The 67306-nt window shown below is 37.1% G+C and overlaps 1 protein-coding gene and 1 long non-coding RNA gene across 2 annotated transcripts; one reads left to right on the plus strand and one right to left on the minus strand.

Moving 5' to 3' along the window:
- Positions 1-231: 231 nt before the first annotated feature.
- On the plus strand, positions 232-2011 carry LOC122042858. The gene is made up of 2 exons (XR_006129374.1): positions 232-1538; positions 1610-2011. It is a non-coding gene; the product is annotated as an uncharacterized LOC122042858 (long non-coding RNA).
- Positions 2012-23207: 21196 nt separating this feature from the next.
- LOC122040196 (zinc finger protein CONSTANS-LIKE 4-like) lies at positions 23208-24701 on the minus strand. The gene is made up of 2 exons (XM_042599545.1): positions 24045-24701; positions 23208-23756 (listed from the first exon to the last, which is right to left on the minus strand). The coding sequence occupies exons 1-2, from the start codon at positions 24621-24623 to the stop codon at positions 23538-23540; spliced, it is 798 nt and encodes a 265-aa protein (XP_042455479.1). The 5' UTR covers positions 24624-24701; the 3' UTR covers positions 23208-23537.
- Positions 24702-67306: the final 42605 nt, after the last annotated feature.

Genomic DNA, 67306 nt, shown 5'->3' on the forward strand with positions numbered 1-67306 from the left:
ATTATTAATAGTGAAATATAAATTCATCACTAATAAAACAAACATTAGCGATGAGTTTGCCGAATTTGTCACTAAGAAAACAAACATTAGCAACGAGTTTGTCAATTCGTCGCTAAGAAAACAAACATTAGCAACGAGTTCGTCTAATTCGTCTCTAATATCAAGATTTAGCAACAAATTTATCAAATCGCCACTAACATTTATGTAGAACCCTAACCTGATATTGGCATTAGTGGTAAAGTTGTTGAATTCGTTGCTAATATTTTGCATTAGCGACGACTTTATAAATTTTTCCGCTAACATGCTTAAAAATTTAAAACCCTTGCGCTTTTCCTCGACGTCGCCGTGTACACAACCTCCTCCGCTTCTTCTCCTTTCCCTCACCTCTCCTCTTCAGGTTAGAAGAGGAGAGCCTCCTCTCCACTTCATCACCACCATTCGGCCACCTCCTCTCCTCTTTGGATTAAAAGAGGGAAAACCAGCAGCCACCTTCGGAGAGCATCATTTCCATCACCGACTCCACATCCACAACCCCTTCTTCTCTTCGGGTTAGAAGAGAAGAGGAGCTCCTTCATCATCCATCCATCTATCTCTTCGGGTTAGAAGAAGGAAGACTCGATCGCTCGCTCCATCTATCTCCGACAGTCCACCTCTTTGGGTTAGAAGAGGAGGATTCGTCATTCATTCTGATCCGCATATGACAGCCCTTCTTCCCACTCCTCTTCGGGTTAAAAGAGTAGTGGGCATCCACTTTATCTTCCAACAACCCCTCTTCTCTTCAGGTTAAAAGAGAAGAGGTCCTCCTTCATCCATGCTTCAATTAGCCCCTTTCGATACTCCATCTGCAATTGTGTCCGTTCACTCCCGTAAGCTTGGGTGATGTCTTTATGTGTTGAGTGCTGATTATTGATGTGTTGATGGTTTATTAATGTTGAGTTGATTGTTGAATTGTAATGCCATTAACCTTCTATGTTTCAACTTGCATGCTTTAGGCTTGAATTGGTAGATGCATATTAGATGTTCGATGAAATTTCCCAACCACTTTTGCTCCTACATTTGTTGCAATTATGCTAGTTTAATTTTATGCAATTCTTGTTTGTTGATGCATATTTGTTCTTGTGATTAAGTTAGATGAAGTATGTTAGATTAGATTAGGTTTTTGTTGAATGCTTTAGGATTGTTATTCATTAGGTTTAGTTTAATACTTGCTTTGCTATTCATTACTTGCATTGTCTTTTATTCATTAGGTTTAATTTAATACTTGCTTTGCTATTTATTAATTCACATCATCAATAGATTTTTCTATAATGATTAACCATATTATATTAAGAAGAAAGCATCGTCACTTAGATTGGAGAGACTTAGATTCAGTTGAAGCAAATCATAGCTTTTGATAACCATTAGGTTTTTGAAACAATTTGTAACTTGTTTTTTTGTTTATTTTCTTGACTTTTAACTTTAAGTTCTCACTGACAAAAAATTCATGGAAGAACCTAATCGATAATCCATAGAACTGGTGGGACTACATATCAACGAAGGTATAACCATCAATTAATATAATATTTATTTTAGTGCATCCTTTTTTACTCTTTTTTTCCTTAATATGTAGCCAAACGAGAAATATCCTGATTTTGAGCACAAGCAGATTGATGAAACTTTGTGGCGTAGTACTTGGAGCACTCCTGAATGGGTTTCGTCGAAGTTGCCCCCAGCTGAGACAACGTCGTAGGCAGAAATGTTTTGTTTTAAACTTTTGGTGGACATATTGATTCAAATGTTATAATTCTCCGTCGTATAGTAAGTTCTTTGGATGTGAATTTGAAGGTGTGATTGTTATTTGTTGCATTACTTGTTGTTCGAATTGTGAATTTGTTACTTGCGGATAGAGTTGTGTTATTTATTTGTTGTGTTGTTATTAGAGTGGTAGGAGTTGTTTGTGAATGTTGTTAGAGTTGTGAATGCTTTGTGAACTTGATGATGTTGAAATATGAGTTATTTGTGAGTTTGTTTATAAATTTGTATATAGAATATGAATGAAAATAAATATTTTTTTAAAAAATAAATATTTTTTTAAAAAAATTGGTTAGTGACGATTTTGGAGTAAATCGTCGCAAACAATTGTTGTTAGCGACAATTTTCTCTAAAATCGTTGCTAACCATCGATACCCAGCAAATTTTTTTAAAAAAGGTTTGCTACGAATTTATTGCTAAATCGTCGCTAACTAGTTATATTAGCGATGAATTTAACAAAATTCGTCGCTAACCGATGTGTATTTTAGCCGGGATTATATTAATCTTAATGACATTTTCTGGTATGTCGTTAATGTTAGCGACGAAATATTAACAATCGTCACGAAATATGGTTTACGACAAGCTTATTGCGATGATCATAGCGACGAATTGTTTTCGTTGCAAATGATGGTTAGCAACGAAATAATGGGTTTAGCGACAAAAAAGTTCGTAGTTAAATGTTGATTTTCTTGTAGTGGTTAGGGTAGCATTATCTAGGACTTGGTCAATAGGGGGATTATGTTGCAGCATCCCATCTTCCGAGATGGTCCAACTTCAGAACCGATCTGAGTTGCCGACCAGCACACCTCTCGAGCTCCCGACATGAAGTGGTTACTAAAATGAAAGGGTAGGGTGGTTACAACAAGACCCCTTAACGATCCTTTAATTGCCCATGAATGGCCCTTTAATGATCCATGAATGGTTCATTAATAAGTCTTTAATGAGAAAAGTCTCTAAGATTTTCTCTCTACTCTCTATAATAGTAAAGGAAAGAGAAGGTAAAAGGGGGAATTGTCTAACAATGCTGCTAATTTTTCTATGCTCTTCTAATTATTTTCAAATCTCTTAACTTAGGCATAAAAGTGGTCTTACAAGGCCCCTCTTGTAAACCTTATGAGGTTTGCTACTCTCTATAGGAATTTGTGGTGTTACGAGAAGAAATTTAGGAGAAGACCTCGACGTCATCATTCTTTATGTTGGAATGGATTTCTGTCGCTACGTCATCGTGATGAGAATTTTCAAACCGAAACAATCTCGTAGGCTTAAAATCATGTTTATATCATGTTTTATGAGTAAGAGTTTATTTTGTGTCTCATTTCAATACCTTGCTAAGATGATAGCAATATTTCTAAATTGCAAGTGTATTTTGTCTTTTAGGACAATCAGAGGAGAAGTCAAATAGTGTTCGAATAGCCAACATAGCCTGCTTGTGCCCGCTGACATGATCATGTTCTCTACTTCCATGACTAAAGGAAAGTAATCATTCGAGAGCCACTTCAGAGGGGAACATGCCTTGATTGTGCCCCTTGGCACGATCTGTTGAAGTGGAACATGACCTAGTCATGCCCCCTAACATGATCTGTATAATCGAACTCGACATTAGAGGGGGTTAATAGCGTTATAAATTTTACGAACTGATAATTAAAGAAATAATAAATAAATAGAGTAATAGCATAACCAAAATAAATATTAATCTAACATTTTATTAGTTAAATTAGAATTATAAATTAAACACGTTAAATCAAGGCAGAAATAGGTAAATGTAGCAATAATAAAAATGTGATTCTTATTTCTAAATTTCTCTCAGGTGGAGAAATCTTACAGAAAAAGAATCTAAAAAACACAATAACAAAAATAAGACAACACAACATAAATAAAAATTTACTTTAGGTGTTGCCGATCAAAGCTTAATACTTGAAGTGTGTTGCAACACAGAAAGAACGAGAGCACTAGATTTGATTTGGCAAATCAAAGCACAAGAGTCCTAGAGCACAAGAACATAGAAGAATGATCGTGAATTAGTTATTTGAAAACTTTGCTTCGAACATCTTTTATAGTATTCATGCTGATGTGGCCTCAACTTTTATCCGATAGATAACATTAACTGAGCTACCCGGTTGACTAGAATCCCTTTGGTTGCATGTATAGGGGAAATCTGATTTTGACCTGACTCGTTTGTGTTGTTGGTAATCTCATCTTTGGTCGCTTGAAAGCTTCTACTGTCGCCCATATGCTCTGGTCACCTCGACTTTGCTACAGTCGCCTGGACCATTTGAAATCCCTTCATTAAGAGTTATCACCAGCTAGTTATCCTAGACTCCCTCTAGTCATCTGAAAACGTCGAACTTTGTTTTCTTGTAATCATTACACGTAATAAGTAGGATATAGAATTTAAAGTAACTCGCACTTTCTTGACTAGATTTTAACGCATCTAGTTTGGGTTGCCAAGTAATCAACTTTCAACTAATTTCACACACTTGAACTTGTTTGCCAAGAAATCAGCTTCTAGCTAATTCCACACACCTGGACTTGTGCCAAGTAATCTACACACTTGGGCTTGATTCATCTAACCTCCAGCTAGAAATTGTCAGCCATGCCTTCACCACTTGAACTTGATTCACCTAGCCTCTAGCTAGAAATTTCTTACTTGGTCTCCACCCAAGACTTAGCTCATGTCTGAGTCCCTATCAAAAATTCAGATGCCTAGATCCACTAGGACTTAGTCACTGCCTGACATAAAACCAGAACTTTAACACTTGTCAAGTAATATGCACCTGTACACTTGACATAACTAATTAGATCACAACTAAACTAACTTTAATCTTAGTTATGCATCAAAACTTTTGATCAAATATTGTTCACCCAACACTAACAATCTCTCATTTTTGATAGTATGAAAACTAAGCTAAAATTAGTAAAATAACAATAAAAAATAGCTTGAATTTATATTCAATATATGAAACAAATAACAATTAATAAAGTCATACATAAATATAATAATTGAAGAAATAACTCTCCCTTAATTATTGCTCCTCCTTATCAGATAAGAATTTTTATTTTTGGGAAGTTAATTAAAGATTTTTTTTATTTTAACCCTTTACCTTTCTCTCCCTTTTTTATATATCAAAATAGGTTAATCATAAAAATGGCACTCGTGACTTTCATGTTCGTTTAAAAATAATCGAATAAAATGCAGCGGAATATAAGTTAAGTAAAAACAATCGCTAACACATTTTGTTTTACTTGGTTCGAAATTTTTGACGACTCTTACTCCAAGGCTCACACTCGTTGAGTGTTTACTCTGGCAATTCACTATCAACCCAGAGAATTACAATTGTAATAACTGTTGGTTGCTACTCGGAAAACCTATAGGTTCCACTGTACAAAAATTTTGTACAAAGGTCTGAACCTTTTCCTAGCTACCATGTGTTCTTTTAAATTAAATTTTGGATCGCCTGCGGAACTTAACACGTTTGATCCAAAACTTAATCTATTTGTTCTTTTAGGTTTTGACTTGGATCTCCTGCGGAACTTAACACGTTCGACCCAAGTCTCCTTAAGTTATTAATTCCATTAAATATTAATTTCCATAAAAGGTTCCCAGTACTGACGTGGCGAGGCACATGGCCTTCTTGGATATGGGAGCAACCACCACCGACTAGACAAAACCTTTAATAGAAAGCTAATATTTAATTTCCTAAAATAACTTTAGGTTAACCAAAGAGAACAATCAAATCACAAGGAAAAGAAAGAAACAAAAGAACATAACTTCGAAAAAACATATTCGAAATACTAGAATGTAAGCCTCTTGTATTTGGTATTATTTCCATAAATAACTAGCATGATGCGGAAATAGAAATTACTAGTTATACCTTGTAGAAAAAAACCTCTTGATCTTCTACCGTATTCCTCTTCTAACCTCGGACGTTGTGTGGGCAACGATCTTCCAAGATGAGAAACCACCAACCACCTTCTTCTCCTCCAAGCAAGGTTCGGCCACAAAAGAAAAGCTTTACCAAGGAGAAAAACCAAAATACTAACCAAGCTCCAAGAGATGCTAGCTTTCTCTCCTTCTTCTTCTTCTTCACCGAGTAGTATCCGGCCACCACAAGAACTCCAAAGGAGAGGGAGAGGTTCGGCCACCACAAGAGGAAGAGAAGGAGATGATGGCCGGCCACACCAAGGAACAAAAGAGGGAGAGGAATAATAGATGTTGTGTCTTGTGAAGGCACCCTCACCCCTTCTTTTATATTCCTTGGCCTAGGTAAATTAGGAAATTTAATTACAATAAATTTTCCTTAATTTCCTTGACATGATTTAATTGAGAAAAAATAAAATAATATTTCCCCAATTAAACAATGATGGCCGGCCAAATCAATAGGAAGCAAATTGGACAAATTTCAATCAACAATTAAAACTTTCCTTATTTGTTTCCGGAAATTTTAAAAAATAAAATTTCTCTTTAAAATCTCTTCATGGTTAATAAAAGGAAATATCTATAATTTTAATTTTATTAACATGTGAATAATTTTAAAGAGAAAATAAAACATCTCTCCAATCTACAAATAAGGAAAGAGATCTAATCTCTTTCTTTAATCTTTTGTAAATCTTTTACAAGAGAGATATTTTAATTTTAATTCTCTTTTAAATTAAATCTTCCACATAATAATAAACATTAAAATTAAATTTTCTTTTTAATTAATTATGGCCGGCCCTACTAGCTTGGGTTCAAGCTAGGGCCGACCACCTTAAACCCAAGCTTAGGCCGGCCCTAGCTTGGTTCCCAAGCTAGCTTGGCCGGCCCCCTTTAGGTGGGTATAGAAGGTGGGTATATGTGGGTATAGTACTCTATAAATAAGAGGCTACGATAGGGACCGAGAGGAGGAATTGGTTTTGGTCTCCCGATAAAATTAAGCATCCCATGTTCGCCCCGAACACACAACTTAATTTTATCAATGATAATTCATTCCACTAGAGAACTATCATTGAACTACCGCACCAATCCCAAATTACATTTTTGGGCTCCTTCTTATTATGAGTGTGTTAGTCTCCGTGTTTAAGATATCGAATGTCCACTAATTAAGTGAGTTACTGACAACTCATTTAATTAATATCTAAGTCCAAGAGTAGTACCACTCAACCTTATTATCATGTCGGACTAAGTCCACCTGCAGGGTTTAACATGACAATCTTTATGAGCTCCTCTTGAGAACATTATCAACCTAGTATCACTAGGACACAGTTTCCTTCTATAATCAACAACACACACTATGAGTGATATCATTTCCCAATTTATCGGGTTTATTGATTCATCGAACTAAATCTCACCCATTGATAAATTAAAGAAATAAATATCAAACATATGTGCTTGTTATTATATTAGGATTAAGAGCACACACTTCCATAATAACTGAGGTCTTTGTTCCTTTATAAAGTCAGTATAAAAGGAACGACCTCAAATGGTCCTACTCAATACACTCTGAGTGTACTAGTGTAATTATATAGTCAAGATAAACTAATACCTAATTACACTACGACCTTCTAATGGTTTGTTCCTTTCCATTCTGGTCGTGAGCTACTGTTTATAATTTATAAGGTACTGATAACATCATCTTCTGTATGTGACACCACATACTATGTTATCTACAATATAAATTAAATGAACAACTACAAACAAATGTAGATAATTAGACCAAATGTGATTCTTTATTCATAATGAATATTTACAAAGCTTAGGCTTTCGATACACCCAACAATCTCCCACTTATACTAATGACTAAGTCGCCATATCTTCTACCATACATCCGATTCCCATTCCTCCACATGCCGATCGAAGCTTTCAGAAAGGGCCTTAGTGAAAGGATCCGGGTTATCCACTGATGCAATCTTGGCGATGACAACTTCTCCTCGCTCACGATATCTCGTATTAGGTGGTACTTGCGCTATATGTTTACTCGCCTTATGAGCTCGTGGTTCCTTCGAGTTTGCAATGGACCGCTATTATCACAATAAATTGTGATGATCTTGGGCAAACCAGAATCACATCTAAGTCCATTAGAAAGTTCCCGAGCCATACCGCTTCTTTAGCTGCCTCAGAGATACTCAACTTCCATGGTTGAGTCCGAAGCGTTTTCGCTTAACACTCCTCCATGAAATGGCTCCACCTCCTAAAGTAAACACATAGCCTGATGTAGACTTACTATTGTCCCTATCGATTGAAAATCATGTAACCCACAGGAAGCAAATCATCTGCTTGGTAAACTAGCATATAATCCCTAGTCCTTCTCGTGTACTTTAATATATGCTTTACCGCAGTCAATGTCCTTGTCCAGGTTACTCCGATATACCATGCCTACGGCAAACAGATATCAGGTCTCGTACGTAGCATTGCATACATTAGGCTTCCTACAGCCGAAGCATAAGGAACTGCTTTCATGTCCTCTATCTCTTTTGATGTCTTTGGAGACATCTCTTTAGATAGAGCTACTCCATGTCTAAAAGGTAAGAAACCTTTCTTGAGTCTTGCATGCTAAAACGAGCAAGGATTGTATCTATATGTGAAGCTTGGGATAGACACAACATTCTTTTCTTGCGATCCCTTATAACTTTGATCCCAAGAATGTGTGCACATTCTCCTAAGTCCTTCATATCAAATTGTTTGAACAACCATACCCTTACGCCTCGATAATACCTTGACATTGTTGCCAATTAACAAAATATCATCTACGATAGTACAAGAAATACCACCACGTTTCCGTTACACTTCTTATATACACAAGACTCATCCGGACTTTGAATAAATCCATATGATGGATTACTTCATTAAACCGGATGTTCCAAGACCTTGAAGCTTGCTTCATCCATAAATGGACCGATTGAGCTTGCATACTAGATGCTCTTTGCCTTTTCAATAAATCCTTCGGTTGCTTCATATGGATGTTCTCTTCAAGACTTCCATTAAGGAAAGTCGTCTTGACATCCATTTGCCAAATCTCATAATCCATATGAGCAGAATGGATAAGAGTATCCGGATAGACTTAAGCATGGCTACTGGTGAAAAGGTTTCCTCATAATCGATTCCTCTTTCGAGTGTACCCTTCGCAACAAGCCTAGCTTTGAAGGTCTCTACCTTCCCGTCATCCCTCTTTTCCTTTTGTAGATCCACTTGCATCCAACGGCTTTTACACCATCGTGTGGTTCTACAAGCTCCCGGACTTTATTCGAGTACATAGACTCTATTTCGAATTCATTGCCTTTTGCCAAGATCTGCATCTTTATCTTGGAGTGCTTCGTCGTATGTTCGTGGATCGGGTTCATGTTTACCCGGATCAAGTCCAAGACTCTCCCAAAAACATGAATCTTCAGCTGCCTTACAACCCTCCCACTACGACGAGGCATCGTGTGGTTGTGTATCATGTGTTACACGTGTTGTCTCTTGTGGTACTTCATCTTGTACTATTGGTAAGTAGACATGTCCTCTCTAAGTTCTTCTAAAACAACTTTGCATCGGGCTTGTGATCCATTATATAGTCCTCTTCTAAAACGGGCATTGGTGCTAACAATGACCTTCGGTCTTTAGGACTATAAAATAAACCACCTTTCGTTCCTTTGGGATATCCTACAAACACGCGAACTTCATACGGGATTCTAACTTATCAAGATCTCGTTTCAAGACATGTGCCGGACTACCCCAAATTCGAATATGTCTTAGACGGGCTTTCGCTCATTCCACAATTCTATGGGAGTAGAAGAAACCGATTTAGAATGTACTAAGTTCAGAATATCTGCTGTTTCCGAGCATATCCCCAAAACGAATTTGGTAATTCAATAACTCATCATTGATCTAACCATCTCCATAAGAGTCCTATTCCTTCGCTCTACCACACCATTCTGGTGTTCCAGTGCAGCAATTGGGATTGAATCCCTTCGATAAGTAATTCCTAAACTCTCCTAAGAGGTATTCGCCACCACGATCCGATCCGTAGTGTCTTGATACTTTACCTAGTCGTTTCTCCACATCGCCTTGTATTCTTTGAACTTATCAAAGCACTCGGACTTGCGGCGCATTAGGTAAATGTATCCATATCTTGAATAATCGTCTATGAAAGAGACGAAATATTCAAAACCTCCTCTTGCCTGGACAGACATAGGACCACACAAATCAGAGTGAACCAACTCTAACACTTCTTTGGCTCTATACCCCTTGGCCTTGAACGGCCTCTTGGTCATTTTACCTTCCAAGCAAGATTCACAAGTTGGAAAATTTTCCAACTCAAATGAACTCAAAAGTCCATCAGCTATAAGCCTCTGAATCCTACTTAAGTTAATATGTCCAAGCCTTAGATGCCAAAGATATGCTTGGTTCATTTCCGAAGGTTCTTTTCTCTTATTAGAATTAGAGGATGAGTTATAAATTTCCATGTTTTGCTTTGTGGAAGAAATTGGATTTAAAGTATACAAATTGCCAACTAATGCACCAGAACAGATAATCACTTTATTTCTTTTAATAACTACATCGTTACTAAAGGAAACTGAATATCCATCTAAAAACAGTTTAGAAACTGAAATTAAATTCTTTCTAAAACTGGGTACATAAAGACAATTTCTTAAAACCAAATTCCTATTTCTACTAAAAGATAAGTAGACGTCTCCCACTGCAACAGCTGCCACCTTAGTAGCATTGCCCATGTAGACGGTAATTTCTCCTTCAGATAGTCGTCGGGTTTCCTGGAACCCCTGCAAGGAATTGCAGACATGATCAGTGGCTCCCGTATCTACACACCAGGTGCTGGTAGATAACACCGCTAAACATGTTTCAACAACTAGAGTATGAGATATACCTTTGTTTTGGTTCCTACGAGGACAGTCCGCCTTCCAATGTCCCGCCTTACAGATGAAGCACTTGCCCTTGGCTTCTTCATTCCACTTTAAATCGGTAGACTGAGATTTATTCACTTTCTTTCTTTGAACCAACTTTTTTCTTCTTCTTTCCTTCGGTTTAGAAGTAGAACCATTTTCAACATAGTGAATTTGAGCATTGTGACGAAATAATCCTTCACTGCTTGAAGTCAATAGTTCCGCTAATGAATAAACTCTCTTATTCATATTATAGTCAGCGAAACTGCTCAAAACTTCTAGGTAGCGTTGGAGGATCATATCGATCTGGGTTTCCCATCAATTTCTCCTCCAAGGATCCGTATCTCGTTCGGATAAGCCATCATCTTTAGGATATGATCCTTCACAGGAGTACCCTCTTGCATGGTGGGTGTCATTATCTTTCTCATGGCTTCTTGCCTAGAAGCCCTATCTTGATGACCAAAGAGTTCCTTGAGATTGTTCATAATATCATAGGCTGTTGGTAAATCTTGATCTCGATGTTGCAATACATTTGACATTGAAGCCAAAATGTAACACCGTGCCATCTCATCCGCTTTTACCCATTTCCTATGATATTCAATCTCCTCTTGGGTAGATTCACCAAGAGGTATGATGGGCACTCGGTCGAAAGTTATTATAGCTTCAACAGTTAAAACAATGTCCAGTTTCTTTTCCAATCTATGTAGTTTGGTCCAATAAGTCTATTCTGTTGTATGACAATGGGTTGAAAGACATCCTAAGAATCACAAATAACTTTTGGTCAGAACTCTAAATTTAGAATAATATTGATTCCTCAAACAATACTATTTTAAATTAACCAACACCTCATAACACCGTGAATTTTGTATGCCACGTTAGTGTGGACGTATACAAATTCAACATTTGTAAAAGGAGGGTTTTAACCCATTAATTTTATTATCTTGTCAACCTAACTTTTTGACAAATAAAATTAATAGTTGGTATTATTTGGTCACACAAATAATAATAGTGACTCCGTTGGGGAGGATACTATTAGATGTGTCTAAGTGTATATCATTACTTGACACTAAGTCCATTAATAAGATTATGCCCCTTCCGTTGGGGAAGATCACACGCTCTTAATTAACTTCCTATAGTCATCCAAAAATAGAAGTCTGTTCTAGTGATCCGCAAACAAGCTCATCCGTTATGGAGGAAGGCACTCAGAGCCAACGCGCAAGCTTGTTTGCATCACTTACAAACCAGTAATGGAGACCATGGGATTTATTTAAAAATCTCTCTCCCACTTAGTTATTTATAAATGAGGAATTTTAACTATGCTAGCCTACTAAACTTGTAAACTAACATTCACACACAGCACAATATAAAAGCAATAAATAGAAAATTTAATTTTCAACTATTATGGCTTTTATCTCTAAATTGTCCTCCGTGTGTTGTCATCCCAAGCTGCTGCCATATTTGGCCACCGCCACCGGGTCTAGCATCCATCTTGCTCCTAGTTCCGCTGCGCCTCTGGTCCTTAGAAGGTTCCACGCTTTGCAAGATTCGATCCGCGACATAAATAGAATTTTACATTTTGATCCTATATTCCATAAAAGGAATGTACATGTATCTAGATCAAAAATAAAATCCTAATAAAAACTAAATACAGCTCCTGCTGTATTTTAATACAATCATGCACACACATATTAATGCCCTTGACATGTCCAAGGGTCCAATCACACACATAATAACTAAAAGCCATAATAGTTGGATCCTGCATCCACAAAATTAGCACATCCTACTATTATCCTGCCTAACTTATGTATGACATGTGCATAATTAAACTAAATACCAAATACACAGAGGCAAAACCCTAGCTCTGATACCAATTGTTGGTTGCTACTCGGAAAACCTATAGGTTCCACTGTACAAAAATTTTGTACAAATGTCTGAACCTTTTCCTAGCTACCATGTGTTCTTTTAAATTAAATTTTGGATCGCCTGCGGAACTTAACACGTTTGATCCAAAACTTAATCTATTTGTTCTTTTAGGTTTTGACTTGGATCTCCTGCGGAACTTAACACGTTCGACCCAAGTCTCCTTAAGTTATTAATTCCATTAAATATTAATTTCCATAAAAGGTTCCCAGTACTGACGTGGCGAGGCACATGGCCTTCTTGGATATGGGAGCAACCACCACCGACTAGACAAAACCTTTAATAGAAAGCTAATATTTAATTTCCTAAAATAACTTTAGGTTAACCAAAGAGAACAATCAAATCACAAGGAAAAGAAAGAAACAAAAGAACACAACTTCGAAAAATCATATTCGAAATACTAGAACGTAAGCCTCTTGTATTTGGTATTATTTCCATAAATAACTAGCATGATGCGGAAATAGAAATTACTAGTTATACCTTGTAGAAAAAACCTCTTGATCTTCTACCGTATTCCTCTTCTAACCTCGGACGTTGTGTGGGCAACGATCTTCCAAGATGAGAAACCACCAACCACCTTCTTCTCCTCCAAGCAAGGTTCGGCCACAAAAGAAAAGCTTTACCAAGGAGAAAACCAAAATACTAACCAAGCTCCAAGAGATGCTAGCTTTCTCCTTCTTCTTCTTCTTCTCCGAGTAGTATCCGCCACCACAAGAACTCCAAGGGAGAGTGAGAGGTTCGCCACCACAAGAGGAAGAGAAGGAGATGATGGCCACACCAAGGAACAAAAGAGGAGAGGAATAATAGATGTTGTGTCTTGTGAAGGCACCCTCACCCCTTTTATATTCCTTGGCCTAGGTAAATTAGGAAATTTAATTACAATAAATTTTTCTTAATTTCTTGACATGATTTAATTGAGAAAATAAAATAATATTTCCCAATTAAACAATGATGGTCGGCCAAATCAATAGGAAGCAAATTGGACAAATTTCAATCAACAATTAAAACTTTCCTTATTTGTTTCCGGAAATTTTAAAAATAAAATTTCTCTTTAAAATCTCTTCATGGTTAATAAAAGGAAATATCTATAATTTTAATTTTATTAACATGTGAATAATTTTAAAGAGAAAATAAAACATCTCTCCAATCTATAAATAAGGAAAGAGATCTAATCTCTTTCTTTAATCTTTGTAAATCTTTTACAAGAGAGATATTTTAATTTTAATTCTCTTTTAAATTAAATCTTCCACATAATAATAAACATTAAAATTAAATTTTCTTTTAATTAATTATGGCGGCCCTACTAGCTTGGGTTCAAGCTAGGGCCGGCCACCTTAAACCCAAGCTTAGGCCCTAGCTTGGTTCCCAAGCTAGCTTGGCCGGCCCCCTTTAGGTGGGCATAGAAGGTGGGTATATGTGGGTATAGTACTCTATAAATAAGAGGCTACGATAGGGACCGAGAGGAGGAATTGGTTTTGGTCTCCGATAAAATTAAGCATCCCATGTTCGCCCCCAACACACAACTTAATTTTATCAATGATAATTCATTCCACTAGAGAACTATCATTGAACTACCGCACCAATCCCAAATTATATTTTGGGCTCCTTCTTATTATGAGTGTGTTAGTCTCCCGTGTTTAAGATATCGAATGTCCACTAATTAAGTGAGTTACCGACAACTCATTTAATTAATATCTAAGTCCAAGAGTAGTACCACTCAACCTTATTATCATGTCGGACTAAGTCCACCGCAGGGTTTAACATGACAATCTTTATGAGCTCCTCTTGAGGACATTATCAACCTAGTATCACTAGGACACGGTTTCCTTCTATAATCAACAACACACACTATGAGTGATATCATTTCCCAACTTATCGGGTTTATTGATTCATCGAACTAAATCTCACCCATTGATAAATTAAAGAAATAAATATCAAACATATGTGCTTGTTATTATATTAGGATTAAGAGCACACACTTCCATAATAACTGAGGTCTTTGTTCCTTTATAAAGTCAGTATAAAAGGAACGACCTCAAATGGTCCTACTCAATACACTCTGAGTGTACTAGTGTAATTATATAGTCAAGATAAACTAATACCTAATTACACTACGACCTTCTAATGGTTTGTTCCTTTCCATTCTGGTCGTGAGCTACTGTTTATAATTTATAAGGTACTGATAACATCATCTTCTGTATGTGACACCACATACTATGTTATCTACAATATAAATTAAATGAACAACTACAAACAAATGTAGATAATTAGACCAAATGTGATTCTTTATTCATAATGAATGTTTACAAAGCTTAGGCTTTCAGTATACACTCCAACAATAACTAATTACAATAATTGAAATTACACCGACAACTTAGAATTCTTGAAAGTAGAGCTTTTGGTCGTCGGAGCAGCATTACAGCTTCGTCAGATCATCTTTGGAGCAGCGCGCAGGAAAAGGATCTCAAATTCAAGTTGTATTGAAGCATCTACTCATGGTCTTCTTTTATGGGTTGTTGAAGGCATCTTCAACCCCATTGAAGGTGCCTCCAGCTCAGATTTCAATCCCCAAATCCGTGGTATCGATAAGCTCTGCTTTCTGCGAACTTCATCCGTTCGAAGGTGCCTTCAAGGGAATGGAAGGCGCTTTCCATCCCAGCTCCAAGGCGCCTTCAGGCTCTTAGAAGGCGCCTTTGCGCCTCTCCGCACAAGCTTTCAGCCAAGCCTCCCGAGGCACCTCCAACAACCCTGGAGGCACCTTGAACACTGTTCATCTGAGCTTTTTATGTGTTTTTCGCTCCTTGCAAGATACATTAGTTCAAAATACTAAATATACCCTGTAAAACAAAGTTAGGACAATAAAACATGAATAATAAATTATTTGACAGTCTGAAGACTGTCCGATTCTGACTTTTAGATTTTTTAAAAATCCTTGGTCAAACTAACGCCTATTGTTCCCTCAACGGGGAATACATCCTATTCCTCTCAGGAGAGTTTATCTTTTGCTAGACTGGTCCTCTAAATTGACTGGACTTTTGCTCAACGTCCGAGACTTCATGCTAGACGTCTGCTCCACGATCCATCCAATCTTCCACCTGATGCCCGTGACCCCTAGGATTTTCACCTAGAGTCCTCGGCTCTAGGATTTCACCCAACAGCCTTGACCCGCCAAGACTTCACTTAGTCCTCCAGACCTGGACTTCGTTGCCTAACCACAGCTAGAACTTTCCACTTGCTTAGTCACAACTAGGACTTTCCTTTGCCTAAGATCACTTAGGACTTTTCTGCATATTTAGTTCAACTTGTTATACAATAAGATAGCTTAACTTTGAACCCCTTTATCATTATTAAAATATAGGTTCGACTGTCTGGTACTCCTTGTACCAATAAAGACATAGAGTCAAGTGAAATATTGTAAAGTTAACTAAATTAGTCCGATGAATAGATTAATTTGCAAATAGATAAAGTAATTAGAGTTCAAGTCAAAATAGATAGACTATTTAATCAAACAATAGATAAAGTAAACTGCATGATCAAAGTCAAACATAAGTTAAATGATGGTCAACCATAAGTCTAAAGCATAATAGAGCAAATATAGGTCTACTATAGGAAAATTCAGAGTTTTGAGTTATTAACATGATTCTAATGTCACATATCCTCAAGTAAGAAAAATAGGATTCTAAGTTAAGTAAGAGTCTCCAGTTCAATTTTATGAAAAAAAAATTAAGTTATTAACATGTGAAAATTAATTAACTTGATCAATTTAAAATGTTTTAGCCCCAATTCATGTTGATACACTATAAGCATCTAGAATAAAAGGTTGTAACTCTAAGTATCTCACACCTTTTTATGTTTTTTAAACACAAGCAAGTTATTTCTTATTATGTTTATGAGATGTTGACTACCTAGATCTATGTGTACTTGCTGTCTATAGTAGGACATGGGCTAAGTCCATTTATGCATGAATTAAATAAAATAAGACATTTATTATAATTTTGAAATCATATTTAAACATAATAAATATGAAAACATGGTTTGAAATGATCCTAGTCTAACCGTTTTAAAAGATAGCTTCCCTTAAGTTAGAACTCTAATAATGCTATTGGATACCTAAAAAACATATATATATATATATATATATATATATATATATATATATATATATATATATATATATATATAAGTTTTTTAGGTATCCAATAGCATTATTTTCTAGTTAATTAACTAAGCATGATTTTGAAACTCAAATAATCTTATTTCTAGCATTTCTTTTGACTAAGGTAAGGTAAGAAATATAATTTTGATTTGAGTTAAATCCAAGTTTAGCCCTGTTATATGTAACCTATCTGATTCAAAGCATCATATCTAAGTATTTTGAGCCAGACATGAACTTGCTCAATATAAACTGTAACTCACTAACTTAGTTTTTCAACTTAGAGTTCTCTTCCTCGAGCCTTGATACTTGAGTTAAAGTTTCAACTTGACTAACTTGAGTTGGTGAGTCTAAGTTAGTCCTTTCCTTAAGATTTTAAACCTCCTTAAGTAAATTCATAACTTTAGACTTATATGTACCTAGGGTCTTAGTCAAATAAGCAATAATACATATAACTTCTTAGTTAAAGGATTTGTTACGTCATCAGTTGACTCGTTTGAGTCGCTAACTTGACTTAAGTCTAATGCTGAGTTGTATTCTGACTCGGACTCTAAGCTTGATGCTTCTTGGATTGCTGACAATGCTAGAAGGTTGACATGATCTAAGTTTGACTTAGATTTGGATGATGAATCATCCCAATTTGCCTTCAATGCCTTTTATTTATTTTTCTTCTTCTTTTCTAGCTTTTCTTTATCCTTTAATAGCGGATAGTCAGTTTTAAAGTGACCTTTCTTATTGCATTCAAAGCATCGAAGGTTGGCTAGATCTTTGTTCAAGATCTCTTTCTTCACGAATCTCCAAGTGAATTTCTTCTATTGGATCGCCCTTTTAACCAAGTATGTGACTTCTGAAGAGAGATCGTCTTCATCAGATGTAGATTCATATTTGGATTTTAACTCAGTCTCTTCTTTTGGTTTGGATCTCAGTTTGGATTTATTTGCAATCAAAGTTATACCCTTCTCCTTTTGATTAAGATTAGTCTATTCATAGAGTTCAAAATTATAAAAGAATTCATCTAACTTTATGACAGAAAGATCCTTGATACTTTGTACACATCAACTATTGATGCCCTCAAGGTGATCCTTGGAAATGCCTTAAGTGCATACTTGACCAAGTCACGATTCTCTACCTATTCGTCGATTACATGAACACCATTTAGTATTTCCTTAAAGTGGCTATGCAACCAACATACCATTTCACATTCTTTCATTTGAATATTTTAAAATCGGCTTAGCAGAAAATTTTTTGTAAGACTTGTTGGTTGCTACCCGGAATATCGTACTGGTTCCCCTGTACAAAAATTTTGTATAAGTCCTGAACCTTTCCTAACAACCTATTGTGTTATTTAGAAATTAAATTTGGAATCGCAAACAGAACTTAACATTATTGATTCCAAATTCAATTTATCTATTCTTAGAGGTTTAGACTTGGATCGCAAACGATGCTTAACATTATTGATCCAAATCCACCCATGTTACAAAGTTAATTAAATATTTAATTCAAAGATCGGCTTCCAGGTTAAACATGGTGAGGCACTAGACCTTCTTGAGTATGGGTTGATCCACCACTTCCTAGACAAAGCCTTTCAACGAAATTTAATATTTAATCTCCTTATAGTAACCGTAGGTTTAACCACAAAGAACAATCGAATCACAAGATCAAAAAATAAAAGAAACACAAAATTGAAACATAAAATCGATTGCCTAGAATTGTTAGCCTCTTGTATTTGATAATTCAAAATCCGTACAAAGAAAACTAGTATGATGCGGAACAAGACAACTAGTTATACCTTTCTTTGTTAACAAAAACCTCTTGATCTTCTATTGTATTCCTCTCTTTCTCTTGGAAGTCGTGTGGGCGGCGATCTACCAAGAAGAAATCCACCAAAGTCTTCCTTGCTTCCAAGTTTCGGCCACCACCACAATGCTTCAAGGGATGCTAGAAAACAATGCCTCCTTTCTCTACTTCTTCACCTCCAAGCAACCAGCCACCAAGAGCTCCACAAGCGATAATGTCGCTGACCACAAAGAAGAAGAGAAAGAGAAGAGGAAGGGTCGGCCACCAAGGATGGAAGAGAGGAACAATAGAATAGGTTATGTGTCTTATGAAGGCACCCCCTTCCTCTCTTTTATAATCCTTGGTGAATCCAAAAAAGGAAAGTTTTATAACAAAAAATAAAACTTCCTTTTATTCCTCTCTATGGCCGACCACACTATGTTTAAATAAACAAGGAAAGATTTGAAACAAAAATTAAAATCTCTCTTCTAAAAATCCCTTTTGTGGTTAGCTATAAAAGGAATGTTTTATAAATTAAAATATCTCTCTTTTAAATCCTTTTATGGATATCTATAAAAGATAAGATTTAAAAATAAAACTCCTTTTATATCATAGTTACAAAAAAGAAAAATTTTCTTAAAAATTAAAATCTTTCTCTTAACATTATAGATATCTACAAATAAGGAAAGATATCTAATGTCTCTTTTAATCCTTTGTAGAAAATCTATAAAAAGAAAGATCTTAAAATTAAAAACTCTTTTTTAAAACCATGTGGATAAAAACATAAAAATAAAGATTTTATCATAATTTTATTTTTAATAAAATCTCTCTTCCCTTTCACACTTGGTCGGGCCCTTGCTTGGGCACCAAGCAAGGCTTGGCTGGCCCTAGCCTTAGCTCCAAGCTTGGCTTGGCCGACCCCTTGCTTGGGCTCCAAGCAAGGATAGGGGTCGACCCCTAGCATGGGCTAAGAGGCTAGGCTTTGGGTGGATATAAGACTTTATATAAGAGGCTACAATAGGGACTGAGAGGAGGAATTGGTTATTGTCTCCCGATGTACTTGAGCTTCCCGCGTTCGCTCCGAACACCCAACTCAAGTTCATCAATAATAACTCATACCACTAAAGAGCTATCATTGAACTATCACACCAATCCCAAATTACATTTTGGGCTCCTTCTTATCATGAGTGTGTTAGTCTCCCTGTGTTTAAGATATAGAATGTCCATTAATTAAATGAGTTACTGACACTCACATAATTAACGTCTAGCTCCAAGAGTAGTACCACTCAACCTTATTGTTATGTCAGACTAAGTCCACCTGCGGGATTTATATGACAATCCTTATGAGCTCCTCTTGAGAACATCATCAACTTAGATTGCTAGGACACAGTTTCCTTCTATAATTTACAACACACACTATAAATAATATTATTTCCCAACTTATCGAGCTTATTGATTTATCGAACTAAATCTCACCTACTGATAAATTAAAGAAATAAATACTAAATATATGTGCTTGTTATTATATCGGGATTAAGAGCACACACTTCCATAATAACAGAGGTCTTATTCTTTTATACAGTCAGTATAAAAAGAAACTACCTCAAATGGTCCTACTCAATACACTCAGAGTATACTAGTGTAATTTTATAGTCAAGATAAACTAATACCAAATTACACTACAACTATTACAATGGTTTATTCCTATCCATCTTAGTCGTGAGCTTCTATTTATAACTTATAAGGAACTGATAACATGATCTTCTGTGTGTGACACCACACACCATATTATCTACAATATAAATTAATTGAACAACTACACTTAGCATATAAATGTAGACATTTGACCAATGTGATTCTTTATTTCAAAATAAATGTTTACAAAAAGCTAGGCTTTTAGTATACACTCTAACAAGACTAGCACGGGTTATACTCCTTGGTTCATCAAGCAACTGTTTTCTCACTAGCTGGAGACATTGAGATGTTGATAGTTAAACGTGGATGCTAGTTATGGTAACTAGTTCATTGAAGTGACTCGTGTAAGACTTCATATGGTTATCTATATATATGGATATGCTTGTGAAGCTCTTACTGCAGCTCGGGTGCAAGTTTCCTTCGACTTGAGGTATACAAGTCATCTTGGTCATAGAAACTTATACTTTGACATCTTAGGCAAGCATCTCATTGAGGTATGGACCCGAGATGATTGGGTATATGTCGAAATGTCCGAAGATGTTTGGATAGTCCATAGAGGATTTACCACTCCTTGCGAGGAGACATATACCCTATGACTACTCGTTAGGATTATTACTCAAAGTCTTTAGTCAAAACATCACATGTTAAGAGTACAAGATTCTTGTACACATGTACGATTAATCTGAATCCTTAGAACGAGAAAGTATTACTTGGGCTAGGTGTGACGTAGTCAGTCTAGTGGAAACAGACACATAAATCATGTCTTGAACTAAGTGGGTATAAGACGGGTGAAAGGAACAAGACACGACTCACTGTATCTGCTGAAGAGTTTAGAATTAGTTCTAAGATCAAATATGATTTTTCGACTAATTGGGGATCATGATATACTACTAGGTGTCACTCATGATCATTCTATAATTAAGTAGTTAATTATGGATGGTTAAAATAAACCAGAAACCTATTGAGTCACACACACTAACGAGTCTCTAAAAGACGTAAAATAAGTTAAAGAATAGGATTCTTAGAGAAAAATATAAATATTTGGTTGGACCATACATAAGATAAATATGAAAATATTTGTCATGATGGAAGCTTGGATAGGCTATGGTAGAGTTGAACCATATTTGGTTTAATTATGAATTAGTCATGAACTAACTTGGTTTAGTTGTGAAACAAACCAAAGGGTTAATGAGTTAATTTTTGGTTAAAGGATAATGAGTTGGATTTGGGCTTTCTAATCCAACTTATTAAAGAAAATTATATATGGATGTAATTTGTAGAGAATTAGTAACAAGTTTCATTATTTGGTTGGTTGGACTTTTGGAAACTCAATCCTCCTCTCCCTCCCCTCTCTCTCCCACCGCCAATAAGAGGGTGCTCCCTCTTGTTGTCGTGGCCACCACAAGGGAGAAACTCTCCCTTGTGTGCTTCTCTTCTTCTTCTTCCTCTTGATCCCTCTTCTTGACTCGTGGCTAATAACTTCCAAAGGAGAGGCTTGTACTAAAAGAGTTATCTTGAGGAGTTTGGCATGGATATGAATAGAGGTGAGGTTCGACAACGTCACTATGGCTGATGCCCTTCTTGTTACAGGTCATCTGTAAGGTATACCTAGCATAAATTTACTTCCCATAAAATTTTAATTTTGCGATCATATTTAGCACGTTGTATCCTTGTATGCCTGTGGTATGTGAAATGTAATAATTAGGAATTATTATTATTTTATTTTCCGCTGCATATGTTTATGAAATATTTTCTAACACATACCTACATCGGGTATATCCCAACATTCTCGACCCTAGGATTTCTCGCCTGGTGTTTGCAACCCCCAGAACTTTCACCTAGTGTCCTCGACCCTAGGATTTCGCCCGATGTCCTCGACCTACCAAGTCTTTGTCTAATCTTACAGACTAGGATTTCATTGACTAACCTCAGCTAGGACTTCAACCTTTTGCGTAGCCTTAACTAAGACTTTCACTTTGCCTAAGATCACTTAGGATTTTCTTGCACACTTAGTTTAACTCATTAGATTATAACATAGTTTAACTTTGAACCTTTGTCAATATCAAAACACATGTTTGATTAGCTAGTGATTCCAACACCAACAGATGATAGAGGACCAAACACATGATATGAGACATGAAGTTCAAGAGGCTGAAGGTTTGTCAGACACTTGATAACAAGGAAAGTCCAAATAGGTTAAAAAAAAAAATAAATGTTTGATAGTGGTGAAATTTTGACAGGTCAAGGTTAATCAAATGCTAAATAATGATGAAGTCCTAGTAAATTAAGGTTGACCTAATACTAGACAACTGTAGAATCTTGATAGGTCAAGGTTAATTGAGTGTTAGATAAAGAAAATCTCGGTAGGTCAATATTTATTGAATATTAAGTAAAGTAAATTCTGATAGATTAAAGTCAATCAATTATTAGGCAATACAAAAATTTAACTTGGAAGAAGATGAAATAAAAGGCCTCAATCAACTACTAGAGAGTAACAATCAATCAATAGGTTAGATTTGAGAGTTTAAGGATTTTTATTGCATATCAGTCGATTGTTGGATATGATGAATCGACTGATAGTACTGTTGCAACAAACAAAAGGATTTTAGATCTGTTGGGAACATCGATAAATAGAATGGTCAAATGACTACGGAACTTGACTGTTTGGCTAATGAGTCCATTGATGATAATGATTAATTAATTATTATGATCAAAGCTGAGGTGAAAAGAAACGTTTGGTAGGTGAAACGGTGGAATTCAACTAAGTAATCGTTGAAAAAGCAATACAGCAACCCTACAAGAGAGGGTTCCGACGTCAGTTCAAGTTTTTTGAGAGTATTGTTACATTTTTGAATCTTCATGAAGCAAATTAAAGCAATCAACAACGTTGGTTCAAATTCATTTGAGTACAGTCAAGTCTACTTTCAAAGTGCAAGATGATTTGTATTAATCAGCTTGCCCTTTCAAAAGTAATTTTTGTAAAATTTTATGAACTTTTAAATACTCTAAGAAAATGTTAATGTTTCCTCGAATCTGAAACAATTCATTTTGATAAAATAAATAACCATAAGCCATTTTACAAATTAGGGCGTGGTCATTTTGCCTCTAATTTACATTTTTTTTAACTCTTTATTTTATTACTATTAGTAGTAGCAGCAGCATAATATTGATCTTAGCTCAATCAATTTGAGAAAAAAAAAGATTTCCTCAAAAAACCAAAACATTGTGGCATCATTCAGATGTTAATTTTGACGCTTGAAAAATTTGATTGCTGTCGACTTTGTTTTCTTTTCCATGGAATTTCAATCATTTACTTGTGCTGTTCCATAGATGGAATTTTTGTAGCTTACTCAGATCGGAAGGAAGGCGAGTCTTGCGACGTGCTTCCAGCGCGGCGGAGACGGCGGCTGGCCGGAGAAGGTTGAATCTCTTCCAATCCTAAGAGGCGCGGAGGGCGGAGGGCAGAGGGGGAGGAGGTAGCCACCTCGTCCACGGCTGAGAAAGCCGGAGCTGAGCCGGAGGCGAGGTAGCTCGGATGGGACGCGGAGCGGACGATGCGGTCTTCCTGTCGGCAATTCAAGTGTTATTGTGAGGGACGAAGCTTGTTTTCTTCTTTATTCATGAAAGGGGAAATTTTGTCTGAAGATTTCCATAGTCAAAGTTCACAAATCTTTGCTTTTTTGGTCATTCAAATCAAAAAGAGGGGAAGAAAGGGCAAAATCGGAGGCCGAATGCTTCAGATCAACTCGCCGATTTGAGATCGAAGATGCGGAGGAAAGAGGAATTAACATTGTTTGGAGGAGATCGATGTTTCCAAATCATGTCGAAGCAACAAGCAATTAGACAGATTTACCTGTGCGACGGTGAGATCAGCATTCTCCCGCATCCGCTTCAAGGAGCCACCGCGATTCGCCGCCGGGCTTTGCTGCTGCTCCTCCTCCCCGCCGCTCGAAGAGCTCGCCACCGCCGGCGGGGGCGTCAGCGACCACGGCACCACCTGGTTCTCTCCGTCGTCGTCGTCGTCTCCTTCTTGTTCTTCTTCCCCCTCATCTCGCTCGTCAACAACCTCTTCATCCTCTACCAAATCTCTTGCTAGCTCTTCCCCCTCTCCCTTCTCGCCAGCTCGCCCGGCGCCGCTGCCACCTCCACCTCCTCGATCGCAGTCCTCCGCGCCCTCCTCCGCGGCGCATCGTTCGCATACGGAGACCGTGTGCCCCAGCCTGGCGCCTTCCGCCCACCACGGCGTGGGTGACTGGCAACTCCTGCAGAGGAGGCACCGGGAGTGGCGCGCCACCAGGAAGTTGGCTCCGTGCACCTTGGCGTCGCACTCCCAGCACAAACTCGCTTGGTCGGACTCGCAGCGCATCATCGCCGGCCGATCGCAAAGCTCGCATTGCTTCGACCCCATTCGTCGATCGATCTTCGTCGTCATCTCCGCTCCAGGTGGTCTTAATTTTCGCCCAAATAAAACAATTTAAAAAACAAGAGATATTGTTAAATGGAATTTATTACACATGGGAGATATATCCACCTCCCGTAAGCTTACCGTCGGCGGCTCAATGCTGCGTTCATTTACCAATTAATTTATATACTATATGTAAAGGAGTAAGGGGTTCTAGGCAAGCATCGAAAACCTTCATTTTGCATCTGAAAATATTTTATATTTTTATTTTGACAATATATATGTTGTAGCTCCAAATTTTACGGCGTTCACCATTTTATCTCTTTGAATTGACATCATTTTTATTTTGACCATATATATGTTTTATATTATCTCAAAATTTAGAAAATTTTCAAGATCAATTTTTTTTCATCAATCCTGTTGTGACCAGTTGGTGGTTAGTTTTCTCGATAATGAAGTGACACGTTGAAAATTTTAAGAGCATAATTTTAAAATTTTATAGATTATTTTTAAAATATGTTATAAGAATAGAGTTGTAAATGAACGGAATATTTTTATTTAATAGTAAAAAAAAATTAAAGCAAATAAACTTGAATCATAAGTGATGTTAATTTGTTATCGTTCATAAATAAAATTTATGAATAATTATGTGTGACTAAATATATTTATTAATTTATATAAAATTTAATTATACATTTATTTTTTTACTTTTTTATTAAATATATAATTTATAGTAATATATAAAATTTATAATCTTAAATTATTCATGTTAAAATAAAAATAATATAAATTGTATATATTAGATAAACGCTTTAATCAGGATAATTATGCAATGAGTTGAACACAATAAAAAACTTAGCTCCATAAAATTTTTAATGTATAAACTTGAACAAGCTTAATAAGTAAAGAAATAAATTTCAATACACTTCAACTCAACACGTTTTGATTTAGATCGTTTATAGACTATCCACATAGATTATCATGTCCATTCAATGTAATTTTTATTGAAATAAAATTTGAAAAATTTTACATGCTCCAATGTAAAGAATATCCATATTCTTATTTAAAAATTTTATCTTAAATTTTAAATAGAATAATCTTTACATTAGTTAGCCTATCTATTCTTTAAATTATGTGTTTATAAACAGTACTTCTCTAAATTTAAAAAATAGATTCTATTCCCTAAATATTATAGAGGAGAGAACAGAAATAGTAAAATTGATATATGATGTATTGAAAAATGAATATCTAAATTTAATAAAGTAATTTTTTACTTTAAGTTATATATTTTGGATAGAAAAATTGATATGGATCTTCTAAGTAAAAAGTGAGAATGTATAATTTTGACATAACCTTTAGTCAGTAGTGCCAAAATTAGCTTGGGTCAACCGTAATTTGGGTTCAATTAATTATTTTAATTTTGTACTAGATTGGAAAGATAATTATGAGGCATATTAAACATGACATATCCCCTCAGGACGGTTTAGTGGCTAGCGCATGAGGTATTACTATTATTAGGTTTGAAGTTCGAATCTATGCAAAGCCGAGATAAATGTCTCCTTTATGTGTTAGTCACTATTCTAAAGGCTAATAGTCGCCCATGATTTACCTCCTCCGTGTTGATCTTGAGACGGATTGACGCACGAGGGTCCTCCGTGTTGATCTTGGGACAAATTGACGAGGATGTTAGGAACGAATATATTCATCTTTTGTCATAATATTAAACATGACATGTGGCCTCTGCTTACTTACTGTGTTAAGATGAAGTAGGCATGATTTATAGCTTGATCCCTTTGATTATTTGGATAGTTTTAAAGAGCACGGGATGAAAATTATTATCTTTTATTATAATATTAAACATGACATGAGACAATACAAAGTTAATTTTATTATTACTATATTTATTTATTTATTTTACAGTAAAATACTTTTCATGAAAATCTAGATCGTTGACGGTTAAATGAGGAATCGCAAATGCTTTTGAATTGATCTTGATAGTCAAATCTTGGTTGCCCCACTTGAGCCTTAGCTTGGTTGCCCCATGCTCGAGTTGATTGAGCTTTTTCTAAAAGTTAAGCGTGCTTGGCTTGGAGAAATCTGAGGATGGGTGACCTCCTGGGAAGTTTTCCAGGGTGCGTGTGAGTGAGGACAAAGCACGCTGAAAGGACCTCCGGTGGTCTGTGGAGCTAGTCATCAAACTGATAGGTAATTCTGGTGTCGTTCCTAGTTCGGTCTGGATGGGGCCTGCCCGGGCAGGGGCGTTACAATAATTATGGGTCATATTAAACATGACATATCCCCTCAGGACGGTCTAGTGGCTAGTGCATGAGGTATTACCATCATTAGGTTTGAAGTTCGAATCTATGCAAAGCCGAGGTAAATGACTCCTTTATGTGTTAGTCACTATTCTAAAGGCTAGTAGTCGCCCGTGATTTACCTCCTCCGTATTGATCTTGAGACGGATTGACAGGGGTCCTCCGTGTTGATCTTGAGACAGATTAACAGAGACGTTAGGAACGAACATATTCATCTTTTGTCATCGTATTAAACATAACATGTGGCCTCTTCTTACTTACTGTGTTAAGATGAAGTAGGCATTATTTATAGCTTGATCCCTTTGATTATTTGGATAGTTTTAAAGAGCACGGGATGAAAATTATTATCTTTTATTATAATATTAAACATGACATGAGAGAATACAAAGTTAATTTTATTATTACTATAATTATTTATTTATTTTACAGTAAAATACTTTTCATGAAAATCTAGATCGTTGACGGTTAAATAAGGAATCGTAAATGTTTTTGAATTTATCTTGATGGTCAAATCTTGGTTGCCCCACTTGAGCCTAAGCTTGGTTGCCCCATGCTTGAGTTGATTGAGCTTTTTCTAAAAATAAAAATTAAAAAGTTGTGCCTAATCTTTTCCTTAAAAAAAAATAAAAAATTTAAAATATATAATAAAAAAATATAGAAAAAAGGAGATAAAAAATAAAAACTATCTATAAAAATATAAAATAAAATTTTTTTCTTAAATTTTATATTTTGGTTTTTTATATTTTATATTAAAAAAAAATGAGTCGAGCATGAAATGACATAGGATTTTGTCTAGCTCGGATCACTTATAATCAGTGGTGTCCAACTGGACTCGTAAGCTAAGCCACCCTCACCCTAACTTGAACATGGACCAAATGGACTTAACACGACACGGTTGACGCAAGTAGTCCGGCTAAGTACCTCTTTTAACCTACTTCCTTACTCGTACACCAGCCATGAAGAGAACCTACATGGGCACATGCAAGTGTTAATGTTATTCTCGGACGGTAATTGCTGTTAGATGTTTCAACGGTTATTTAGATATTTAAGATTTAAATATTAGTTACGATGTATTATAAAATACTTTTTCTCTAATAACATAAGAAATTTAAGGACACTAGAAGTGATCATTTTAATCTTACGAAAATTTCTTAAGAGGATAAATCGAAAATACTCATAGAGATCCATTCAAATGTTCAATCTTTAAATTTATCATCTCAATAAAAAAAAAAATTATGATATAGTGTAACTAAAATTTGAATATTAGATATCTAATTAATTATTTAGAAGATTTAATAGTCCCATAATGTCAAGATCAACAATTGCATCTCAAGAGATTCGCTCTACGGCCACTATCTAGATGATAATGACCTTTCTCACGAAATAAAGCGAGAGCTAACTTTATAACAAACATTATTGCAGCTGGAAAGCTGGCACTCGCTCATCATCACTGATGTTTCCATCTTTGGGCACCTTCTTCATGCGACAAGTTATTTGAAAGTGTAAATGCTACTTCATGAGTATGTAAAATAATTTGGAAAAAATATACATTGACTACAAAAACGCAAAAAAATCAAAAAATTATGTTTTCTCTCTTAATCTCTTTTTTTTTTAAATAAGTTTTTAATAGAGAAAAAAATCTATCTAATGGGCATCAATGTGTAAATTATATATTTATTTTCAATCCAACTTTTCATTCTAATAATGTAAATCATTTAATAGAAAAATAAATTATAATAAACTTAGATAATATGGATAATTTAATACAATAACAATCAAATTTTATCCACTAGATAGAGACCATATCCCTGGTCCAAAAAAATAGAGTAGAAGAAAGATCACTTGTAATTACGATTAGATTGTGGCCGAGTTCCAGATGCAATTGATTGTGATCTCTTTCTGGGTTCATTATCCCCTAAGTTATAGTTTGACTCGAGACGGGTGATTGGAGGCTACCTGCAATGGGCAAAGTGGGTAGGCTATTGGGCACCAATTAGTGAGGGGCGGCTTCCGGCCATCCGTCCCAACCCAAACTATAATCTGGGAGACAGTAAATCCAAGAAGAGATCACAATCGATTGTGACCGAATATATAGTGACCAAGATTTAACTGTAATTACAAATGATCTATCCCTTGATATGTGCTTTTAGTGGGCCAAGGATCTCAGCTCCACTAGGTGTAGGTATAATATGGATAATTTAATAGGAAAATAAAAATTATTTTTAACGTCCTTCTGATCTTATATTATTTTTTTTATACTCCGGGTATATGGTATCACGGTAGGATATTCAGATTATCACCTAGACATCTGTGATTTGATTCCCAGTTATGGTGTATTTGTAGAAATTTTTTCTCTAAATGAGAGGTGCAACCAAAGAATACAGGTTGACAATCATATGCGCTTCTTGATTTATCCTATTAATCGATGAAAAATTTTTATGAGGTCAGATCGATTACCTAGAAAAAATTAATGAAGTTAATTAGAATTATCAATTTTTTTATATTCTTTTCTTTAAATACAATGCATAAAGTGTAAGATAAATGGAACTCCCACCGTCCCACAAGTTCCATTAATTTTTTAATCCAATTTTTTAAATTGTAAATTTAGTTTAACTTAGACCGTCCAAAATGAATCTAAATTGAGCTTGATTTGCACTTACATAACCCTAATCAACATTGTCTATTTAATGGACTTTACCTAATCTTAAGTTGACCTAAAATAATCTTCGACGCGGGATGTTGAAACATGGAGGGAGTGAGGGGGAGAGCGTGCGGCGAGGGAGATTTTAATACTACACTTTCTCGGCGGGAGCGCGAGATCGGCCGGACGCCGGAGAGGGAGGTAGCGAGGGAGAGAGAGAGAGCGGTGAGGGAGAGGGAAGGGAGCGAGGGAGAGAGAGAGGTCGGCGAGGGAGATTTTAATTTGGGTAATTTCTGCGGTGAAACTTTTGAACAGAGTGGCGAAGGGGAGAGAGAATAAAAGGCATATTTTATTTGTTAGGAAACCCATCAATATGAAAAGTCGTGCTGCTGGGTTAATCTCGGCTAGAAAATAGGGTTGCTTGAAAAACGACTTACAAAGTTAGCTGCTACAAGGTGTCGCAACTACACAGAGAGTTAACTGCTGCACATTGTAGCAGCTACCTCTCCGTGTAGCTGCTACACCTTGTAGCAACAAAGTAAGGTCCGAAGTAGAATAGGCAGTTGTTGCAGCCGTCGGCCTTCCACGTTGTAGCATAAATCCTTCCGACTTGCGGTTGTTGCAGCCGTCGGCCTTCCACGTCGTAGCATAAATCCTTCCGACCTTCTACAACGATCAATCCAAGATGAGTTGCTACAAGGACGGTTTCCTGCGAAGTAGTTGATGGAACGTTTAGAACTTTCGCGGCGCAGTGCTTCTTTATACAATTATACAATTTTTTAAGGTTATAACGGTGTGGATACACAAATTAAATTGGAGTTAGGTGGTAGGAGCTCACATCAACTGTGCGATAAAAGACGCCGGAGAAACTTTCCCGTCGGGAGCGAGAAAGGGGGAGTGAGGGACGAGTTTCGAGGGAGGACTTTGAAGGAGGGAGCTGTTAGAGTGTATACTGAAAGCCTAAGCTTTTGTAGACATTTATTTTGAAATAAAGAATCACATTTGGTCAAATTATCTACATTTGTTTGTATTTGTTCAATTAATTTATATTGTAGATAACATAGTATGTGGTGTCACATACAGAAGATAATGTTATCAGTACCTTATAAATTATAAACAGTAGCTCACGACCAAAATGGAAAGGAACAAACCATTGGAAGGTCGTAGTGTAATTAGGTATTAGTTTATCTTAACTATATAATTACACTAGTACACTTAGAATGTATTGAATAGGACCATCAGAGGTCGTTTCTTTTATACTGACTTTATAAAGGAACAAGACCTCAGTTATTATGGAAGTGTGTGCTCTTAATCCTAATATAATAACAAGCACATATATTTGATATTTATTTCTTTAATTATCAATGGGTGAGATTTAGTTCGATAAATCAATAAGCCCGATAAGTTAGGAAATGATATCACTTATAGTGTGTGTTGTTGATTATAGAAGGAAACTGTGTCCTAGTGATCTAGGTTGATAATGTCCCCAAGAGGAGCTCATAAGGATTGTCATATTAAACCCTGCAGGTGGACTTAGTCCGACATGATAATAAGGTTGAGTGGTACTACTCTTGGACTAAGATATTAATTAAATGAGTTGTCAATAACTCACTTAATTAGTGGACATTCGACATCTTAAACACAGGGAGACTAACACACTCATAATAAGGAGCCCAAAAATGTAATTTGGGATTGGTGCGATAGTTCAATAATAGTTCTCTAGTGGAATGAATTATTATTGATAAAATTAAGTTGTGTGTTCGGGGCGAACACGGGATGCTTAATTTTATCGGGAGACCAAAACCAATTCCTCCTCTCGGTCCTTATCGTAGCATCTTAGTTATAGAGTACTATACCCACCTATATCCACCTTCATACCCATGGTGTAGGGGCCGGCCAAGCTAGCTTGAGGACCAAGCTAGGGCCGGCCAAACCTTGGTCCATGGGTGGCCGACCCTAGCTTGAACCCAAGCTTAGGTGGCCGGCCCTATTAAATTAGAAAAGAATTTTAATTTTAAATTTTTCTTATGTGGAAGATATAATTTATTGGAGAGATTAAAAATTAAAATATCTCTTTTATAAGTTTCTACAAAAGATTAAAGAAAGAGATTAAATCTCTTTCCTTATTTGTAGATTGGAAGGATATTTTATTTTTCTTCTTTGTAAATTATTCACATGTTGAAAAATTAAAATTATAGAAATTTCTTTTTATCAACCATGAAGGGATTTTAAAAGGAAATTTTATTTTTTAAAACTTTCCGAAGACAAATAAGGAATTTTAATTGGTTGATTGAAAATTGTCATATTTGTTCTTCCATGAGGTGGCCAGCCATGACATGATTAATTAGGAAATTTTATTTAATTTTTATTAATTAATTCATGTCAAGGAAAGTTAAGGAAATTTTATTGTAATTAAATTTCCTTAGTTGCTAAAGCTAAGAATTATAAAAGAGGGGGTTTTGGGTGCCTTCAAGGTGAACAACCTCTATTATTTTTCTTCCTCTTTTCTTCCTTGGTGTGGCCGGCCTCTTCCCTTTCTCTTCTCTCCATCTTTGTGGCCGAACCTCTCATCCTCCTTGGAGATCAAGTGGTGGCCGGATTTTAGCTTGGAGAAGAAGGAGAGAAAGCTTGTATCCCTTGGAGCTTAGTTGGTGGAAAAAGATCTTCATCCTTTGGAAGCTTTGTGCTTGGCCGAAACTTGAAGGAAGGAGAAGAAGGTGCTAGGTGGTCCTCGTCTCAAAAGATCGTTGCCCACACAACGTCCGAGATTAAAAGAGGAATACGGTAGAAGATCAAGAGGTCATTATCTACTAAGTAAGGTATAACTAATATTGTTTTCCGCATCATGTTAGTTTTATCTCCATGTAAAATTACCAAATACAAGAGGCATGCGATTCTAGTATTTCGAATTAGTTTTCGATGTTGTGTTCGTTTATTTTTCTTTTCCTTGTGATTTGATTGTTCTTTTTGGTTGACCTAAAGTTATTTAAGGAAATTAAATATTAGCTTTCCTTAAAAGGCTTTGTCTAGGCGGTGGTGGTTGTTTCCATATCCAAGAAGGTCATGTCCCTCGCCATGCAGTCCTGGAAGCTAATTTTGGAAATTAATATTTAATGAAATTAATAACCTAGGTGGTTTGGATCGAACGTGTTAAGTTCCGCAGGAGATCCAAGTCTAAACCTAAAAAAACAAATAAATTAAACTTAGGATCAAACGTGTTAAGTTCCGCAGGCAATCCGAGTTTAATTTAAAAGAACACATGTTAGCTAGGAAAAGGTTCAGACCTTTGTACAAAATTTTTGTATAGTGGAACCATTAGGTTTTCCGAGTAGCAACCAACAGGAGCGAGAAAGGGGGAGTGAGAGCGGCGAGGAAGATTTTAATATTAAACAACCACCGACAGGAGAGAGATGTTGGTCGGACACAGGACACCGGAGACGGAGGGAGCCAGGGAGAGAGAGAGCGGGGAGGGAGACGGCAGAAGCGAGGGGGAGAGAGAGATCGACAAGTGACAAGAGGCCGACCGGAGAGAGAGAATAGTAGGAATATTTTATTTATAGAGAAACCGAGCTAGCAACGTCACGTTTACGCGTCGCTCACGGTCATGCACAAAGCGTCGCTAAATGTCACGCCCTAGAGGAGTCTATGCCTGACAAACGGACAACATCTCCCCTATAGCAATGACAAATGAAACTTGGATATATAAGCCACTCGATTGTATAAAAATAATATCTACAACTCACACGGCTATAATCAAACACCGCCACGTAAGATAATATACAACCCATACGGCTAGATCAAAAACACAACGGAAAGCATAAAGTAAACATATAGACCAAAAATAACTAACAGTGAGCTGACCCGGTTTAACACGACAATATCAAAACAAATACAGGAAGTCGCAAGGCTAAACACCATACAAAAGATACATATTACATGTACAAGTCCAAAACCAAAAATGCAAGTGAAAGCAATAACGATAGAAGTTACTCGATGTGACATGGGACTGGCAGACATGATCTCCAAGCAACTCTATAAATTCTCTATCTACTCCCTGGCTAAAGAAAAACTAGCACAAGGGGTAGTGAGTACGGGTCACTTAGCGGGTAATAGACACATAGTGCATGAACATAATATATATAGAGATACAATGGTATATAGTCTCATGAGGAAATAATAATATGAACAATAGTGATATCACAATAAATGTTCATATATGAACACATTCTAAGCAAGTACTAGAAAGTCAGGTGTAAGCGAGGATCTATAACAGCACTGCTCATAACTACAAGAGCTAGTGGCGGATCTAGGAATTCAAGTATGGAGGGGCGATCATGATAAACAAGGAGCGGTATCCTCCATCTTCACTGATGGAAGCCCATAATACTAGGGGTTCCGCCGCGCAACAAGGGGGGGTGGGGGGCGACCGCCGATGCCGCCCCCCCCCCCCCCCCCTTTTGATCCGCCCCTGACAAGAGCAACATGTATGTCATATACATATTACTAATAAGTAAGCATTGTCAATACACATACAGCATACATATCTCAATCATATGTAAACATATCATGGTCATATGGATATAATAAAACAACAGCATATGCAAACACAATAACATATGCATATGCACAATATGATCACTTCCGCTCACCCCTCTGTACCACACCCCTTGTATGATCGAGAGGCGGGGGCAATGACAATTGTACGACACTCCTGTCATTCTCGAGTGACTGAGTGGACAATTTACATAGTAACTAACTAACCACATAGTAACGAGGGTCCCTATTGCTCGTAACTCCAACTACTACAACATATGAGAGTGGCCATGATAGGACAAGTAGCACGTATTCCAACTACCACTACCCTTGAGTGGCCGAGTGTGCGGTGCTGGCCAACGACTCTCTCAACCACAAGGGAGACATAGTCATCGACATGCATACAATGATATGATGAGCAAGATACAAATAACCATCACCACAGATATGTAAATAGCAATCAACTATGCTATAGCAAAATCAGCATGCTCAATAGTGTTCATGAATATACAATAATCAATGAGAGTAAACATGGTATATAGTTCCTGCTAAATATGATGGATGACAACGAGAGACTGTATAGATATCAAATCGAACATCTCTAAGGTCAAGCAGGTAAGTATCAAGCTTAGATAAAATATGATCAAGTAAAGATAAATACAGAAACTATCCGAATATATAGTTTATGCACTAAAGTCAAAGTTTTAAACAGACAAAATAGGAAGTATCTGCCTCAAATGTGTAGTTTATGCCAAATAACTCCTACATCATGTCGCTCATCTCATTTAGAGCCCTATATCAACATATATAATCTAGTTATCTTCATATGAATCAAATAGCTAAATCCAATCCGCTAAACTAATTAGAGTGGCCCTAATCGTAAAAATGGTCCTCACTTAAGCCCTGAATAGATATTTTGGTCTCTCTAATCTCATTCTCTTCATTAGATTAGGTTTAATCCTCAATTAGCCCTAATCATTTCATAATTAAATTGATTTAGCTAATCCCTAAATATTCCACATCCAATTTGGATTAAACTAGATATCCCCTAACCATTTCATAATCAAATCTGGTTAAGCTAAACATGAATCAATTTCAACAATTCATCCAATTTGGAGACTCCCCTATTGACTCACGACCGGAGCAATCTACTATTGGAAACCGTTGGCAGAATCCGCTAAACCCGCTCTATGGTGGTAGTAGGACAGTAGTTCACCCCTTGATGATCAATGGAGAAAGAGCTCGGGTGTGTGAGAGTAGTGGCTGCTAGTGGGCGGAACAGTAGCAACCACTCCTTGGTGCCCTGTTGGTGTTCGGTTGATGCCCAATTGGTGCTTGGCTTCTCAGCGAGAAGGGAATTGGATCGGCGATGGCTCGGATCAGGGTAGGGCATGAACAAAGAAACAACAACCCACAATAGCATTGGGTTGCTGCCTGGTCCAGCGATGATCGACTTCGCAAATCTGGCCAGTAAACGGAATAACTTCCGATGATGGGCGATAGAGTAGGAAGAGTTGGCGATAACGATCTCTCTAGCTCACAGCCGACGGTTGGATTAAGAGAAGTGTATTGGAGAGGCGACACTCAGGTGATGCCCGAGCACTGACAATAATGGATCGGGAGGAGATTGACCGGTGGTGATGGATTGACCCTCTTGGCTCTAGCAACAACCCACGACATCGCCTCCCATGACGACAGTGACTGTTGCATCGCGGGCTGGTCTCCACGACGACGTCAACCATCGGGGGTCGGCAGTGCTCAACTTTGAGGTCACAAGTGTGGAGGATGAGGAAAAGGGGATCGGGATGAAGAAATAGAAATGTAGACTTAGGTTTTTCATTTTATACTTAGGTTAAATTAAATCCAATTTAGGTTAATCAAATTAATCAACTCCACGTAACTATAATTCAATCATCCTCTTAAAATGTATCATATGGACTGTTTAAAATCTATTTTTTTTAAAAAATTAAAAATTTGATAAGGGTATTGCTCGAATAACAGTTATTATTTAATTGTTGTATGTTATAAGAAATATATGAATTTAATTAAAAATAAATTTTAATCTAGATTTAATTTTGATTGGCAATTTAAATTTTTTAACAAATTAAATTTAGACATTAATTTTTTAACTTTTTTATTAATCGAAGTTATTATGGGTCAAAATTAAATTTGATGAATAATTATTAATTTTTTACTTGTCAAATTAATTTTGACAATAATTTTTAATTTTTAACCGGCCATAATTAGATAAAAAAATGACCAAAATTAGGTTTTATAGATAATTATTAATTTTTTACTAGTTAAGATTAGATTTACTGATCATTTTAATTTTTTTATTAGTTAGATTTGGTTGGTAATTTATTATTTTTAGTTAAAATATAATTAGTAAATTTTAAATTTTATTTATTAAAATTTAATTTATTGGCCAAAATTAGACTTGTTTAATAAACTAAAAATATTTATCAATTATATTTATTAGAGATTGATATTTTTTTTATAAAATATTTTTAGAAGTTCAAAATTATATTTAATATTGTACTTGATATTTTCTCTTTAAATTTTTTATTAGCCTTTTCTTTCTTCTCCATCGTCATAACTTTCATACGACAAGATTCTATGAGCAGCCCCTTATTTTTCTATTTGTTCATCATTGATGTCTAAAAAAGATTACCAACTAAATATTTTTTTTCTTAAATAAATTTAATTAATAATTTATTAAAATTAAAATTGATAAAATTAAAATTTATACACGAAACTCCTACTAATATAGGTTCAGGGGAAGATTTTATTGTATACATTCTTATCTTTCTTTGTAAGAGGTTATTTGACAACTTGAATCTATAATTTTTAGGTCATATAATAATAATTTTATCGTTGTGTCAAGACTTCTATTCATCTAAGTTAAAATTGATCAATATAAAAATTTAAAATATCAATTAAAATGTATATTATTAGTATTATAATAATTTATCAACAAATGTAATTAGTATTTTTAACATTGTATTAATGAAATTTAATTAATTAATTTATTTAATTAAGAATATTTATTAGATAGATATATTTTTAAATAAATTTTGTTTGAAATTTTAACCGAAAAAATACTTTTTTTTTAAAAAAAAAATATTAATAAATAAGTGAGCCTGAAAAAAAACATGATAAAATTGTTATTGTGAGCAAAGGACATCCACAGCGGTTAGAGGCCATTGAGAGCTCCTTCGTTATCACGTCTGCGCCACATCAAAAGTTAAAAACATCATACCTCTTTCCACTATAAAAAAACCTCTCAACAAGTTCTTCATGGGTCCCACACTTTTCACTATATATAATTTCTATTTCTCTTCCATATTTTACATTATACACTATTAAATTTTTATAAAATTTAAATTTATAAATTGCTAACATGAAATTTCGTGATCCCATATTTTTTAAACCTCCAACTCATATATCTTTTTTTCTAATTAAAAAAACATTTCTAATATTATGTTTAAATTAAAAAAACTTATTTTAATTAAAAAAATAAAAAAAATGATAAAGAAGCAGCTCCACCTGTATGGTTCTTGGCAAATGGGGAAAAAGCTCCCTCCCATTATGGGAGGGAGCTTCTTCCGTATTACTACATCTGTAGTGGGAGCTCCTTCGGATCTCCCACTGCAGATGCTCTTAATGGTCATAGTTTGCAACAATGAAAACAACCTAAATGACTCTAATTAGTTTTTAAATTTTACTAATAAAATTTGATGTCTATAATAATATTGTATATAAATAACATTTTAAAAAAAATTAAAAATATATATTAGGGCCCAAAAGAAATTTTCTGCCGGAGCCCAAGGATAGTTGAGACGGGCTCTATCAGAGGAAAATTAAGATCGATTAAAAACCGTGTGAGAAATCCAAATCATATACATAATTCTCCGCTACAATTTGTTTTTCCCTATATAGATATCATCGCATCTAACATTTCTATACATCAACATCCATCCGAAAAGGGAAACAAAATCAAGCCTTGCTCTCCGAGCTTCTCTTCCTAGTCACCCAAATATACGCGAAAATGGCCGCGAAGACGGCGGTGGCAAGCCCTCCGAGCATCACCTCCGCTCCGGCGATCGACTTGTCGGTCGGCCGGCGATGCTCGTTCTGCGGCGCACTCTCCGGCGCGCCCGCGGCTTTCGACGCCGAGGAGGCCGGCGCGCTGGCTTCTTGAAGGTGATCGAGCTGAAGGGCAGCACCGACTCTGGACTGCTCGGGGGGCGGCCGAGCCAGGGCTATAGCTGCCATGAGACTGAGGAGGAGCAGAGTGAAGGGAAGAGGACGAGCCATCGATGGTGTATAGAAATGGGCAGGGTCGGGATGCTTTATAGGTAGGAAGGAATTTGGGGAGTTACTTGGATTGAATGGGACGGTAGCCAGCAGTGGACGAGAGGGAGAAGGTGCAGAGGAGAAGTCCAGTGTTGTTGGGGTTTGGCGGAGTTAATGAATGAGTTCTTTTTGAGCAATGAGTGATCAGCAAGCGGAGGCACAGGCTCAGCTGCCTCCGTTAAATGACAATAATGCACAACTGGATCCTTGAGATGGGAAAATGACGCGCCAGTCGCCATGATCTGACTGGGGACAGAGGAGCATACAGAGAGACGATCAACGTTCGTACCTTTTCATTTGGGAAAGTTTTTCAAGTTCTGTTCCCCTGGGTTTATTTTAAATTTTATTTTTTTTTACAGTGGTTGTTTTGTATTTTTTGTTTCTTTTATAATTCAGATACGAGAGTTTCAATCTTGTGCTCTGTTTATTTAGAAGTGAGAATTAAAAAATAAATAAAAATAGAAAAAGAATATTTATACTGTTAACTTTGAAAGATGAAACCGAGAGGGAAAGAAATTGAAGATGAAAAAACATAACTCTCAGAAAGAGACGGATTCATCGTGCAAGGTCCTCGTGCGTCGGCGGGCGAGGATTATTCATTGTTACGAGTTGTACCATAAGGGTTAGGCTTAGCGAAGGAAAGAAAGAAAGAGTTTTTCATTCGATTTAGGTGATTAAAAAGTTATAAATATAATTCATCCATGGATTGTTAAATCTGTCTGCTTTGTGTTTGCCTGTTAAGTAAGCTGGAGAAAAGAATATATTTTATTTTTTTGTAAAGTAAACCGGCAAAATTTTTCTACAATTCTACAATATACTTTAAGTAAAAAAAAAGGAAAGAAAGGGAAGAAAAGTAAAATTAATCCATTAGATTATTTATTAGGTAAATTTGCATGCAGTCTTCATTGACAAACACGACTTTGAATGTACTCCTCATTGGAAAAAATTTTTATTTTCACTCCTAGTCTAATATATTTACCTAATTACCCCTGATATTTTAAGTATAAAAAGTCTAAAAATGAGTATAAATCCTCTTAAATTCAGTACATTAAACTAGAATCTAGTATATTTTCTATCAAATTGAGTACGATTATTTTTCCACCTCAATTGGATGGAAAATATACTAGATTTTCTTTAAATTATACTCAATTGGATGAAAAATATACTAGATATTCTTTAAATGATACTGAATTGGATGAAAAATATACTAATTTTTTTTTCAAATGGTACTGAATTTAAGAGGAATTATATTAAATAGAAAAAACGTCGTACTCAATTTAATAGAAAATATACTCGATTCTAGTTTAAAATGTTAAATTTAATAGGAATTATATTCATTTTTAGGGTTTAGGAAACAGGGAAAAAAATATGCTCAATTTAATAGAAAATATACTCGATTCTAATATAAAATACTGAATTTAAGAGGAATTATACTCATTTTTAGACCTTTTGTACCTAAAAAATTTGAGGGGCAATTAGGTCACAATATTTGCATGAGGGAGTTGAAGCAAATAAAACTTTACATGCAGAAAGTGGAAATAAAGTTTTTTATAAGTGGGGATTGCATGTAAAATTTAAGTTATGATTGAGGATTTTTCTCTACTTTACTGTTATTTATTTAGAAAAAAAAAACAGTTTGATTGTTTATTATCTAAAATACTTTGTTCCTAATTTGTTTATTTCTAAATACTCAAAAATCTTATTTTTTTTTTTATTTCTTGAAACACATTCAAAGGAACGACGTTGATATGGGTGATAATGAGTCAACTCAAGAAATGATCTGGCAGTTAAAAAGTCAAGGTATTTGTTGGTGCAAATTTACTGATAATTAAATTTTAATGTATAATAAATAAGTCAAAGTTAAATGTATTATTTGTTTAATTTTTTTATCAAATGTGTAGGAGTTAATTGATTTGAAGGATCTGACATTAGACTGAAATCCAACTAGGTCTGCGGGATCTGATAACTGGGGGAAGTCTAGATAGTGTTGGATCCCGTGGGAGTTTTGATGTGATTAATCAAGTTAGGTTAGGTCCTGCTTGTTATTTGATCCCTGTGTCTAAGTGTGCAGGAACTTAGGAGCGTAGAAAGTCTAGCGGAAGACGCAACTAGTGAGAAGGACGACACGAGAAGGGAGTCGACGAGCTCGGTGCGCCCGAAGGATGAAAGAGCTGCGGAAGAGTACACCGGTGGACAAGAAGAATGTACGCGACGTTCGAGGAACGAGAAGCCAGGTCGAAAGTCTACTCGAGGAGAAGGCTAGAAATTGGGTTCGGGTGAGCCCTATTTCGGTTGGCCGAAATCATTCAAGCGATCGGAGCTTCGGAAGAAGAGGAAAAAAGAGAAGCTGGAAGCTATTTATACCATGCAGGTTGAAGGCAGTATTTATACCATGCAGGTTGAATACGCCCTCAACATCATTGAGGGCGCCCTCAACATTGAAGGCGCCTCAGACCAGTCCAAGGCGCCTTCAAAGGCATTGGAGGCGCCTCAGACCTAGTTTTCGTGACCGTTTGCAACCGGATAGAGCTTTATCCGGTCAAACTACTTGGAGGCGCCCTCAACCCTCTTGAAGGCACCTTCAAAACTCGGGATAAGATTTCTAGGAGCTATATAAAGGTCACTGGAGTTAGGAAATTAATGAATCAACTCAGTATTCAATTCCTAGCAATAGTTTAAAGCTTTCAGTGTGTAAAAGGCTTCTCCACCTTCAGAGAAGGAGATCTTTTTGAACTTTTTCATCGCCTTGGATTAACAATGCTCTAGGTTGTAACCAAGTTAAATTCTCTGTCTCCTTTTTATTTCTGTTAATTTATTTATTTATTATTATTGTATTTTTTTAGTTGAAAGAAGCGAGGAGGGTATTTATATTGTGCAGGCAATTCATCCCCCTCTTGTCGGCCCCGCTGCACCAACAAGTGGTATCGGAGCCCGACAACCTCAAAAGGACTAACCGTCGACTGAAGCACGAAGATCAAGATAATGGCCAGAACAAGCATTCATCCTCCGAAATTTGACGAAGACTTCGCTACATGGAAGCGAAGAATGGAGGTATTTTTTAAGACTGAGTTTGATATTCTTCTTATTATGAAATATAATTTTGTAACCCCCAAAGACAAGGAAGAATACAACTGGATGAAGAAGGAGCAAGCCGATTTCGTGGCCAACGAAAAGGCGGAGTTCCACCTACTCAGCGTCTTGCCGCCCAGGAGGTAAGTCAGATCGGAAGCTACGACTCCGTTAAAGACCTCTGGGAAAAATTCCTGGAGCTCCATGAAGGCACCTCAGAAGCAAAGTTAGCAAAGCGCGACATCCTCCGGACTCAGTTGACGAATCTTCGGATGAACATCGGCGAGAAGGTAGCGCAACTCCAAGAGAGAATTAAGGAGTTGATAACTCAACTGACCAATCTCGGAGAACCGGTAACAAACCGAGATTCTATTCGGTATGCGCTCAACGCCTTCCCAAGAACTCCAAGTGGGCTTCCTTAGTAGATGCTTACTACATCTCTAAGGACTTTGAGATAAGTATATTTGAATTTCACGAATCAAGAATTGCAAAACCTAAAGAGAAGTCAAGTCTCAATGTTGCCCTATAAGCCGAGATGGATGATCCCGACTCTGAAGCGTCAATCGACGAAACTGAAGCGGCATTATTGGTAAGGAAGTTGAATAAATTTGTTAAAACTAATAAATTTATATTGCAGTCGAAGAAGAATCAACGCAACAAAAGGACGGTCTGATGCTATAACTGCAACGAAGAAGGACACATCAAGGATAACTGCCCCAAATTAAAGAAAAGGGACAAGGAGAAGTCTCGAAGACCGACGCCCTCCAAACGCAAGAGTCTGAGGCTACATGGGAATCTTTATCCTCGGAATCTGAAGTCGAAGCCTTCTCAGGATTAGCACTGATGGCCAACCATTTTTTTTAAGAAACCAACTCGGAGATGAGCATAGATGAAGGGGGAGGATCATCAGAAGAAGAAAGCGACGATGAATGGGGAGCATCACCAAGTGAGGTAAGTAAGGTACGTGCTCTAACCCATACTCAGTCCTTTTAATTTATCAAAGTGCTTACGAAAGATCTAGCAAAATTAGAAAAAGAAAATGATGAATTAAAATTAAACTTAGCAAAAGCATGCCCTCTAGAAATGTATGATAATTTGAAATTAGAATATGAAAAATTGAAAATTGAAAATTGAAAGTGAAAAATTGGGAAATGATCATGCATGCCTAAATAAATTTCCAAAATCAAAAATTAAAATTTATGAAAAATTAAATTGGTATATTAGAAAACGCCAGGGTCAACTTAGAAAAACTCCCAAAAGTTATATACCCCCTAAGTTCTTAAAAAATTCAGTAGGAAGGAACCTATACTGGGTTCCAAAATCTTTGCCAGTTTAATTTTTTTTTTAAGTTAGAGCTTACAGCGAGAAAATTAAACGTTAAAATTTCTTTATGAGGCTTTGTCTAAGGAAGTGGTTGTTGCTCCAATAACCAAGAAGGTCTAGTGCCTCGCCACGACCTGGAAGTCAAAATATCGAAATAAAATGTTTAATTAACTTTCTGGTAAAAACATTACAATTAGAATTAAATAATACTTTAAAAAGTTTTTCAAACATCTTTTTTAAAATTCTTCAAAAATATTTTTTTCTCTTAAGAAAAATGTTTGTTACTTAAAAAAACATCTCAAATAACATTTTTTTAAAGTTACAATTTCTTCTGAAGTTAAAAATTTGTATTTATCTTTTTCTCAAAAAATTGTCTTACCTAAGTTTTACTTAGAAATTTTTTTTTTAAAAAAAAAAAAATCTTAGAAATCATTTTAAAAATGCTGCACTTGGATTTTAAAAATCATTTTTTTATTTGATAATTATTATCCCATTCTTTTTGCTGTGATCAAAGGGGGAGAAAGATAGGTACAAGTTTAGGGGAAATTTTTAATGTTTTTTACTTAAAATTTATTTTTAACTTGTGTTGCAAATTCTATCGCAATCCTTATGCTTGAACTGTTAGTTTAGTAATTTCTATAAATTACTGTTTGTCTATTCTATTTCCCTAACTCGAACTTAGGTTGATGCACATCAAAAAGGGGGAGATTGTTGGACCCCGTGGGTGTTTTGATGTGATCTACCAAGTTAGGTTAGGTCCTGCTTGTTATTTGATCCCTGTGTCTAAGTGTGTAGGAACTTAGGAGCGCAGGAAGTCGAGCGGAAGACGCAGCTAGCGAGAAGGACGACACGAGAAGGGAGTCGACGCGCTCGGTGCATCCGAAGGATGAAAGAGCTACGAAAGAGTACACCGGTAGACGAGAAGAACGTGCGCGACATTCGAGTGACGAGAAGCCAAGTCGAAAGTTTGCTCGAGGAGAAGGCTAGAAATTGGGTTCGGGTGAGCCCTATTTCGGTTGGCCGAAATCATCCAAGCGATCGGAGCTTCGGAAGAAGAGGAAAAAGAGAAGCTGGAAGCTATTTATATCATGCAGGTTGAAGGCGCCCTCAACATTGAAGGTGCCTCCGTCACCTTGAAGGCGCCTCCATCACCTTGAAGGCGTCTCAGACAAGTCCGAGGCACCTTCAAGGGCATTGGAGGCGCCTCAGACCCAGTCTTCATGACCGTTTACAATCGGATTGAGCTTTATCCGGTTAAACTACTTGGAGGCGCCCTCAACCCTCTTGGAGGCACCTTCAACACTCGAGATAAGATTTCTAGGAGCTATATAAGGGCCCCTAGAGCTAGGAAATTAATGAATCAACTCAGTATTCAATTCCTAGCAATAGTTTAGAGCTTTCAGTGTGTAAAAGGCTTCTCCGCCTTCAGAGAAGGAGATCTTTCTGAGCTTTTTCATCGCCTTGGATTAACAACCTCCTGGGTTGTAACCAAGTTAAATTCTCTGTCTCCTCTTTATTTCTGTTAGTTTATTTCTTTATTATTATTACATTTTTTGAGTTGAAAGAAACGAGAAGGGTATTTTTATTGTGCAGGCAATTCACCCCCCTCTTGTCTGCCCCGCTGCACCAACAGATAGATCCGCGGAGCTCGATATCTGGTGGAAAGTCCGGTTGGGTCCGCGGGACCTAACAATAGGTCAAAATCCAGTTGGGTACGCGTAACCTGACAGTTGGCGGGAAGACCATGTGGGTCAAAGATAAGTTAAGCGACTACAAGTAATAAGTTAAGGTAAGCAACTAGAGGAGAGATCCAGTGAGGAAGCATTCTCGGTTGAGGGAACTGTAGGCGTTGGTTCAGCTTATGTCTATTTGAAAAACCTAAGTTGAGACCTATACTAGATCCTAGTCTTGGGGAGACAAGATCTAATTACTATTTTTATTTTATTAATGTTGTGCTAACTCTATTTTGTAAGATAAACATATTTTCTATTACTTGGACTAATCTTTTTTTTTGTTGGAAGAAGTTGCTGAAATAGGGAAGTCCGAGCACCCGAAAGGGATTCGAGGGCCCAGACCAGCTTGCCCGGGTAGGTGCCGCAGGCACCCGGGTGTAGAGATGACAATGGGTAGGATTTTAGATCCTCCATACCCATCCCCATTTATCATATCTATACCCATATCCATCCTTATATTCATCGGGTATTTAACTTTCGTACTCATCCCCATACCCATCGAAGTTTCGGGTATCTATATCCTACCCATCATCCTATTACTCCCTACCATTCCATTCTCATTTTTTTTTAAAAAAAAATCAATGTACTTGTCATCTCTTCCTCATCTCGGGCTCCTTCGATCAGGTGAATATTTTTCGTGGAAAAGAAGATGAGATACGTGTTGATGACTGAATAAAGAGACAAACTAAGTTTTTTTTTTCTAAGACGGAAAGCGGGCTAAAGTTTTTTCTTTCTTAATAAAAATTGAGGCTTGTATATCGGGTAGGATATGGGTAGGATTTTACCACATTCGCCTCCATACATATACCCGAAATATCCATACCAAAATACCCATTTGCTATAATCGGGTATAAAAATTTTCTCTATATCCTCCTCCATTTGGGTTGGATGTTGGATTACCCATGAGATTTGGGTGAAATTGCCATCCCTACCTGAGCGGTCCGGGCGCTCAGAGTTGGTCCAGGCGCCTGGACCAAAAAACTTATCTAGGAGCTGAGTTAGAGCGCGTCGAGTAGCCGAGTCACGTCAGCATGGTCTAAGAGCCCGGAATGGACCTATATAAGGGCTTTCGACTAGCAGTGTAAGATCCGTCAATTAAATAATAAGTGTTATTAGAGAAATAACTTTATTAGATTTTAAAGGAATTTTTAGAAATTTTTTGAGATTTAAACAGATTTCATATGATATGTTTCAAGGAGATGAGTCTATTGGGTTAGGAGAAAGTCTGTTTGGAATATCCTTTAAGTGTGAGTTGATTAAGTTGATTAACTTAAAGTTGGATTAAATAAACCTAAGTATTAAAAGCCTAAGCCCTATCTTTCTCCCTATCCTCGTTCACCGCCTCCTCTCCTCTCCCTCTCCTTTCTTCCTCTTGCCACTGCCCAACGCCGCCGCACCACCTTCGTCGAATTTTGGGCATTGCCGCATACCCTCTCCTCCTTGGATGACAACCCAACCAGGAGTCGGGCGACGCGTCGACAACTCATAGGCCTCATTGTGCTGAGCCCTAGCCCCCAATCCACCACCGACTGAGCTGCCTTCTTCTCCTCAGTTTTGTTCGGTCGTTGCCTTCTATAAGTCACCACCCCCACACAAGCGGATCTTCGGCCAAGAGGGGAGATACGAGCCCTAACCTCGATCTCTCTTGGTCGTACGCTTGTGCATCACCACATTCTTGCTTCCCTTCGCGGATGCGACGTGTGCTGCGCCAACCATTGCCAAACGCCATGCCTAGAACGTAGTCACCGATCATCGGATCCTTTAGAGCCGACAACCATCTCCCTTTCTTCTGCACACGGCAAGGCTTTGGTGGAGAGGATACCTTGTTGTGGTTCTTAGGGAGGGTTGTCCAGTCATGTTTGCTATAATTAGATCATTGGATGACCTCAATGACATCTTCATCGAGGGTGCACTGTTGTCAGTTGCCACATTTGAGGTAATCTGTCAACCCTAGCGCACGATCTGAGTGTTGATCTATACTTGGTGTTGGTTTGGGTTATTTGATTTGGAGGGCATCACCTTCATCTAGCTCCAGTTATTGCTGTGACACCATCCCCTTATCGGATTTGAGAGGAGAGCTTTACTTCTGTGGCTAGTACAATTGGATTTTTTCATCAAGCAGTGAATCAGATTTGGGTAAGTTGTGGAGCTAATTTCGTATATGGATTAGATTTGATTCTAGTTATGGAATGATTAGAGTGACCTAATTCTATTTAGTTGTGATCTATTGCTTGAGTGGATTTGGGTTTGTGATTGATTATTATATGGATTGATTGTTATTGAGATGAATATTTTTGGTTGAAGGGAGGATTGATTCATTACTGGAATTGGATGAGTTTTGGATTGATTGTGCTTGAAATAAATCCTATGTGGAGGTGGAATAGTTAGAGGTATTTAATCTAATTGATTACGGGGTTTGATTAGTTTGTGTTGAGTTGATTAATCTATACTTGGATAGATTAGTGAATTTAGAGGAGTACATGATCGTTATCAGAATCATGTAGCATTGATATAACTAGTTCACCAAAATAACATGTAAAGGATTTATAGAGTCGTTTGGAGATTCTGTCCGTAAGCCCCATGCCACATCGAGCGACTTCTTCTGTTATTGTTTTCCTTTGCATTATTGGCTTTGGACTTGTTCGTGTATATGTATCTTTTGTATGGAGTTTAGCTTTATGACTTCCTGTAATTATTTTGATGTGGTTCTGTCAAGCTAGGCCGACTCGCAATCAATTGTTTTGTAGTTTTATGTTCATTATTTTGTGACTTCCACTGTGTTTTGTTACAGCTGTGTGGGCTGCTTATTATACAACTGCATGATTATGCTCTTTTTATTCCAGCCATGTGAGTTGTGTATATAACTATGTGGTTATGTATATTCCAACTGTATGAGCTATTGTTGATAACTTGTGAGTAGTCTTATGGTATTGTATACATGTTTCATTTATCACTACTATAGGGGAGGTGCTGTCTGATTTTCATCAGGCAACCTTACCCACAGGGTGTGATAATTTATTGGTATTAGAGCCATAGGTTTACAAGGCTTGTTTTCTCATATTTTTGGATTTTCATGATTTATCTGCTCGATATGACTTTTCGAGTTTTGGAACCAGGCAACGACAGGACATCTCCAAGCTATAGGAGGTATGTTTTTTACTATTATCATATACTTCTGTTGGTACTTGTCTAGTTATTTGTAGCTTGTATGACATGTGTTGGGTTAACCACTGTTTAGGTCTATCAGTTCCTATTAAAGATTAGGGATTACAGTCTCATGGGATTTCTTCGCCATACCACCAGTACTACTAGTTTTTGCTATTACTAGTTGGGCAGTGGATATTATATGCTAAATATCATGTTGGCTCGATCAGTAGAGTATCGATTTACTCGTGTTGGTTCGGTCAGTAGATGATCGATTTATTCTTGTTGGTTTAGTTAGTAGAGGACTGATTTTCTCTTATTAGTTCGGTCAGTAGAGGACCGACTTACTCTATTTCAAGGAATTCCTGACCCTTGGGTTACTTATATTTGGTTAGATAACCTAGAATGCACATTTGAGTACATGACCTGTACAGACGTAGAAAGGACTGAATTAGATATATATCATTGTTGGTTTGACCAGTCTATAGAGGATCAATGTATTATATTTCATGGGGACTTTGACTATGGATTGTATGTACCTGATTGAATGACTTAGAAGGTATATTTGGATAGACACCCCCACTGATGTTATAGCTAGGTGCTTGACACTTACGAGATACAACCGTTATAGGATGTATAAATTGGAGAGTACATTCAGATATATAATTTATACTAGTGCGAAAAAGATGAAGGTTGCTACTTATCCTTTACATGACCAAACACCATGTGAAGGAAAATGCAGAAGATGACTTTTGGGAACAGAACATCTTGTTGACAATTCTGAGATGCTTTAGAGAGATAGTATTTCTCTACCTCCTTCTATATAGCTTGTCAGGAGTTCTTGAACCGGAAAAGGAGGAATCATGGTATAATGATTTATAAGTGATGGTTAGTCAACTCATCTAATGCTATTCAATGAGAGATTCTAACTCGTGGATCGATCAGATATGGATAGATATACTCAGCAGTACATATAGATATATAACTCATAATGATGCGGAGAATGCGATATTAGTTGAATAACGCCTATTAAATCCAACTGTTAATGAGAGGAAGTCTCAAATGATGATCTTCGATGAGCAGAGCGACGATCGACAGTTATGTCGGTTAGCTATTTGTTAATAGTGCTTCTCTACCCTTGTGTGCATTGCTCATCACTAAAGGTTACTGAACCTCAGGTGGAGCAATCGTAGTATGATGTGTTGTAAGATAATGGTTAGTCGACTCAACTATTATTGTCTCCATACGTAGCTCAAGACCTCGACCACATAATCATTTACTAAAGGTTTTGAAGTCTATATGTCAGATTAGGGTGTTCGACATTTTATCAACATTTACGAGTACGATTTTGAGAGTTGTGATGATATCCTCTTAATGGATAGACTCTCAATCAAGAGGATAAGTGGCCCTTTAGTTTTTGGATTATCATTTCCTTATTGTGGATATTAGAGTACTCAATATTATTTGAATGGGTTACTAGGAAGTTATTAGGTTTCATTGATGTTGAGAACGATTTGAGATTGGTGGATATTGCGAGATAAGATGTGTGATATGTTATGTTCGGATGATCTATTAGTAGATATTTGATTTGATGGTCTATTATTTGATATTTGTTGTTGGTAGTGACATGGAGAGTAGCAGGTTTGTGATATTTATGAATTTGTGATTTGTGGTCAGTGATCAGATTACAGACTTGTTGCCAATGATTTTACAGTTGAGTATGTCTGATGTACAGATATTATGAGTCCTTAGTATTACCATTTATTCTTACCAATATCCTAGATCTTTTCATGGGTTCGATGAATTTGGTATCCCTAGGGAATGTGGATCAGTTGTAATTATCTTTATTGACAATTTTTTGATATATTCCTGATCCAAGGTGGATCACGAATACCATTTTCGTATAGTTCTAGAGATGTTTCGACGAGGATATCTCTATGCGAAGTTTAGTAAATGTGCATGTTGGGCTATCTTCTGTGGGACTTTTAGGGACACATTGTCTTTATCAGGGGCATATAAGTGGATCCATAGAAGATAGAGGCTGTTACCAGTTGGGAGTAACTGAAGTCTATACAGGAGACCTGTTACTTCCTTAGTTTAGCTAGATATTACCAAGGACTTGGTTGAGAGTTTCTCTAGCATTGTTATGCCGTAGATTGGATTGTTTAGGAAGGGTATGAAACTTACCTGGATAGAGGCTTGTGAGACTGGTTTCAAGAGTTGAAATGAAAAGCTGATAACTGCACCCGTCTTAGTTTTACCTTCTCGTGTAGACAGATTTATACTCTACACAAAAGTATCGTACTAGGGGTTAAGTGCAGTTCTGATGTAGCATGAGCGGAGTAGCCTCATACCAGTGGCCAGAATTCTCGTGTGATGATAATGAGATTCTTTATTTCCATATGAGATGTGTATTCCTGAGTCACTTCTTATCCAGGAGGAGTTACTATAGAAAGCACATCGTTCGGGATTTGCGATACATTTGGGTAGTACCTGAATGTATAGAAACTTGGAGTGTTCCTATTGATGGAACAACATGAAGAAAGACATCGCGAATTATGTAGCTCGATGTCTAGTATGTCGGTAAGTAGAGGCTGAACATCAGAGACTAATAGGATTGTTTCCATAGATTCAGATACTAAAGTAGAATTGGGAGCATGTTACGATGGACTTTGCTGTCGGATTACCCAGGATACGAAGAGGATATGATGCAATTTGGGTAATCATTGATTGGTTCATTAATTTGCTCCTTCTCTATCAATCAATAGTACAGATCGATTAGCAGAGTTACGTTATAGAGAGATAACTAGACCTCATGGTATATTTTTGAGTATTGTATCGAATGGAGATCCGCGATTCATATTACGATTTTAGTAGAGTTTAGAGTATGCCATGAGTATGGAACTTTTTTTAGTACAACTTTACACCCTCAGACAGATGGACAGTCTGAGTGCACTAAATAGTTGATAGAAGATCTGCTGATAGTGTGTGTTATGAATTTCGGAGGTAGTTGATTTATCCACAATTGGTTAGATAACAGTGTGAGAGTAGCGGAAGCACGGTAAGCTCATAACCCACAGAGTTATCACTATCTATTTGGATGTAGATCATCACGTGATTTCATAAGGGAACCTTAAATCCCTCACGATTGGAGATTTGTTCATGATTCTTGGATGAAGTAGTATATGAGTTTGATGCTTTGTTGTTACCTTTCAATGAGGATCTCTGAGTTGAGCAAGAAATTTATGGACCAAATTTTTATTAGTGGGAGAGAATATAAGATCCGACAATTAAATAATAAATGTTATTAGAGAAATAATCTTATTGGATTTTTAGGTAATTTTTTTAAAAAATTCATGATTTAAACGGAGTCCGTATGATATATTTCAAGGAGATGAGTCTATTGGGCTAGGAGAAAGTCTATTTAGACTATTCCTTAAGTAGGAGTTGATTAACCTAAAGTTGGATTAAAAAAACCTAAGTATTAAAAAGCTAAGCCATATCTTTCTCCCTATCCTCATTCGTCGCCTCCTCTCCTCTCCCTCTCCTTTCTTCCTCTTGCCACTGCCCAATGTCATCGCTGCCACCTGAGGCCGCACCACCTTCGTCGGTTGCTGGGCAATGCCGTTGACTCTCTCCTCCTTGGATGATAACCCAATCAGGAGTCGGGCGACTCGTCAACTGCTCATAGGCCTCATTGTGCCGAGCCCTAGCCCCTGATCCACCGCCGACTGAGCTGCCTTTTCCTCCTCAGTTCTGTTCGATCGTTGCCTTCTTCACTGCCCCCACACAAGCGGATCTTCGGCCAATAGGGGAGATCCAAGCCCTAGCCTCGATCTCTCTTGGCCACACGCTTGTACATCACCGCATTCTTTATTCCCCTCGAGGATACGACGTGTGCTGCGCTAACCATTGCCTGACGCCATGCCTAGCACGTAGTCATTGATCATTGGAGCCTTTGGAGCCGAGAGCCATCTCCCTTTCTTCTGCACACAGCAAGGCTTTAGTGGAGAGGATACCTTGTTGCGGTCTTGGGGAGGGTTGTTCGGTCATCTTTGCCATCATTAGATCATTGGATGACCTCAACGACATCTTCATCGAGGGTGCACTGTTGTCAGCTGCCACATTTGAGGTAATCTATCAACCCTAGCGCACGATCTGAGTGTTGATCTATACTTGGTGTTGACTTGGGTTATTTGATTTGGAGAGTAGCACCTTCATCTAGCTCCAGTTATCGTTGTGACACCATCCCCTTATCAGATTTGAGAGGAGAGCTTTACTTCTATGGCTGTTACAATTGGATTTCTTCATCAAGCAGTGAATCAGATTTGGGTAAGTTGTTGAGCTAATTTCGTATATGGATTAGATTTGATTCTAGTTGTGGAATGATTAGAGTGACCTAATTCTATTTAGTTGTGATCTATTGCTTGAGTGGATTTGGGTTTGTGATTGATTATTATATGGATTGATTGTTATTGAGATGAATATTTTTGGTTGAAGGGAGGATTGATTCATTACTGGAATTGGATGAGTTTTGGATTGATTGTGCTTGAAATAAATCCTATGTGGAGGTGGAATAGTTAGAGGTATTTAATCTAATTGATTACGGGGTTTGATTAGTTTGTGTTGAGTTGATTAATCTATACTTGGATTGATTAGTGAATTTAGAGGAGTACATGATCGTTATCAAAATCATTAGATTGATATTGTGATTAGTGGTGATGAGTTGGATTTATACAATTTCTTGTTGGTAGTATTGAATGAATTGTAATTGAGGTAAATCAACAATTAGGGTTGACTAATAATTAATGCGATGGTGGGTTACCTTATCGGTTTTGGGAACTAGGTTTAGCTAGTTGATATATAACGTGATTAGCTAAACTATACATCATGTGATTTTTAGGACTTTGATTCGAGATGGACATCTCGACGTGGGATTATTTAGCACGATCAATAGATAAAGGTGGGTACTTCTTACTTTGATTCTTTAATTCTTTGACCTTAGTGCATGAATTATATTTGGATAACAACTGTATTTACCTTGACTCTACTTGTATTTTTCCTGAGCTTGTTACTTATCCACATGTGGCAAAAAGGTGAAATCGCTCGCCCCCAGCGCCCCTGCCGCACCCGACCCAAGGCCATCACGAGGGAGGTAAATCATAACATCCTGTTACTTATCCACATGATCTTTGAGTTGATTAGATCCGTATCTATATAGTCTCTCATTTGTCATCCATGATATTTAGTAGATACTAGATATTATGTTACTTGCTTTGATTGTTGTTTATTTATATTCCTTATTGAGCATGTTGGCTTCTTGTAACATACTTGATATATATATATATAATGACTGTTGCTTGTTGCGCATCATATCATTGCATGCATACTGACGACCATTGTCTCCCTCGTGATATGAGAGAGTTGTCAGTAGTTTTAGCACTGTACACTCGACCACTCATGGGTAGTGGTAGCTGGAGGAGATGTCGTTTATCATGTAGTGTTCCTACTCGGTCACTCATGGGTAGTGGCGGTTAGAGATGTGAGCAGCAGAGACCCCATTGCTATGTGGCTAGTTAACTACTACACAGATTGTCCACTCGGTCACTTAAGAGTAGTGGCGACTGGAGTGTTATACAGTTGTCTTTGTTCCCACCTCTCGACCATACAGGGTGGTAGTGCAGAGAGGTGGTGGGGTGACCATCCTTGCATACACTTTTGTTATTATACTTGCTTATGTTGTTAATTGCTTACTTATGCAGTTGTTTTATTATATCCATGTGATATGCTTATGTATGTTAAGTTATATTCCTATTGCACGTGCTTAGACACTGCTTACTTGTTAGTAGTATGTATATACTTCACATGTTATCCTTATAGTTATGAGCAGAACTATTGCAGATCCTCACTACCCTTGACCTTCTATTACTAGCACAGTATATGAATTCATGTCTAAATATTTATTATGTTATCTCTGTAGTTCATGATACTTTTTCCTATGAGACTGTATACCTTTGAATCTCTAGATATATATATATTATGCTCATGCATTATCTGTATATTACTCGTTGAGTCCCAGCACTCACCCCTCCCATAAACTGGCTTTCTTTCACCAGATAGCAGGTAAAAGATTTATAGAGTCGCCTGGAGATCTTTTCCACTAGTCTCATGTCACATCGAGCGACTTCTATTATTGCTTCTGTTTGTATTATTGGTTTTGGATTTATTCGTGTATATGTATGTTTTGTATGGAGTTTAGCTTTGTGGCTTCCTGTAATTGTTTTGATGTGGTTGTATTAAGCTAGGTCGGTTCGCAGTTAGTTGTTTTATGGTTTTGCGTTCATTATTTTGTGACTTCCGTTGTATTTTGTTACAACTGTGTGGGCTGCTTATTATACAACTGCGTGGTTATGCTCTTTGTTCCAGCAGTGTGGGTTATGTATATAACTACGTGGTTGTGTATATTCCAGCCGTGTGGGCTATTGTTGATAGTTTGTGAGTAGCCTTATGGTATTGTATACATTAGGGGTGTAAACAAATCAAATCGAGCCGAATATGCAGAAAAATTTAAGGCTCGAATTCGGCTTGAAATAGGTATATTCGAGTTTGAGCTCGATTCAAAGCTCGAAAAATTCAAAATGTTTGGTTCGAGTTTGGTTCGAATTAGGGGTTCGGGTTCGAGTTTAGCTCGAAATAGCCGAACATGTTCGCGAACTATTCGAATATTGCTCGAAAATTAGTTCGAAAGGCTCGAAATTTATTTATTTAATATATATTTAATTTATATTAATAAATATTAAGGCTCAACAGCGGCTTGAACAATATAATTTGGGCTCGAGTTCGGCTCAAAAAAAAGTTCAAACATGTTCGAGTTCGGCTCGAATTCGATAAATTCGAATACGAATCGAATATTTTTCGAGCTGGCTCGAAAAGCTCGCGAGCCGGCTCGATTCATTTATAGCCCTAGTATATATGTTTCATTTGTTACTGCTATAGGGGAGGTGTTGTCCGATTTTCATCGAACAACCTTACCCGAGGGTGTGACAAGCAGCTTCAGAACGACATTGACTACAATTTTCATATTCAAGTGCTTCTCCGAAAAGGCTTTGACGACATCGAAAGGTTGCTTCAAAGTTTGAGGAACAAGAGACTTCATTTTCCTTTCTATTTGCCGGTAATAAATTTTATTTTCAGTTCTTGTACTTAATCATTGTAATCCTTTTACAAACTGATAGTGATTGCCCAATGAAAGTGATCGACAATTGCGGACCTTGAAGTAGGAGTCGTCACATGCTCCGAACCAAGTAAAACCATCTGTGTTAGCATTGTTTTCTATTTTCTTTATTCCGCCGCGTAACTCATTTTCAATCGCAATTTTCTACGATCGCTATTCACCCCCCCCCCCCCCTTTAGCGACTTTACGATCCTACAACTGGTATTAGAGTGAGGTCGCTCTGAATTGGTGAAACCACTAATTGAGTAGGAGTTTCCTTTTTGAAAGAAAAATTATATATTATTTTGAATTAAAAATTATTCTTACGCCTTTCAACTTTTTCCCTCCAATTTTTTTTTTTGAAAAATTTACTTTCAATTTTTCACTATTAGTCAGAATTGGTGAAATAACCCCTTTTGACAAAATTTGTCATAACATTTTATTATTATTATTTTATTATCTTTTCTTGAAATTGGTAAAACACCCTTATTTTATTTCTCTCTCCGGCACTACTTGTTGGTGCAACATTCCTCAGGTCAAGGTTGACCTGGTTGACCAAGCTTGAGTCTTGGTTTGGATTTCGATGTTTGACAATGCAAGGTTGATTGAAGAAGAGTCAAGTAGGTCAAGGATGACCGGATACTTGACTGGGAAGTCCTAACTGGGATGTTAGGCAGGAGGAAAATCCTGGTGAGTGAAGCCAGGTGAAAGACCTAGTGAGTGAAGCTAGGCAATTGGGAAGTCCTAGTGAGTGAAGATAGGCAGGAGAAAAATCTTGGTGAGTGAAGCCAGGTGAAAGACCTAGTGAGTGAAGCTAGGCAATTGGGAAAGTCCTGGTGAGTGAAGCCCGGCAAGAGAAATTCAGATGGGTCAAGGTTGACCAGACATCTGGTGAGAGTCCAAGTAGGTCAAAGGGATTGACCGGATACTTGGCACGAGGAAGAAAAGTCCAAGTAGGTCTTAGGGAGTGACCGGATACTTGGCAAGAAGAGAAAAGTCCAAGTGGGTCAAAGGGATTGACCAGACACTTGGTGAGAGAGTCCTAGCTGGTCAAGGGTGACCGGATGCTAGGTCTTATGTACCAACAAGTCATGGTTGACTAGATGTTGGTTTAGGGGGCTTTGGGCTTGGTTTTGGGCAAAAATCAAGATTTGGATTGATCAGCCGATTGATTCAGCAGGTTTGGATTGATCCGTGGATTGATCCAGCAGGTTTGGATTGATCCGTGGATTGATCCAGCAGGTTTGGATCGATCCGTGGATCGATCCAGCAGATCTGGATCGATCAGTGGATCGATCCAGAAGATTTGGATCGATCCACCGATCGATCCGGTGAGTCCCCGCGAACAGAACCCCTTTGGATCGATCGGTGGATCGATCCAGAGGTCCCAATCGATCAGTGGATCGATTGGGAGGCTGCTGCTTCGCGCGATAAGCGCTGGATCGATCCGTGGATCGATCCAGAAGTTTTTCCAGAGCACAGAGGCGCTCTGGATCGATCCGTGGATCGATCCAAAGCCTCCCCGATCGATTGGGAACATTCCAATCGATCGGGATTCGACCGTTAGCGTCGATTTAAGCCGCAGGCGTTCATTTCCTTCGGCATCACTTCACAGATTCATTTCAGATCTTCACCAGCTCCTCCACAACTCTTCTCAAGCTTGAGATCGCCAGTTCTTGAAGGTTCTTGGAGGCTCTTCCAAGTCAAGAGGCGGATCAAAGCAAGAAGAAGAAACTAGGGTTAGGGTTTGTGCACTCATTGTAAGCTTGTAAGCTTGTATTTCTTTACTACCCTTTCTTCTTCTTGTATTGAGTCTTGTAGGGCTTCTCCGCCCTTGGTAGTTACCATAAAGGAGAGTTTCATTAGTGGAGGGTGCGTGTGTTGTGTGGATCCTTGGATTAGTCACCTCCCTTGGAGGTGGATACCAAGTAAAATCCAAGTGTTAGCGTGTTTGTATTTGTTTCTTTGTATTTCCGCTGCGCATCCTTGAAGAAACAAGCAACGCCGAGCAACGAGCACGCGAAGAGCTATTCACCCCCCCTCTAGCTACTTTTCGGTCCTAACAAGTGGTATCAGAGCAAGGTTGCTCTTCACCGGAATCACCGCCGGAAGGGGCAAACATAACAAGCAAAGCTAGAGGGTGAAGAAGTTGGAGCAAATTCATCAAAGTCAAAGAATTCAAGAAGCTCAACTTCAAGATGCAATTCCAAGATGGACTTGGATTTGATACAAGGGTGGCTCCACCATACACATCCACAAGCTTCGATTCTTGGAGATCAATAATTGAAAATTTCTTGATGATGGAGATAGAGCAATGGTTTGCTCTAATGGAAGGTTTTAAGACTCCAAGGAATTCAAAGGGAAAAGTTCTCAAAAGGAGCAAATGGAGCCAAGAACAAATCCAAAGATGTGAGGCCAATGACAAAGTGACCAAGCTTTTGGTCAATCTATTGCCGAGCAACATCTTGGAGAAAATTGGAGAAGTTGAAGATGCCAAAGAGCTATGGAGCAAATTGGAAAAGGCTCATGAGATCCCCTCCACTGTACCTAACCAAGAAGAATCCAAAGAGGGTGACTCATTGGAGCAAGATCAAGAGGAGGACTCCGAAGTTGAGAGATGCTCAACTTCCGAAGAAGTGGAAATCGAAGAAGCTTTATTCTCAAGGGAGTGTAATCAAAAGAGCAAGGAAGGAGCATATTCCTTGTTTCATGTACAAGAGGATGAAGAAGAAGGTGAAGCCTCCACCTCCAGGATTGAGGGGGAGCAACTCTTGGTGACACCGGATCAAGAAGAAGGAGAATCCTCCACATCCGGGTCAAGAGAAGAAGAGGATGAAGAAGCTTCCACCTCCACAAGTCAAGATAAATCAATTGGAGGGAAATCGATTTCGGATCAAGAGGAAGCCTCTACATTCATATCAAATGGAGGAGCAAGTGCCACCCCTACACAAGAAGGTATAAATAGTTCAATTAATAATAAGAATCATATTATATGTTTTGAATGTAGGGAACATGGGCACTACAAAAGCAAGTGCCCTAAATTGGCCAAGAAGAAGGGCCAAGTGGCACCTAAGGGCAAGGAGAAGCCAAAGGAGACCATCCCCGGAACAAAGAAGAGCAAGGAGCACATTGTGTGCTTCTCTTGCAATCAAAAGGGGCATTACCGGAGTCAATGCCCTAAGGGGAAGAAGATGGTCAAGGCTCAAGGAGGAAGCTCAAGTCAAGGGGGAGCCTCTAAGGTAAAAAGGAAGGTAACTTTTATTGAGCCTATCCCTTTACATTATGGTAAAAAGCATGCTTGTTCTAACTTATATCATTTTAATGTTATTTATCATAAGAATAGAGAGCATGGTAAAATTAAGGAAAATAATGTAGCTTACCATGCTACAACTACCACACCTAGGATTAGGAAGTTAGATAAAAATCTAGGCAATCACACTAAGGACCTTAGCTACAAGCCTAGAAATAAAAATGCTCATAAATTTAATAGAAACCAAAAACTAAGGACTTAGTGATAGAAAATCAAGTCTTGAGGTCAAGGCTTGATAAAATGGAAAAGACCCTAAAAAGGATGGAAAATATCCTAAAAGGGTAAAATGAGCATAGCCTAGGTCTAGGAGCACAAAGGTCATCTAATGGCCATAGGGGTTTGGGATACAAACCAAAGGCTAAGAAGGATGTAATCTCTTACCATAGGGTTCCATATAGTTATGGAACCAACCCTAGGTCTAGTGGTCAAGCCAAAAATACAAGGGAAGTTATCCCTAAGAGTATTTTTGCAACAAATGTGACTAAGACTTCTAAGAAGTCTAAGAAAGTCACAAAGAAGGTTACAAGGGAAGCAATCCCTAGAGTTGACCTAGAAAAAGTGACCAAGACTTCTAAGAAACCAAACAAGGTCACTAGGAAGGTATCTAGGGAAGTTATCCCTAGTGAATACCTAGAGCATCCAAGGAGCACCAATAGGTTTTGGGTTCCTAGGAGCATTTTCTCTATCCCATAGATGGGTTAGAGAGTGTCAACTCTGAGAAGAAGGGTAGTTAACCCAACTTTGAGGAAATTGACACTCAAGGAGTATTTTCAAGGTTTTGTTAACCTTTGAAAATGAAATGGAATTATTATTTACTCTTTGAAAGAGTAAAATGTGCCTAATGGTGGAAAAATTGATTTTGTCTTAAAATGGCATAAATTGGGAAAACCTAGAGAAATACCAAGTTGGGATTTTGGTATTCTCTTAGAACCTTAAGGCAATCCGAGCTTTAATTTAAAGTGCTACTCTTGAGGAAAAATGGTATATGCCAACATTTGAGGATATGCTTGATTTTTAAGTGGCATAAACAAATCAAGAGAAATAGAAATGTCAATTTGGGTTTTGGCATTTTCTTGAAGCATTTATGGCAATCTAGGTTTACCATTTTAAGTTAAAACAAGTGGTATATTTTGAGTTAGCTAAGTGGTTAAGGATACTTAGATAGGTAATCTAGGTATATTCTGTTTATGCTAAACATTGCCATGATTGTTTGCCCATGATATGCCATGACATCATATTTAGTTCTGTATTTTGCATTCATTCCTTTATTGTAAAAAATACAAAAATATTATGTCATGTCATACATACATCATGTAGTTATAGGACTCTTTCTTTTGAAAGATATGTTATATTGATGTATGCCATAACATTAATCATGCATTTAGTTTGATTTCCTTAAAATTAAGGACAAATGATTTTACCAATAAATGGTATAAACAAATGGCATTTATATACAAGTTATACCAATAAGTGGTATATCAACAAGTGGCGTACCAACAAGTGGTATTTATACACAAGTGGTATACACAAGTGGAATCAACAAGTAACATCCTTGGTGGATGTTCACCACTCAAAATGCCTAAATAGAGATGCATGATCCCTAGATTAGGGTAAAACCAAATTTACATCTCACAAAGGCCTATAAGATGACTTGTATGTGTTTTAGTGCACATTAGATACAAGTGAGATGTTAGGATGATGAACAAAACTCAAGATGTTGATTTAGTGCATTCTTTAGAGTTTTAGGTTCATCAAAACACATAGTTATGTGATTTCCCATCATTGGGAAAACTAATGTACAAGTCATGTGCATTAAGCCCAAGGAACATGGTGGGATATTGGTTTTGAAAATGTTGTTTAAAATGATTTTGGAAAACCTTGGTGAAGGCTATCTTTTGATAGTAATCACCATTGAATAGTTAGACACAAACTTGAAGAAAATACTAAAATTTTTGCAAGTTCTCAAGTTTGTGTCAATCTTTGAAAATATGATGTATTTTCATAGAAAACTATTTTTCCATGATAAATTATACCCTAAATAATGTCTACACAAATTGTTACGATTTTTGAAATTTTGTAGAATTTTCTAGGGGTTTCTGAAATTGGCTGAAATTGAATTTCAGCAATTTCAGGCCTCCAATCGATCAGTGGATCGATTGGAGTGCCTCAATCGATCAGTCGATCGATTGAGAAGGCATTTCTCGCGAGCAGAAGCTCGCTGGATCGATCAGCCGATCGATCCAAGAAGACTGAATCGATCAGTGGATCGATTCAGCAGGGTTCAATCGATTGGAACCCAACTCCAATCGATTGAAGATGCTGATTTTGGCTGGGAAAGCTTATTTTCAGCATTTTGAACCTATTTTAGTCTAGGTAACCATTCCAAACCCCTGAAAATACATTTGTATACATAAAAAGGGTGTTTTCGTGTGGAAAACAAGGATGGATTGGTTAAGGAAGGCTAAGTTGAAGTTTAGGTTGAAGTTTGTTTCAAATTTTGAATATTTGAACCTCAAAACTTCTAAAATTGGGTTTTCTAAAGTTTTAGGGATTCCAAGTCATTGTTGGTGCAATGACAGAAGTTACCACCATGTTTTTAGGGGGAGGGACTCTTTAAAGACATGAAAATTATTATTTTTCATGAACCTTGGAAGGTGGTCAACCTTCCGTTAAGAATATGCTCAAGGTTGAGCGTTTGAACTTTAATGGGGAGTGGATATCCTGATGGTTCAAGTGGCTTCAAGTGGATAATGCTCAAGGATGGGCATTTGCCTACATTGGGGGAGAATGTAGGGTTAAGGTTAATGAAGGGTGTGGGTCCTTCATTATCGTGTTGATCACAACGAGTGAAGTTGTGAACAACGATGAGCAACTCTTCAGGGGGAGAGTTTTCAACAAGTGAATTTGTTGATATGTGCCCAAAAATGGGGCATGGTTTGATGTGTGCCAATAGGGGGAGAATGAAAGGGAGTAAGTTAGGCTTTTATCACCTAAAGGGAGTTTGCCCTCTTAGGGGGAGAATGAAGGGCTTAACTTATGTATTCATTACCTAGTGGCATGAAGAAGGTTTAGGCTATGGGATTAGCCTAACTTACATGTGGTATTGTAAGTGATAGTGTTGGTATTGTCAAACATCAAAAAGGGGGAGATTGTTGGTGCAACATTCCTCAGGTCAAGGTTGACCTGGTTGACCAAGCTTGAGTCTTGGTTTGGATTTCGATGTTTGACAATGCAAGGTTGATTGAAGAAGAGTCAAGTAGGTCAAGGATGACTGGATACTTGACTGGGAAGTCCTAACTGGGATGTTAGGCAGGAGGAAAATCCTGGTGAGTGAAGCCAGGTGAAAGACCTAGTGAGTGAAGCTAGGCAATTGGGAAGTCCTAGTGAGTGAAGATAGGCAGGAGAAAAATCTTGGTGAGTGAAGCCAGGTGAAAGACCTAGTGAGTGAAGCTAGGCAATTGGGAAAGTCCTGGTGAGTGAAGCCAGGCAAGAGAAATTCAGATGGGTCAAGGTTGACCAGACATCTGGTGAGAGTCCAAGTAGGTCAAAGGGATTGACCGGATACTTGGCACGAGGAAGAAAAGTCCAAGTAGGTCTTAGGGAGTGACCGGATACTTGGCAAGAAGAGAAAAGTCCAAGTGGGTCAAAGGGATTGACCAGACACTTGGTGAGAGAGTCCTAGCTGGTCAAGGGTGACCGGATGCTAAGTCTTATGTACCAACAAGTCATGGTTGACTAGATGTTGGTTTAGGGGGCTTTGGGCTTGGTTTTGGGCAAAAACCAAGATCTGGATTGATCAGCCGATTGATCCAGCAGGTTTGGATTGATCCGTGGATTGATCCGTGGATTGATCCAGTAGGTTTGGATCGATCCGTGGATCGATCCAGCAGATCTGGATCGATCAGTGGATCGATCCAGAAGATTTGGATCGATCCACCGATCGATCCGGTGAGTCCCCGCGAACAGAACCCCTTTGGATCGATCGGTGGATCGATCCAGAGGTCAATCGATCGGTGGATCGATTGGGAGCCGCTTCTGGAATAGCTGGATCGATCCGTGGATCGATCCAGAAGTTTTTCCGGAGCACAGAGGCGCTCTGGATCGATCCGTGGATCGATCCAAAGCCTCCCCGATCGATTGGGAGCATTCCAATCGATCGGGATTCGACCGTTAGCGTCGATTTAAGCCGCAGGCGTTCATTTCCTTCGGCATCACTTCACAGATTCATTTCAGATCTTCACCAGCTCCTCCACAACTCTTCTCAAGCTTGAGATCGCCAGTTCTTGAAGGTTCTTGGAGGCTCTTCCAAGTCAAGAGGCGGATCAAAGCAAGAAGAAGAAACTAGGGTTAGGGTTTGTGCACTCATTGTAAGCTTGTATTTCTTTACTACCCTTTCTTCTTCTTGTATTGAGTCTTGTAGGGCTTCTCCGCCCTTGGTAGTTACCATAAAGGAGAGTTTCATTAGTGGAGGGTGCGTGCGTTGTGTGGATCCTTGGATTAGTCATCTCCCTTAGAGGTGGATACCAAGTAAAATCCAAGTGTTAGCGTGTTTGTATTTGTTTCTTTGTATTTCCGCTGCGCATCCTTGAAGAAACAAGTAACGCCGAGCAACGAGCACGCGAAGAGCTATTCACCCCCCTCTAGCTACTTTTCGGTCCTAACACTACTTACCCCAAGACTTAGTCTTGGAATATCTTGTTAAAATTATGTTGTGCAAGATAATCGATGCATAAAGAGATGTTGGGATGAAGCATCCATGAACCTCCACCATACGACAAGGACTACTTCAAAATATGGAAGCATCAAATGGAGAGCTTCATTATGATGGGCGACTTCGACTATGACATTGCATTGAAAAATCTATCCAAAATTTCGAGTCAAATAAAAAGGTAATCAAGTTGATTTTAAATTTATTACCTAACAAGATCACATGCAGAATTGGAGAATACAGAGATGCCTACGAGTTCTAGGCTAATCTAACCAAGCTTCACGAGGAGCCATTGAAGCTGGATGAACAAGACAAAAATGAGTCCAAGCTTGAGCAGCCCCGGTCCTAACAATCCGGAGGCCCGGGGCGAAACGATCAAAATAGGTCCTTAATTTTGTTTCATAAAGTAAAAATTATTTATAATGACTTCTTCTAGCTTTTTTAGATGCAAAATCATCTATAATATTATTAATTTCAAGATTTTTTAATTTTTTTTTGAATATATAGCTAATCCATTCAATCTCTCTTGTGACATTGTTGATCTCATGTAGATTTTCAATAATTTTAATTTTGAGAAACTCCTTTCAGTTGATCCTACGGTAACAAACATAGTTAACAATATTCTATAAGCAATTGCAACATTTGGATAACAATCTATATTTTTCGCAAAATTAAGAATATCAATTGCTGACATTGTCTCATTTGGTAAAGTCACTTGTAATATTTTTAATTCCGTAAACAACTCATCTAACTCAACATCTAATGAATTTTCATGCATATAAGTGGATGTTAAATTAATACAACATTTTCTCAACTCATCATTATCTAATGATTTTAATGTTTTCAAATTAAACAAAAAACCAAATATATTTTCAAATGTTTTCATTTCATTAAATCTACTTTTCAAAGAAGAAATTGTCATGCCTACAACAATCATAAAATAATCATTTCTAAAAGATTCTTTCGGTGATAGTGGAATTTCATCATCTTCTTTCTCATCAAATTATTTTTTTCTAAAAATACGACGTTTCATTGAAAATATTGGCTCTATATTCATATCAGATGCAAGACTTTTAGAAATAGTCAAACTTGTTGCAAAACCATCGTTCCTATATTTTTCAAAATATGATATTATACCATCTAATTATTTTATAGGAGAATCAATGCACATAGATTTTGATTGTAAATTCTTACTTATCATGTTTATAGCAAATAAAATGTCATACCAAATAATCATACCAAGTAAAAATTCAAAACTTTCAATTGAGTTAATTATACTTTCAGCTTCACTCTTAGACTTTGCATCATCACAAATGTTATATAACTATAATAAAGTACTTCACACTTCAAGAGCCTAAAATCTAATAGCTTGAACACTTTTAATACGACTTTCCCAACGTGTGTTTGAAAAAGATTTGACAGTTAATTCTTTCATATTATCAAGTAAAACTTTCCATCTTTTAGGAGAACTTGAAAACAATGTGTATATGCGTTGGATTACTCCAAAAAAAGAAATAGCTTTAACACAAGAATGTGTCATATCACTAAGAGTCAAATTAAGACTATGACAAGCACATGACATGTATAACGTGTTAGGATGTATACTAAAAGCCTAGCTTTTGGTATAAACATTTATCTAGAAATAAGAATCACATTGGTCAAATTGTCTATATTTATGATAAATGTAGTTGTTCAATTAATTTATATTGTAGATAACATGGTGTGTGGTGTCACACACAGAAGATCATGTTATCAGTACCTTATAAATTATAAACAGTAGCTTACGACCAAGATGGAAAGAAACAAACCATTAGAAGGTCGTAGTGTAATTAGGTATTAGTTTATCTTAACTATATAATTACACTGGTACACTTAGAGTGTATTGAGTATGACCATTAGAGGTCGTTTCTTTTATACTGACTTTATAAAGGAGCAAAGACCTCAGTTATTATGGAAGTGTGTGCTCTTAATCCTAATATAATAACAAGCACATATATTTGATATTTATTTCTTTAATTTATCAATGGGTGAGATTTAGTTCGATAAATCAATAAGTCCGATAAGTTGGGAAATGATATCACTTATAGTGTGTGTTGTTGATTATAGAAGGAAACTGTGTCCTAGTAATCTAGGTTGATAATGTCCCCAAGAGGAGCTCATAAGGATTGTCATGTTAAACCCTGCAGGTGGACTTAGTCCGACATGACGATAAGGTTGAGTGGTACTACTCTTGGACTAAGATATTAATTAAGTGAGTTGTCAGTAACTCATTTAATTAGTGGACATTCGACATCTTAAACACAGGGAGACTAACACACTCATAATAAGAAGGAGCCCAAAATGTAATTTGGGATTGGTGCGGTAGTTCAATAATAGTTCTTTAGTGGAATGAATTATTATTGATGAAATTAAGTTGTGTGTTCGGGGCGAACACGGGAAGTTTAATTTCATCGGGAGACCAAAACCAATTCCTCCTCTCGGTCCCTATCGTAGCCTCTTGTATATAGAGATTTATACCCACCACATACTCACCTTCTTACCCATCCAATGGGGCCGGCCAAGCTAGCTTGGAACCCAAGCTAGGGCCGGCCAAGACCAAATGGATGAGCCAAGTTGGTGGCCGGCCAAAGCTTGGGTCCCAAGCTTAGGTGGTCGACCACTAGAATATTAAAAAAGATTTTTATTAAAATTATTTCTTATGTGGATATCATAATTTTAAAAGAGAGTTTAAAAATTAAAAATTTCCTTTTATAGCTTTCTACAAAAGATTAAGAGAAGAGATTAATTTCTTTCCTTATTTGTAGATTAAAAGGATGGCTTTAATTTTTGGTAAAAACTTTCCTTATTTGTAAATCATCCACATGTTTAAAAGAGAGTTTAAAATTTGAAATCTTTCCTTATTTGTTGATTAAAAGGTGAATTTTAAATTTTAAGAAAACTTTCCTTTTTAACCATGTTCATGATTTAAAAGAGAGTTTAAAAAATTAAATATTCTCTTTTATGAGTTTCTACAAAAGATTAAGAAAAGATTTGATATCTTTCCTTATTTGTAGATTAAAAGAGGTTTTAATTTTTAGAGATAACTTTTTTTTTATCCACATGTTTAAAAGAAAGATTTTAATTTATAAAATTTCCTTTTTACTAACCATGAAGGGATTAAAAATTATTGGAGAAATTTTTATAAATTTCTGGAAACAAATTAGGAAGTTTTAATTCTTGTTTAATTAAAACTCTCCTTGATTTGGGAAAATAAGTGGCCGGCCATGTTATAATGAAAAGAAAAATTATTTTTAATTAAATAAAATTTTCCTTTTCATGGAAAAAGAATTAAGGAAGTTTTTATTTAAATTACCTTATTTGCCAAGATCAAGGATTATAAAAGAGGGGGTAGAGGTGCCTTCATGGCGAACGACTCTATTATTCTTTTCCTCCCTCTCTTCCTTGGTGGTCGGCCTCTTCCTCTTCTCTCTTCTCCTTCTTGTGGCCGAACCATCTTGTTCTCTTGGAGTCCTTGTGGTGGCCGGATCTAGCTTGGAGAAAAGGAGAGAAAGGAGGCTTTGCTCTTGCATCCCTTGGAGCTTGGTGGTGGTGGCCGAACCTCATCCTTCCTTGGAGTCATGTGGTGGCCGAACCTTGCAAAGAAGAAGAAGGTGCCTTGGTGGTTCTCGTCTCGGAAGATCTTTGCCCACACAACGTCCGAGATTAGAAGAGGAATACGGTAGAAGATCAAGAGGTCATTATCTACTAAGTAAGGTATAACTAATATAGTTTTCCGCATCATGTTAGTTTTATCTTCATGTAAAATACCAAATACAAGAGGCATGCGATTCTAGTATTTCGAATTAGTTTTCGATGTTGTGTTCTTTTATTTTTCTTTTCCTTGTGATTTGATTGTTCCTTTTGGTTGACCTAAAGTTATTTAAGGAAATTAAATATTAGCTTTCCTTAAAAGGCTTTGTCTAGGCGGTGGTGGTTGTTCCCATATCCAAGAAGGTCATGTGCCTCGCCATGCAGTCCTGGAAGCCAATTTTGGAAATTAATATTTAATGGAATTAATAACCTAGGTGATTTGGATCGAACGTGTTAAGTTCTGTAGGAGATCCAAGTTTAAACCTAAAAGAACAAATAAATTAAACTTAGGATCAAACGTGTTAAGTTCCGCAGGCGATCCGAGTTTAATTTAAAAGAACACATGGTAGCTAGGAAAAGGTTCAGACCTTTGTACAAAATTTTTGTACAGTGGAACCATTAGGTTTTCCGAGTAGCAACCAACAATTGGTATTAGAGCTAGGATTTTGCCTCTGTGTATTTGGTATTAGTTTAATTATGCACATGACATACATAATTTAGGTAGGATAATAGTAGGAT

The sequence above is a fragment of the Zingiber officinale genome, chromosome 2A, assembly GCF_018446385.1.
Source record: "Zingiber officinale cultivar Zhangliang chromosome 2A, Zo_v1.1, whole genome shotgun sequence".
NCBI lineage: Eukaryota > Viridiplantae > Streptophyta > Magnoliopsida > Zingiberales > Zingiberaceae > Zingiber > Zingiber officinale.

What these genes read in the sequence shown, in the direction of transcription:
- LOC122040196 (XM_042599545.1), bottom strand. Translation starts at nt 24,623, where the DNA reads ATGACGACGAAGATCGATCGACGAATGGGGTCGAAGCAATGCGAGCTT. An exon ending in CTGATCTCACCGTCGCACAG is followed by an intron (nt 23,757 to 24,044) that starts GTAAATCTGTCT and finishes AATTGCCGACAG; the next exon opens with GAAGACCGCATCGTCCGCTC.